Source organism: Thamnophis elegans, chromosome 2 (genome assembly GCF_009769535.1).
Source record: "Thamnophis elegans isolate rThaEle1 chromosome 2, rThaEle1.pri, whole genome shotgun sequence".
Classification (NCBI taxonomy): Eukaryota; Metazoa; Chordata; class Lepidosauria; order Squamata; family Colubridae; genus Thamnophis; species Thamnophis elegans.
The window spans coordinates 166,918,331-166,973,785 of NC_045542.1; the positions used below are offsets into that span (position 1 = coordinate 166,918,331).

The following is a 55,455-nucleotide window of genomic DNA, read 5'->3' on the forward strand; positions in this document are numbered from 1 at the left end:
TCAGGTGATTTTTCTGACAGATGTTTTCTCCAAATTCCAGGCATTGGTATGGATCCTCTGTTTTGGGAATGTTTTTATGAAACGTAAGGGAATGGCTTATATAACAGTCACATAATCCCAATTCATCTCGGAGTATTTTTCCGCACTCTGGACATGTTGCTTTTTCTTGGGGATCATCATTGTGCAAGAAAACGTTGATATCTGCATATTGAGAACTAGAGTATTTTCCCAACTCCTCCTTTAACTCCTTTTCCTTAGGCCTTTCCTTTTCACTCATCCTTTCCACAACTTCCTTTTTAGCTGTTAGAAAAGGTGTTGCCAACTCTTGGCCAGCATCCTCTATCTTCAATCCATCACCTACATGGGAAGGAAGAAAAAGAAAAGTTAATACAAAATGAGGTGTGAAAGGTATTAAGCATCAATGTTGTATCCCTAATTTGGCTTTGTTCAGAATTGGATGATCAGAGAGAACTGGTTTACTGATATTTAATCTGAGAAAGTAGAAATGCTGATTTATGTCATTAGGCTTTGCCTTATCTGTTGAGGAAATTTCCCCTTGAAAATACCAGTTTTTATTCTCTCCTAGCTGTTCAAAATGAAAGTCTTCATGTAAATAGTGGGAGAGCAACCAGAATTGGAAGTCCCATCTCTGGAAAATCTGATTATCAAACAGTCCACCTAACTATCAGTTACATCCCTGTGATAAGCCCTGTGTACCACTGGACCTCTTAAGTGCCACTCTTATAAGCAGTTGTCACATCTGCCATTTTCGGCTTGGTGCCTTGCTGACATCCTGACACTAAAGGCTAGGAAATAGGAGGGGGACAAATGGGCAATCAACCTGTATTTGTAAGTGATGGGAAACAGGGAGGGAGAAAATGACAGCTAATGAACAACAGAGAAGCTCCAAACGAGTTTGTACCAGCACTCAAAACCATGCACCCTGAAAAGAATGTGGATTGCCCGAAACATCTCATCGTTCTCAGAACACCTAGGTAGACCCTTATCGGCTGAAGACAGATTGGTCATGGGAGGAGGGCTGGGATGAGGGGAAACTTTTAGTATCTTGGGCGCAAAAAATTTAGTTCTAGCCTGACTATTGCAGCCAACATCTTCTACTAAAAGAACCCATCCCTTCAATTAAATGAAGTTGAGAGTCTTTCTTTCTTAAGAGATCAGACTGGGACAGGTCTCATAGCAGCAACTCCACTATCGATAAAAGGAAACGAACAGGATCACAAGACTAAGATGAGAAACTGCATGGGAAAAGATCTTTCTCCTCCTGGAGGCAATGTGGATGGATTAGCCCACTTCACAGACCACATGGAAATAAAAATGCAGTTAAGAACTCTCTCAACTGTACACAATAAGACTAGCATTTCATCTTAGAAACCAAGCAACTTCTCAGTTCCATCACCTTTGCAAGCCAGAGGAAAGAAAATCCCTTACCGACGGAGGCCATATTCCTTGCGTTTTCCATCATGACCACTCAGTGTAGGACTTTCTGCTTACAATCCAGCAGGGCCCACTCTTTCATGGAGAAAAAACAGCTATATCCTTGAGAAGTACCAAGTCCTGAAACAGAAAGAAAACATTTCATGAACATTTCTATTAATGAAAAATTCAATAAATTATATGCAAATATAGGTAGACCTCGACTTACAACAGTTCATTTAGTGGGGAGACAGGAGCTGACGTCGCAATGACACGGTGTGCGATATCGGAGCTCTGAGATTGCAGTCGATACTTTTGCTGCTGGCGGTCCTTTTGGACCTAAACCATCCCAAAGAGACCGTGACAGGAAAGAGTACATCTTGCTGATCTCAGGGACACCACAAAATCCCTGATTGATCCAAGAGAATCTCTTCTTGCCGGCGACAGAAGTGCAGCCAAAAGCTGCTGGAGTTGGGACAGCTCCAGAACGGGAGGAAAGCGGAAAGAGAAAGTGTGTCCATCTGGTGAGGAAATCTTATTGTTATAAAAGTGACTGCCCCCCAAAAAATTAAAGCTAAATTAAATTTGAAAACAGAAGAAAATAAGTGGTGAAATTAAGCTACAATGGACAGTGTGTTATCCTTTTTTAAATTTTCTTTTATGGATGGAATTTTTGCAAATATTTCCTATTTTTTAAAGTGAACGGATTAGTTTTTCTTCTACTACTTTTTTTTAACTTATGGATTAAAATCTTTTTCTTTATTTTTATAATACTGGTTTGGATGGGTTTTTTTTTCTTTTAAGCCTGGAATATAAAGAAGATATAAAAGGATTACAAAGAGGGTTGTAATATCAATGGGAAAGGAAGCAGCACTGCCACTTGGAGGCTGGAGGCTTGAATCCTGGAAACATTGGACTTTCTTTTTTCGCTTTGATCATTTTGACTTTGCACTTCAAGGTTCTTCAGCTTGTTTATAGAGAGTGATAAGGAGAAGAGCAGGTGCCTTTTGGGAACTTCATTGGCAGCTGGAGAGAACTGAAAACAAAGCCTTGTTTTAAAAGATTATAAATGAACTTGTGTCAAATCTAATAAAAAGTTTTGAATGCTAGAGTGGCAGTGTTTACCAGTTGGAAGAATGGCATAACATTAAAAAGAAACCTTAACATTGCAAAAGATCATGTTTGAAATTAAAAAATTATTAGAAGTAACAGAGAAAATTGAGAAGAGATTGGAAAACATAGATTGGAAAACAGTAAAATTTGATGGAAAAATTGAAGATGTTCATCAAATGGAAAAAGGAGAGGTTAGAGTCCTAAAAACTGAAGGGAAAAATGAACAGAGACAAGATCATTGTTGATACCAACAGTGAACTGAGCGTGGTTGGAAATGGAAAGAGTGGAATATGGAAAGGGGAGATAGATGGATAGGAGGTCTACCCCAGATTTCAAGGTATAGAAGAAGAAAAAAGAGAAGAATTAATGGATCTAAGGAGAGAAATTTTGTCAGAAGCACTATTGATAACCAAAGATAAGCTGATTAAAGAAGCAGATGGAGGGTTTCAAGATTATATAAGATATGCAACAAGCAACAAGATGCGAAGAGAAGTCTATACAAATCTTATTAAGGAAACAACCAGAGATTAATCCCACAAATGGCAAAAGACATAAGACTACTATTACTGGAAAGACACAAGTTGATATATGAAAGCTTATAATAAAAAATTAGTCAAATTTAATTAAATTTAGAGCATTATGTAAATATGAAGTGATAATGGATATAGATAAATAATTGATAATGATAACAATGTATACATATGTATTGGTTTGATAAGAGGAAATTTGATATAAATTGCAAATGGTGACTACGATAGGAAGTTTAGAAATTCTGTTATGTATGGAAGCTTATAATAAAAAACTAAGTCAAATTTAGTTAAAAATAATGTGTATATATGTATGTATGTATGTATGTATGTATGTATATATGTATATATTATATATACTGGTTTGATAAAAGGAAATTGGATATAAATTGTAAACAGTGATTAAGAAAGGAGGTCTAGAAATTTTGTTATTAAATATAATCATTTTTTTATTTAGAACATGTCATAAAGATGTAATGTTACCGGATGACAATGGAAACAGTTGACGAAATGCCATTATGTGGTTTTTCTTTAAATTTTGGAATATTTTATATAAAAGGACATAAAAACAATTATAGTCAAATGAAGGTTGAGGTATGATAATAGTAATATATATATATATATATATATATATATATATATATATATATATATATATAAATATATTTGATTTAAAATATATAACTTGATATTAATTGTAGGTGATGACTGTGGAAGGGATGCACGAAGGTTTTTGTAACCAATTGACACACTTTCTACAATTTGTAATGGAAGATGGTTTTGTGGTGTTTTTTGTGTTTTGTTTGTGTATTCAAAAATAAAAAAATCTTGTATAAAAAAAACAGTTCATTTAGTAACTGAACTTACAACAGAACTGAAAAAAGTGATTGTCAACCATTTTTCATATTTACAATTAATAACAGAACAGAATCAGTGTTGGAAGGCACCTTGGAGGTCTTGTCCAACCCCCTGCTTAGGCAGGAAGCCCTATACTAGGGATGTCAAACTCAATTTCATCAGGGCTGTGGTTGACCTCGGGCCAGGCAGACATGGACATGGCCAGCTTGACACCATTCTCCAAACTGCATGTTTCCTTTTTGCATTGGGTAGACCGAGCCAAAGCGACATGGGCCAGCCCTTACATTTTTCAGGGCAGTTGAATCTGGCCCGCAGGCCTTGAGTTTGACAACTGCCCTATATCATTTCATTCAAATGCCTGTCCAGTCTTTTATTGAAGCTACCAATGATGGAGCACCCTCAACTTCTGGAAAAAAAAGCTGTTTGTCACTGACAATGTTCCACTGATCAATTATTCTCATTGTCAGGACATTTCTCCTTAGTTGTAGGTTAGTTTTTTCGGTGATTAGTTTCCATCCACTGCTTCTTCTTCTACCCTCAGGTGCTTTAGAGAATAGCTTGACTCCCTATTCTTTTTTTGGCAACCCCTGAGATATTGGAAAAGTGCTATCATGTCACCTCTTTCATTAAACTAGACATACCCAATTCCATCAACTGCTCTTTATATGTTTTCGCTTCCAGCCCCCTAATTCTTTTTTTTTTTTTTTTGCTCTTCTAGGCACTCTTTCTAGCATCCCAACATCTTTTTTAGATTATGGCGATGAAAATTGGGTGCAGTATTCCAAGTGTGGTCTTATCAATGCATTATAAAGTGGTATTAATAATTGTCCCCATGTTCATGTGATCAGAATTCTGATGCTTAGTAACTGACTCAAATTTATGATGGTTGTAGTGTCCTGGGGGTCATGTGATCACCTTTTGAGACTTTCTGAGAAACAGATGCAACAGGGAAGCTGAGGTGATCAGATTCTCTTAACAACCGTGTCACTGTTTAACAACTGTAGGGATTCATTTGACAAATTTGGCAAGAAAGATTGGAAAATGGGGCAAAACCCACTTAACAAATGACCTGCTTAGCAATTTTGGCCTCAATTGTAGTTGTAAGTTGAGAACTACCTGTATAATATCCACCAGTGGGGGAAAAAACAGCAAAGGACTGTTGTAAAAATATCTCAATTAAAAAAAAGGTAAACCACAAGCAATAGATCTTACTTTAAAGTCAGAGGTTTATTGTTTCATGAGCAATTTGGAACATGAATAGCCAACATAGCATTACTTACATTAACAACATTGCAATAAGGTCCACTGATATAGCTGAATCCAGCAAGGATTAGCTACGGCCAGTGGCCCTGAACTCTTCCCTAGACAATCTTTTTATACTTTTCTGCACGTATTTCACAACTTACTTCCTTGTTCTGTCTTACTGACAGATAGTCTCCACTTACACCTGTGTACATTTGAAGCTCTCAGACACTTGCTACTTTTAGTTCCTCATTTCACAGTGCCAAACTGTAGTTACAGTGGTGGGTTTCAAATTTTTTTTAGAACCTCTTCTGTAGGTGTGGCCTGCTTTCTTGGGAATGGCTTGCCAGTCATGTGATTGGGTGGGAGTGGCCAACTTGTACAACGTGGTGAAACTCACTTAACAACGCTCTTGCTTAGCAACCAAAATGTTGGCTCAGAAACTCTGACATTTGAAGCACGCAAGTCTTAAAGCTGTCAAGTTACAAGACCCTTCCACCCCTAAGTCTTTAGTAAAAAACAAACCCCAGGGGTGTTCAAACTTGACAATTTTAAGACTTGTGGACTTCAACTTCCAGAATTCATCCTCTCGCTCTTCATCTTGATGATGTGCGGACAGGCGGGGGGAGGGAACTGGAACTGGTTCTAAACGGCACTGTAGATTTGTGGAACCTCTTCTATAGAACAGGTTAGAACTGGCAGGAACCCACCCTTGTGTGGTTAGCACATTTTCTTATTTCTCGTACCATCCGCAACTTTTGGTTCTTTATTTCTTAATGTCCCAGACGCTTTATGTTCAACTTATCTCCAAAACTGATATTACAAATTTAGGTTTTACACAATATGGATTACAAATATTTCATTAGTTTGCAGGTTTAAAGGCAAGCACTATAATATATTGCCTTATAAGGAGCATAGGTCAGGTATAGAACCAAAGGGTACAGGTTTGGGAAGAGAGCTAGGGTATTTTCTCACAGGACTAACTTGCTATCAAACATCCTAACAATATTCTTGAACCTACAATGCAGAAAGGTGATTCTAGCCTATTTCTGTGGTAACTAGGGAATCAGTTTATCTGAATACCTTGCAGCCACAGCAATAATACACAGAAGCTGCTAACACTGGATCTCAAGCAGACCCCACCTCACATCTCCTGGAGCTGTGTACCTGCCAGATAATCAGGGAAGGCAACAAAAACTGTTTTTTCTACAGGTGGGACTTGATTTTTGGAACTACCTACTACACGAAAGGGACGATTCCTTTTTAAATGTACACTGCCACAATACTTTATTTAGTGGTGATATAAAAAGGAGCAAATAAAAAAATAAAAAGGAATTCATGAAGGAAAGAAACTGAGACAAATTCAATCCTGAGCATTAAAGGGCATCAGAAGGACCCTTTATTCTGAGGTGGATCCTCCTAAGTGACTCCCCACAAGCAATGGCTCCAAGGAGGGACCATCCCCCTTTTCTCTCCTACCTGATCACTTAGAAACAAAGAGCCTTCAATTGCTTCAAAGTGGAAGGTTTACTTTTACTAAAGCCAAAAGACCAGATCTGAGGTTGGGTGTGTGTGTGTGAAGACTGCCCATCCACTTTCTCCTCTCCTAAGCCCTTCCCCCCACATTTATCTCCCTGGTGACCAGTAGGATTCAAACAAATTGTTTTGATAACAGTTCTGATGCTTGGCGGGCTTGGCCGTTGTCCCCATTCATTCCCATCCTTGTGGCCTTGCAGGCATTCGGAATGGTTTCTTTTATGGGTTCCCTCCCCCCAATGTTCATAGCAGTTTGGCATCAGCTAAGCAATAATGGGGCCAAGAGGATGGCTTCACGGAATTCCTCCAGGGAATTTAGCAGCCATTTAAATCAAGAGCTTCTGGACCTGACACAGCACCAGAGAACATTCCATGGGAAATGATCATAGAACATAGAATCCCAAGACTGGAAGGGGCCTCTAAGGTCTTCGAGTCCAACCTCCTGCTCAAGACAGAAGACCTTATACCAACACGGTCAAATGGCTATCCGGTTTCTTTTTGAAAGCCTCCAGTGATTGCGGCACCCGCAACTCCGGGAGGCAAACTATTCCAGGAGAAAGTGTGGACTGCAGGAACAATCTTATGAGAGACCCCAAAAGCAGCATTTAAAAGTTAAGAACTCCCCTCTCGCCCAGAACTACCCGAAGGGAAAGGAAAGTGGAAGCTTTTTACCTTCTCGCCCGCAGGGAAAGGCGGCTCTGGCCCTCGCCCGGACTCCGTTCCCCAAGAGAGGCGCGCAGGGCAGGTCCTCCAGCGCCGCTGCCTTCCCAGCACAGCTCGTAAACTGCACCTCCCTCCCCTCAAGCAAGACCCGCCCCCAGGGATTTAAAGTTGAAACAGAGTGTGCTTCTCCCCATAGAGATCCCACCCTCTTCCCTCCTCCTTCAGTTCTTGGCAAGAGGGCGCCCCCGGGCGGATCCTGTTTTGATTCTGGGAAGCAAAGGTGAGCGGGCGGACGGTGTGATCGCGGGGGTTAAGAGCTTGAGAGAGTAAAGTTTTGACTTTGTCACGATCTTCCTGCCACAGTTGAGATTATAGTCACTTTCCCAGCGAAAACCTCTTTTTGCAAAGAAAGCCTATTTCCTTTTTCTTTCTTTTTTTTAAAACGCCCTCTTGTCAGGTCCCATATATTTCTATTGGGACGTTGGTATTCTGGTGGCAGGGGGAGAGGATTGGAGAGATTTCTATGTGAAGTTTCTGTTTCTGTTTCCTGCTTTGCTCTACTGTGGGTCGGGTTTTGTTTGCACTACTTTAAATCGCTGTTTTTAAGTGGAAAATTTAGTTCCTGCCTAGATCTCTTGCTATCACAAGCCTTTCAATAAAAGCTCCTTTTGGAACAACTTCAGTTTCAAGAGTCCTGCTCTCTTGGGAAGATTGGAGAGGCAAGATCTTACACCCTTGCACTTTCCCTTTTTGTGGCTGTCTCCTATTTGAATGACAGAAGTTATCCCCAGCTACAGAAGGTTTCACTCTTATTTTCTACAGGTCTCCGGTACTTTACAATAGCTACCATCCCTTTCATTGCAGTAAAAGGCAGTATCTGCCCCACCTGTTGTGAATTTTGAATTGAAGCGGGATCGTGCATGTATAACACACCACCAGGAAATCCAAGCAGAAGTGGGAAATCCAAAACAAATCAGAATTTTGAGGGCTACCTACTCTCATATCCTGTCCATAGGAGGCTGTGGGAAGATTTGCATGCAATGACCAGGAGACTAGAGCTTTCCCTCTACACATTTGTTTTTATCATGAAGCATTTTTTCACAAAAATGATCTGGCATTCCTGCCTTAGGTAGCTTTACTAAAACCCAATGGCCCTTCCAGAATATGGAGAAGAGGGAAAGTCTCTTTAGAAATATTGCAAAAATAAAATATTGAACGTAGAATGAAATGCTACATTAATAATGTCTCTGGAGATTCTCAGTCCTCCAGGTCATGATTGTCCCAAAGGTTTTTTCAAGAGGCAATTGGACTTTCTGGTTTTTCTTTGAAGACAATTTGCTTCTCATTCAAGAAGCTTCTTCAGAGAAGCTAAGTGTCTTCAAAGAAAAAACAGAAAGTCCAGTTGCCTCTTGAAAAAATACCTTTGGGACAGTAACTATATAACTATGTATTTCTGTCTACTCACCAGATGAGCTTCATCTCTAGCACAATACCTATATTCTGTTCATTAATCAGACCCTAGGTTATCAAACTTACAACTGGTGTCTGTTTATTTTTTAAAATGATTTATACCCCATCTTTATTTTGCGGAACAGAGGTGGAATACCTAATGCTCCCTCTTGTTTTCCAAAGAACATCAGCCCTGCAAGGTGGATCAGACTAAGAGACAATAACTGGCTCAATCATCTAATCGTCTATTTCTGTGAATAAATGGGGATCAGAGCCCTATGGTGTAGTGGTATGATTCACTTTTTTTTCCTACCGGTTCTGTGGGGCGTGGCTTGGTGGGCATGGCAGGGGAAGGATACTGCAAAATCTCCATTCCCAACCCACTCCAGGAGAACGTTACTGCAAAATCCCCATTTCCTCCCAATCAGCTTGGACTCGGGAGGCAGAAAATAGGTGAGGGTGGGGCCAGTCAGAGGTGGTATTTACCTGTTCTCCGAACTACTCAAAATTTCCCCTACAGGTTCTTCAGAACTGGTCAGAACCTGCTGAATACCACCTCTGCTGTTGTGTCTCAGTTTGTACTTCTCAGGAAGGGAGTGAGAGTCAGCTTCCACCACTATTTTTCTCTGACATTATTGGGGGCACAATTGTAGAGTTTCAGTGGTCCAGATCAAAACTCAGATTTCACAGCCTCTGGATACATTATTCATTGGCAGATTAACATATATTTGAGGCTGCAGGAAGAGCCACACTCCACCCTGGGAGCCCCACTGGGGCCAAAGATATTCGCAGATGGAGCTGCACACTCAGACATCAAAGATTCCGGCATCCTCAATGTCTCCAGCTACTCCAAGGGTTAAAGCAGTGTTTTTCAACCACTGTGCCGCGGCACACTAGTGTGCCGTGACATAGTGTAAGGTGTGCCGTGGGAAAATTACTTTATATATAGTCAATATAGGCACAGAGTTAAATTTTTTTAACGTTTTCTAATGGTGGTGTGCCTCGTGATTTTTTTCATGAAAAAAGTGTGCCTTTGCACAAAAAAGGTTGAAAAACACTGGGTTAAAGGGAGCAAGTGCTTCTCCCTGGAAAGGCTACAGTGAGGGGTGGGTCCTGGCAGATTCCCCTCAAAAAAGATAGCCCTTTGGGCCTCTTGGAATCTTTAGAAAAGAAACGTTGGAAGAGGTGGGGCTAAGATTTTCTGTATCTCTGAGGAGCAACTGAAGGAGAAAGCTGTTCTCTTCTAGTAAAATGATTGTAGCATTAGGGCAAGTTATTTCTCATTGCATATCTTGTATGTACTCTAAATGTCTCATCCATTCCACCTAAAATGTGTTCCTTATTCATTTCTGTGACTCCTGAGAGGATTTCTGCAATCTTCTCTGCTAAATTCTCCTTTCTTCTCTTCAGTGTTCTGAAATCTTAGGTAGAATTCAGATCGTTCCATCTCCCAAAGTATACTGGATCCATCTTGCTTTTTATCAATTGTTATCAGTCTATAATCCATCTCCATTTTTTTCCTGTTATTTCTGCCTTTTCTTCCATCTTCTGCAGTCTCTGCTTGTTTTCCCCCATCATTTCCTTGACTTCTTTCCACCTTGACCATATTCTCTTCTACTTTGTTTATTTGCTCCTTGAGATCCACGTATATGGCTTGCAACATACTTTTTAGCTCCAAGATGGTTTTATCTTGTTGCGTTGCTGTGCCTGTTGCTTTCTGTGTCACTGAACCGGGCGGTGTAGCTGTTGGAGACGCATAGGATGTTATTTTCTTCATCTTGGTGTTTGGTTCTGACATTGTTGTATTTGAGTTGTAATCAAATTTTATAATCCAAAGAATAAATTAGTAGATTGATTGCAATCCTGGAGTCGCCCACAGCCCAAGCACCAGCCTCCAATAAACCAACCCGTTCTTGGACCCAGTCTTCACGTTCTTGCTACCTTAATCCATTCGCTTTATAATGCCAATGTGAAGTTAAAAAAAAGGAAAAAAGGAAACAAGAAAAAAGATGAGTGAAAAAGCACTCACCTCCCCCCCCCCAAAAAAATTAATTTCAGAATGGTAATCCACAGCTCATTGCAAAAAAGCAGAAAAAAGAGATGGGGGGAAAAAAGGAAAGAAAAAGATAAAAATTTGGGTAGGTAAAAGAGGACCCAAAGTAGCCAAATGAACAAAAGGAGAAAAAAAAGAACCTTTAGTATAGGTTGTCTGGGTTATCCAAGTTTCTTTTTCCAGTAAAAAAAGAAAAAACACACTGTCAGAAAGGCATTCTCAGCAGCCCATTATAATATAGCAAGAGAGAGCAACACAGTGTTTACACAGCTGGTTTTATTTTCTTTCTTCTAGAGAGACTTTATCATCAATTTAGTATTGTCAGCAATAGCTCAAGGTCAATCCTTCTTAGCCAGCTTTTATTCAGCCAACATTTACTACTAGATGGCAATACAGACAATTAATTCATCATATTTTATTTTATTTTATTTTATTTTATTTTATTGCATTTATATGCCGCCCTATTCCCGGAGGGACTCAGGGCGGCTAACAAATCAAAGGGAGGGAATACAGACAAGGGGGAAAAAACAACAAACAAGCAACTAGAAAAATAATAAAAAAAAACAATCAACAGCCACACAGTTCGAGTGGGGACGGGAACTCGTCAGCCCCAGGAGTCTGACAGTTCTTCGGAGAGCCCCCCCCCTCCCGCAGAGAACACATCCTGTTGCTGAGATTCAGGCCACACCCCTACAGCTTCTCCCCTGAGTGGATCTTCTTGTGAGAACTAAGATTACTGCTTTGACTGAAGGTCTTTCCACAATCCAGGCATTGATATGGTTTCATCCCAGTATGGATCCTTTCATGGGAACTAAGGGAAGCACTTTGGCTGAAACTCTTCCCACATTCTGTGCACTTATATGGTTTCTCCCCTGTGTGGGTCCTTTTATGGCCAGTGAGGGAACCACTGGTGGTGAAGCTCTTTCCGCAGTCTGTGCATTTATACGGCTTCTCCCCTGTGTGGATCCTTTTATGGCAGGACAGATTTTTGTGTTGGCTGAAGCACTTTCCACACTCTGTACATCTATATGGCTTCTCTCCTGTGTGGATCCTTTCATGAGAAATGAGATCAGTACGCCTGCGGAAGCTCTTTCCACATGCTGTACACTTATATGGTTTCTCCCCTGTGTGGATCCTTTTATGGGAAATGAGTTCACTGCTTGTACTGAAGCTCTTTCCACAATCCATGCACTGATAGGGTTTCATCCCTGTATGAATCCTTTCATGGGAAGTAAGGGAAGTCCTCTGGCTGAAACTCTTCCCGCATTCCCTGCATTTATATGGTTTTTCACCTGTGTGGATCCTTTGATGACTGGTAAGGTTATTGCTCCAACTGAAGCTTTTCCCACACTCCATGCATTGATATGGCTTCTCGCCTGTGTGGATCCTTTTATGGGAAGTAAGATCACTCCTACTTATGAAGCACTTTCCACACTCTGTGCATTGATATGATTTCATCCCAGTATGGATCCTTTCATGGGAACTAAGGGAAGAACTTTGGCTGAAACTCTTCCCACATTCCGTGCACTTATATGGTTTCTCTCCCGTGTGGGTCCTTTTATGGCCAGTGAGAGAACCACTGGTGGTGAAGCTCTTTCCGCAGTCTGTGCAGTTGTATGGCTTCTCCCCTGTGTGGATCCTTTTATGGCAAGAGAGATTTCTTTGTTCGCTGAAGCACTTTCCACACTCTGTACATCTATATGGTTTCTCCCCTTTGTGGATCCTTTTATGAGAAGTAAAATCAATATTCATACTGAACCTCCTTCCACATTCCATCCTTTTATATTTCTTTCCTGCATGAGACTTTTTATGCAAAGTAAGATCACTGCTTGTGTAGAAACTCTTTCTGCACCCTGTACATATATAAGACTTCTCCATTCTATGGGTTATTTTATGGATGTTAAAAGTACTGCTATCATTAAAGCTTTTCCCACTGTCTGAATATTTATGTGATTTTGGTTTCTCAACACTTTGATGTAAAGGAAGACATAGATTCAAATCTTTTTTTCCATGTTCCTCGCATTCAACCTGCTTCTCTTTAGAGTGGGTTCTGCGACATTCAGAGATGACTGATTTTTTGCTGACTGTTTTCCCACCCTTTAAACAGCTTCTTTTTGCTTTATGAGGTAGGATATTTTCTCTATGCTGAACAGTAGACAATTTTTCCTTCCTATTATTCAACCAGTCTTCTTCAGTTATAGTTGGTTTCCTCCGATTTTGAAATATCCTTTTTGTAGACTCTGTCCTTTCCAGTGAATTCACACCCGGTTTGTTATAATCTTCAGGCTCTTCCCTATCATCTGTTTGGAAGGAAAAAAAGAGAAGAAAATTAAACATGAGATGTTTAAGATGTAAAATGAAGTGCCATCACATCATATTAGCCTCCTTTTTTTTCTTTCAACACTACTTTACCAAGGTTTTTCCTGCTAAACTACATGGTGGTGGACTTTGTTTACTGAATCTCTGATCCTTCCTGTTATCTCCAGAATGCTGGACTGCTAGGAGACACCTAAGGTATGAGGTCCCATAGAGCTCCATTATTTTTATGCATTAGGGAAAGTAATTTGAGGTCAATTTGGGGAGTAGCATCTAGAGTTCTAGAATGGAATATGATTAGCATTCAATTTCAAATGTGGAAGAAGACAAGTGGAAATTAAATCAAGAAAAAATGGAGGTGTGGTTGCTACAATTAAACTGTTCTTAAATGCTGGGATTTAGCACTTCTGAGATGAATCATCGGAAGCTCTTAACTACATGCACAATCTATGACTGTGTCAGGAGTGGGTTCTTCTACCATTTGGTACTGGTTCCCTCTGAGGGCCCCCCTGGTGCGGGTTGCTTGCATATGCACAGTTGACTGTTAAATGTTCTGCGCATGCAAAGAAACATGTGTGCAATGGCATATGACATTGGGGAACCGTTTCGGGGGTGTGGCCAGTCTGGGTTGCTGCTGGTTCTGCAAACCAGGCCAAATGACCACTACCGGTTTGGTCGAACCGGGCTGAACGGGGAACAACCTACCTCGGGACTGTGTGCAAAAACATCATTTGAAATGAAACTGCTGCTCAGTACTGTTTGAATATCACACTAGTTTGGACTGAAGATATGTGCCACTCTTACTATCCATAGAGCAGGGTTGTCAAACTTGCAGCCCACAAGCCAGATGCATCATGCTCTGGCCACATCCACACCCAGTTTAGCTAAGTGAAAAAAGTTACGATATGTCACATAACGCCGCTGTGATACGAGTTTGACACCCCTGCCGTAGAGGAAAAATGGTGAAAACTGAATGAATTAAGATGCCCAATGGAAATTATATCAAGTAACCTGGCAGATGTTATTTTTTTCTCATGGCCTGCTTTGTTCAGTATTGGTGAGAGAAATCAATGCATTCACAAAAGTACTGGTAATAGTGAGCCTCCTTGAAAGATTCTCCTCTCATCTCCTCTCAGTCTAACATTGACCAGCAAGTACTGTATGTTTTCCATTGAGCTATTCATCTTTTCACAAAGCTTCTGGTGTTTCTAGACTCCCATTATTTACAGGCACTTGATTATCCAAATATGTGGCAGAGAATCAAATGCCTTCTTGTAATCAATCCTGTTTTTCAATTAAAGTTACTTATTTAGCAATAGCAATACGAATAGCTTATATAGACTTATATGTTGCTTTACACTGCTTTGCTTTTAACTCTCTCTAAGCGGTTTACAGAGTCAACCTACGGCCCCCAACAATAGGGGTCCTCATTTGAAAAGCTGACTCAACTATTTTGATTTGTATAGCTGTCTGTATCACATAGGTGATTCTGGACATGACTCACATACGGATATTTCCCTTCTCTCTAGGAAAAGTAAAGACCTTAATATCTGAGAAATATCTGCATTTCAATCCAGAGCAAAATGGATCCCTTACCCATGAAATCCAAATTCTTAACATATCCCCCCCCCCAATTAATTAATAAACTCCTTATCTCTCATCAGAAAAGGGAAAAGGGCGGCATATAAATAAATTACTCAATTTATCTGAACCCAGAGCAAAGCAAATCTCTTACCCAAGGATTCCACATTCTTAGCATTTTCCAGCATGACCTCTCTATACAGGGATTTTTGGTCAAAATCCAGCAGGGCCCACTCCTCCTCAGAGAAAAACACAGTTACATCTTGAAAGGACACAGGGATCTGTAGCACAAAAACACTTGTTACTGTACAATTCCAGAAAATATTACAAAATTCCTTATTCTAATGGAAAATATTCCGCTCACTGGGAGCAACCCTTCTATTCTTCTTGATCCACTCCTCTGACAAGATAAGGGAGCAAAATGGATTCCAATACTTCCTTCAAGGTTGCTTATCAAACAAATATTTGGATATCCCTATATGATAGTTTAAACTTTAATCAATTTCTTCTCCTGTAGGGCATACACAGTCTCATTGAACAACTAGAAGTTGTTGAGAGATATCCTCAAGAAAATGTTTGAGATGCTATGGATGGTACCAGAACCTTGGGAAAATGCTGTGAAAATTTGTTTAGATGGAAGATGTTAAATTGGCGCTGGAAATTGGACTCAGGCCAATTTGGAGAGAATGTCATGTTTCTTGATTAAATAATGTTGCACTCTGAGAGATGGGCCCATCCTACCTGAATTGGAAGCACAGCCACTGTTTCTGCTCCACCACAAAGAGAGGATCTTTCCATTGGTATAATCACCATTGTTCCATTTTCTGATAAAAGCAGAGGAAGTACATGTTTTAAAAACAGCTGGAAAAAAACTCTGCACACAGGATTTGGATAATACAGTAATCGAAACTCATGAATATACTAAATAATTCATGAGAACACCAATCCATCAAAATAAACCATCTTATACCTGATGTTATCTTATGAGATAGATCCTCCTGGGGGATCCCCCCAAAGACAATTTCTTGAGGGAAATGTGACGCATCTTCTGATGCTTTAGAACCATGGGTGGCCACCTCCATGAAATGCCCATGAACCTGAAATAGGAGTGAAGAGAACATTACTGCCCCTGCCCCAGCCCCAGCTTGTTATCTAACCTTGGAAATCACCAGGATGGAGGGGGATGGAATCATTTATCTATCAAGGATACATTTTATTAAAATCAACCTGATTATATTTAAGAATAGAAACCTTCAGCTAAGGTCACTTCCTGGGACCTGGTCTCTACTCCATGCATCCCAACACAGCTCTCCACCTCAGCGGACGGAGTGGAAAGCTGTAGGATTACCAGAGGTGGTATTCAGCAGGTTCTGACCAGCTGATGGGGAGGAAATGGGGATTTTACACTAACCTTTTTCTGGAGTGGGGAGGGAATGGGGATTTTGCAGCATCCTTCCCTTGCCATGCCCAACAAGCCATTCCCAACAAGCCACACCATGCCCACAAAATTGGTAATAATTTTTTTTGAATCCACCACTGAGGATTACCATCTGAGCTTTGATGCGGCCCTCTTGTTTCCACCACTGATCGTAAAGATGATGGAGTTGGCTGTATATGCCTTGGAGTCCCTCTGCTTCCTGGCAACAAATCTCCCTGAAAGGGCAACACTGGGCAACACAATGTATGGCTGCTTCATCCAGAATGTTCTGCTTGGTTCTTGCTGCTGGCCCAAACAAATCCAAAGACTCTTCCGAATTTAAGATGCCGCTTTTATTCATGGGAGCAGAATGGTAAGGAGACTCTCCATCTGCCATCTTAGAGAATGACGTATTTCTCCCTTGAATGATTAGCTTCTATGGAAAGTACGTTCAGCTTCCAAGGTAAGATGAAAACAAGAAAAATCCAGGAATCCAACACTGGGAAGAACTTTTTTTCATTATTCAAGTCTTTTAAAATTTATATTCATCAGTCCAGACACTTGATAACTGGGTGGCCTGCAAAGAATAAAAGAAAGGCAGGACAAGACACAATGAATGGAAATTAATCAAAGGAGAGAACCAACCTAGAACTAAGGAGACATTTCCTGACAGAATAACTGATCAGTGGAACAACTTGCCTCCAGAAGTTGTGAATGCTCCAAAATTAGAAGTTTTAAAGAAGAGACTGGACCACCATTTATATGAAATGGTATAGGGTTTATTCCCTGAGCAAGGGGTTGGATTAGAGGACCTCAAAGTTCCCTTCCAACTCGTCATTCTGTGATTCAAATACAGCAGATGACAACTACCAATGAAAATAGTTGCAAAGGGGTGGACAAAAAATCTTAAGGTCATTAATGCAACATAAAGAACCTCCACCAAAACAGACCTTACAAAGAGTGTGCAGGTTAAAAAAAATCATGGAAGTTTGTGGGTTTTAATCGTTTTTATGACTATCTACCCAAGCTGCTCCTTTGGCAAGACTCGGATATCTGGGGGATAGTGACAGGGAATGCAGATCTCTTGGACTCCTGCTGAAAGCATTTTTCCTTGTCTCCAAGTGGTGGAAAGGAGGCACCTTCTCTAAGCCAGGAAAACCCAGATCCGACCTGCAGATGCACTCAGCACACAACAAACCTTGAGTTTGCTGGGGTCCCCAGGAAGGAGCTTTTGCAGAACTCCATCTTTAACCCAGAATAGGCTCTTCTTGCAGAAGCGCAGATGGTAAAAATGACACAGGAAGTATAGGAGGTGGAAACTTGGGAAGGTTTTCCTGCAAGACCCCTCTACTTTCCAGATAAATCTATATGCTGCCCATCTCACCGATAAGAGATGCTCAGGAGGGAGCTTGTGCAGAACTGAATCTTTAACCCAGAAGGGGCTCTGATTGCAGAGATAAGCGTCCTACGGACCCCTTAAAGGAGTGGGGGGGGGAGGAAAATGAGTAGGTGAAATCTTGGGGGTTTCCAAGAAGGACGTCTCTCCAGAGACTGAGATTACCCAAGCCTGGCTCGGCAGTTCCACCACAGCCCGTCAATTCCTCGGCTTCCCTGCGAGGAGCCTATGAAAGAGGCGCTTTCCAAGTCTGCCAACTGCGGGATAGGTAGGGCCGGCGAAGGAAGGAAGAAGCCGCTTGCAGGATCGGTCCAGCGTTTTGGAGAGGACGCCGCTTCCTGGGAAAGCGGTCTTTCTGTGTGCGAACTTCCTGCCCCCCCTTTGCAAGGATCGGGCGAGATGCTTCCCCGGAGCTTGCAAAAAGCAATTCGGCTGAATCCAAGGGTCGTTTGCAAAGGGCGCCCTCTAGCGGGTCCTGCGTGCCAAGCCTGCGAGGCGATGGACGGGGAGCGAGGTATTCAGAATAGAATAGAGCTGGAAGGGACCTTGGAAGAGCTTTTTTAGATTAGATTAACAGTGTAGAAAGGAATAACAGTTGCAGCTGGTTTACTTCCATTCTTTTCCTACTGATCCCTAATGTGGGATTTATTTTTTCTCATCTGCCACATACAGAGTCAATAGCTTCACAGGGGTCTCCATTATAACCTAATCCTCGGTTAATTACAGTTCAATAATATGTATGTCAAATTAAGAAGTTATGCCCAAATGCACATCACGTTCAACGTTCTTCAAGTGAACTACATTGTTCACTGAATTGGCTGTTCTGTCTATTTAAAGAGATTCCTCCAAATTCCTTGCACTTTACTTTTCAGTATTTTAGTATCATATACAGGCTTGGCCATTATGGCATTTTCTCCCAATGGTTTTGGGGTGTTAAGTGGTTGACTGAAGTAAAAAGTCTCTTACCGGTAGAAATCCAATTACTGTCCTGTCAATAAATGTTACATCAGTCACATATCTGAAGGACTGTCAAAATCATGCTTCAAAAAGGAACAGGTCAAGAATAAAAATAGTGTAAATAAAATTTGCCATTGCCATTAAAATAGGGGAAGCAGACTGGTTCTTGTTTACATGCATCAACCATTGTCTCTTACACCCAAACATGTTCTTTCCAGCTTCCAAGCAGAACAACAAAAATATGAGAAATTGGTGAAGGGATAACTTTACCAGAAAAGGAAGAGGGGAGAATGTAGAAACTAATAGGACTGGAGGTGTCTGAAGAAGAAATAAGCAGATATTTATCCACTTGGATAGTAGAAGAAAAGAGAGAGAATTCTATTGTAGGCCTTAGAGAAACAATTAAATTTCAGATTATACAAGAATACAATAGTGGAGTTGGAAGGGACCTTGGAGGTCTTCTAGTCCAACCCCCTGCCTAGGCAGGATACCCTATACTGTTTCAGACAAATGGCTATCCAACATCTTCTTAAAGACTTCCAGTGTTGGGGCATTCACAATTTATGGAGGCAAGTTGTTCCACTGATTAATTGTTCTAACTGTCAGGAAATTTCTCCTCAGTTCTAAGTTGCTTCTCTCCTTGATTAGTTTCCACCCATTGCTTCTTGTTCTACCCTCAGGTGCCTTGGAAAATAATTTGAGTCCCTCTTTTTTGTGGCAACCCCTGAGATATTGGAACACTGCTATTATGTCTTCCCTAGTCCTTCTTTCTATTAAACTAGACATACCCAGTTCCTGCAACCGTTCTTCATATGTTTTAGTCTCCAGTCCCCTAATCATCTTTGTTGCTCTTCTCTGCACTCTTTCTAGAGTCTCCACATCTTTTCTACATCGTGGTGACAAAACTGAATGCAGTATTCCAAGTGTGGCCTTACCAAGGCCTTATAAAGTGGTATTAACACTTCACATGATCTTTATTCTATCCCTCTGTTTATGCAGCCTAGAACTTTGTTGGCTTTTTGGCAGCTGCTGCATATTGCTGGCTCGTATTTAAATGGTAGTCCACTAGGATTCCAAGATCCCTCTCACAGTTACTACTATTGAGCAAGGTACCACGTATACTGTACCTGTGCCTTTTGTTTTTCTTGCCCAAATGTAGAACCTTACTCTTTTCACCATTGAATTTCATTTTATTACATAGTGTCCAATGTCCAAGTTTGTCAAAATCCTTCTATATCTTAAGCCTATCTTCTGGAATGTTGGCTATTCCTGCCAGCTTGGTGTCATCTGCAAATTTGATGAGTTCCCTACTTATCCCCTCATCCAGATCATTAATGAAGATGTTGAAGAGTACTGGGCCTAAAACAGAGCCTTGGGGTACTCCACTGCATACCTCCCTCCATGAAGATGCAGTTCCATTGAGGACTGCATGTTGAGTGCGGTTGGTCAGCCAGTTACAAATCCATCTTGTGGTGATGGTGTCTAACCCAAATTCTTCTCTTTATCTAGTAGTAGATTATGGTCTACCTTATCAAATGCTTTACTGAAGTCCAAGTAAACTATATCAACGGCATTCCCATGGTCCACTAATTTTGTCACATTATCAAAGAATGCAATAAGATTAGTCTGGCATGATCTGTTTTTGACAAGCCCATGTTGGCTTTTGGCTATTACTTTGTTTGCTTCTAGGTGTTCGCTGATTCGTTGCTTGATTATCTTTTCAAGAATCTTTCCTGGTATTGAGGTCAGGCTGATAGTCTGTAGTTTCCTGGATCTGTTTCCCCCCCCCCTTTTTGAAGATGGGAACCACATCAGCTCTTTTCCAGTCCTCTTGTAGTTTCCCGGTGCTCCAGGATCTCTGAAAGATATAGTTCAGTGGCTCTGAGATCTCGTCTGCCAGTTCCTTCAGAACCCTGGGGTGTAATCCATCCGGTCCTGGTGATTTGAACTCGTCTAGGGTAGACAGGTGCTCACTTACCATTTTCTTCCCTATTTCAACTTGTGTTCCTAATCTGATTTTTGTGGTGCTGTTTTTGATAGGTTGGACTGTTTTATCCCCTTGTGTAAAGACAGGTGCAAAACATGAGTTAAATAGTTCTGCTTTCTCCCTGTTGCTTGTCACCTTCTTGCCACTTTCTCCCAGCAATGGATCAATTGTTTCCTTAACTTTTTTCTTGTTTTTAACATGTTGGAAGAAGCTTTTTTTGTTATTTTGTACTTTTGTGGCAAGCCTTTGTTCATTGTGAGCCTTAGCTTTCCTCACTTCATCTTTACATGCTTGGGCTATTTGCTGATATTCTGCCTTAGTTATGTCCCCCCCTTTCCACTTTTTATACTTATCTTTTTTGTCTTTCAATTTGTCAAAGAGTTCTTTATGCAGCCATGCTGGTTTCTTTTGGGAGCTGTTATTTTTCTTCTTCATTGGTATTGTGATAGACTGGGCTTTTGTAATCTCATTTTTCAAAATTTCCTAAGCTTCTTGAGTTGTTTTCCCCTTGAGGATTCTTATCCATGAAATTTTTCCCAAGGTCTTAAATTTATTGAAATTAGCTCTCTTAAAGTCCAAGACTCTAGTTTCACTTTGTTCTACTACTTGTGTTTGCATAATGTTGAATTCCAATATTGCATGGTCACTTGCCCCCAAGGTTCCTGTAGCTTCAACACCTTCTATCATTTCCTCTCTGTTAGTGAGATTTAAGTCCAATATGGCTGATCCCCTTGTTCCCTTCTCTACCTTTTGGGAAACAAAGTTGTTGGCTAGGTTTGTTAGGAACCTGTTGGATCTTTCACTTGGTGCAGAGTTTGTTTCCCAGTTGATTTCAGGGTAGTTAAAATTCCCCACTACTATTGTGGTGTGCTTCTTACATACCTTAGTTAGCTGACTAGCAGAAAGTTCATCTACTTCCTCTGCTTGGTTGGGTGGCCTGTAGTATAGACCTATGGCAATATCATTCCCCCCCCCCATCTTTAATATTGACCCAAATGCATTCAAGATAGTTGTGCTCTATTTCTGTAGAGTGGTAATTATTTCTTATATATAGTGCAACTCCACCTCCTCTTTTATTTGGTCTATTTCTTTTAAATAATTTAAATCCTTCTAGCCATATGTTCCATTTGTTGGTTTCATCTCACCAAGTTTCTGTAATGGCAATGATAAACAAGTCTCCCCTTATATTGTTTAATAAACAAGTTGAAACATAAGGAATGTGGAACAATTAACAAATATCAGAATATTCCCATTGCCAACTCTTTAAAAGATGTAATTTTTTTTTGTAAGACTTGTTCTTACAGGTCAAGGAGTAACCTGAGATCTAATATTACTTATAAATATGTATACATGCATTTTCTTTCCTTTATTTTCATCACATTCCCCAATTTTTTTTGAAATGTATAAATATCAGCATCTCTCATTTGCATGGGTGTTTCTCATTACTCACTTGGTGGGTCTTAATAATACATACTGTCCAATAAATACTGCAGTGAGCCTGAATTTTTTGCATTTTGAATCCATGTGGTCTCCATGACACAAGATCTTTCTCTTAACTAGTTTGGGCCTCAACAATGAGTATATAAAATTAAGAAGTTATGCCCCAGTACCCATCACTTGCAATATTGTTTAGTTTAGCTTACTTTATTGTCATTGCACATGGTACAACAAAATTAAATGCCGATCAGTGTACATTATAACTATAAAAATAAAAACACAAACATACATCCTTTACTTTCTATATAATTGAAATCAAAAACCTGATATTGCACTATACCGTAGAATTCAATATAGTTAAAAAAAAAAAAGGGTGCTCAGGATGAGATGGATTTTTAAGAATGTTTTGAACTTTCTTAACGCAGTGGGAGTTATAAAGCTCTTCCAAAGAAGGGAGAGGGCAACCAATGATCTTCTGGGCAACGATGTTGACCCTCTGGAGTGCTGTCCTATCTGCCACTGTGTAATTGGCAAACCATACACAGATGCAGTGTTAAAATACTCTCTATGGTGCAGCGATAAAAGATCACCAGTAATTTTTCATTCAGTTGTTGTTTCCTGAAAAGTCTCAGGTAGTATAATGTCCAGAGAGCAGCACCTTCCACCGTTGCCAAGACTGCCTAAAAACCAGAAGCCTAAAAAAAAGCCAATGGCCGGCAACCTTGCAGGTGTCCAGAAATGGCAAGATACCATCAACATATATGCAAGCTGCGGTCCTGCGCCATGGAGACGCAGCTGACCATGCAAAATGGCATTAAATGATCCAAAAAGCAGACCTTGGACCTGCAGAAATACGCTAGGAAGAAGGCGAGTTCTTCTTTGTGTGAATCCTTTTATGAAAAGAGAGGGAAGTATTGTGACTGAAACTCTTTCCACACTCCTGGCACTCATATGGTTTCTCTCCTGTGTGGATCCTCCTATGTGAACTGAGGGAACTGCTTGTATTGAAACTCTTTCCACAATCTGTGCAATGGTAGGGTTTCTCACCAGAGTGGATCCTTTTATGTGATATCAGGGAACTGCTTGTATAAAAGCTCTTGTCACACTCTGTGCATTTATATAGTTTCTCCCCCGAGTGGATTTTCTTGTGAGAACTAAGGTGGCTGCTTTTACTGAATTTCTTTCCACAATCCATGCATTGATATGGTTTCATCCCAGTATGGATCCTTTCATGGGAACTAAGGGAAGCACTTTGGCTGAAACTCTTCCCACATTCCATGCACGTATATGGTTTCTCTCCTGTGTGGATCCTTTTATGGGCAGTGAGGGAACCACTGGTGGTGAAGCTCTTTCCGCAGTCTGTGCATTTGTATGGCTTCTCTCCTGTGTGGATCCTTTTATGGCAGGACAGATTTCTGTGTTGGCTGAAGCACTTTCCACACTCTGTACATCTATATGGCTTCTCTCCTGTGTGGATCCTTTCATGAGAAATAAGATCAGTACTCTTGCGGAAGCTCTTTCCACACATTGTGCATTTATATGGTTTCTCCCCAGTGTGGATCCTTTTATGGGAAATGAGTTCACTGCTTGTACTGAAGTTCTTTCCACAATCCATGCACTGATATGGTTTCATTCCTGTATGGATCCTTTCATGGGAAGTAAGGGAAGTGCTCTGGCTGAAACTCTTCCCACATTCCCTGCACTTATATGGTTTTTCACCTGTGTGGATCCTTTGATGACTGGTAAGGTTATTGCTCCAACTGAAACTTTTCCCACACTCCATGCATTGATATGGCTTCTCGCCTGTGTGGATCCTTTTATGGGAAGTAAGATCACTCCTACTTATAAAGCACTTTCCACAATCTGTGCATTGATATGGTTTCTCCCCTGTGTGGATCCTTTCATGGGAAGTAAGACCACGTCTCATGGTAAAGGTTTTTCCACACTCCAGACATTTAAACGGTTTTTCCCCTGTATGGATCCTTTTATGGGAAATGAGATCACTGCTTTGACTGAACTTTTTTCCACAATCTATGCACTGATATGGTTTTATCCCGGTATGCATCCTTTCATGGGAAGTAAGGGAAGTTCTCTGGCTGAAACTCTTCCCGCATTCCCTGCACTTATATGGTTTCTCCCCTGTGTGGATCCTTTTATGGGCAGTAAGGAAACCAGTTGTGGTGAAGCTCTTTCCACAGTCTATACATCTATATGGTTTCTCCCCTTTGTGGATCCTTTTATGAGAAGTAAAATCAATATTCATACTGAACCTCCTTCCACATTCCATCCTTTTATATTTCTTTCCTACATGAGACTTTTTATGCAAAGTAAGATCACTGCTTGTGTAGAAACTCTTTCTGCACTCTGTACATTTATAGGACTTCTTCATTCTATGAGTTGTTTTATGGAGGTTAAAAGTACTGCTATCACTAAAGCTTTTCCCACTGTCTGAATATTTATGTGATTTTGGTTTCTCAACACTTTGATGTAAAGGAAGACATAGATTCAAATCTTTTTTTCCATGTTCCTCGCATTCAACCTGCTTCTCTTTAGAGTGGGTTCTGCGACATTCAGAGATGACTGATTTTTTGCTGACTGTTTTCCCATCCTTTAAACAGCTTCTTTTTGCTTTGTGAGGTTGGATATTGGAGTTGCAATTTTCTCTATGCTGAAAAATAGACAATTTTTCCTTCCTATTATTCGACCAGTTTTCTTCAGTTATAGTTGGTTTCCTCTGATTTCGAAATATCCTTTTTGTAAACTCTGTCCTTTCAAGTGAATTCACACCCGGTTCGTTATAATCTTCAGGTTCTTCCCTATCACCTGTTTGGACGGAAAAAAAGAGAAGAAAATTAAACATGAGATGTTTAAGATGTAAAATGAAGTGCCATCACATCATATTAGCCTCCTTTTTTATTAGTCTCCTTTTTTTTCTTTTAACACTACTCTACCAAGGTTTTTCTCTCTAAGCTACATGGTGGTGGGACTTTGTTTACTGAATCTCTGATCCTTCCTGTTATCTCCAGAATGCTGGACTGCTAGGAGACACCTAAGGTATGAGGTCCCATAGAGCTCCATTATTTTTATGCATTAGGGAAAGTAATTTGAGGTCAATTTGGGGAGTAGCATCTAGAGTTCTGGAGTGGAATATGATTAACATTCAATTTCAAATGTGGAAAAAGACAAGTAGAAATTAAATCAAGAAAAAATGGAGGTGCGGTTGCTACAAGTAAACTGTACTTAAATGTTGGGATTTAGCATGCTTGAGATGAATCACCAGAAACTCTTAACTACAATCTATAACTGTGTCAGGGGGTGGCTTCACTGCACGGCAGTGGTATTGGTTCACTGCACGCGCACTGCACATTGCTCACACATGCGCAGTTGACTGTTAATTGTTCTGCACATGCGCAGAAACATGCTGGCAATGGCAGAAGACACCGGGGAACCGGTTCGGGGGTGTGGCCAGTCTGGGTTGCTGCTGGTTCTGCAACCCAGGCTGAATGACCACTACCGGTTTGACCGAACCGGGCTGAACGGGGAACAACCCACCTCTGAACTGTGTGCAAAAACATCATTTGAAATGAAACTGCTGCTCAGTACTGTTTGAATGTACAGCCAAATATCACACTAGTTTGGACTGAGCATATGTACCACTCTTACAATCCATAGAGCAGGGTTGTCAAACTCGCAGCTCTCTCTAAGCGGTTTACAGAGTCAACCTATTGTCCCCAACAATCGAGGTCCTCATTTTACCGACCTTGGAAGGGTGGAAGGCTGACTCAACCTTGAGCCTGTGAGATATGAATTGCTGAACTGCTGGCAGTTGGCAGCAGAATTAGTCTGTAATATTGCATTCTAACCATTGCAACACCGCGACTCCTTATTTTGATTTATATAGTTGTCTCTATCACATATGTGACTCTGGACATGACTCACATATGGACATTTCCATTCTCTCTAGGAAAAGTAGCCCTTAATCTCTGAGAAACTGGTAAAAACATACCTTCTCCGCATTTAATCCAGAGCAAAATGGATCCCTTACCCATGAAATCCACATTCTTAACAAATCCCTCCCCCAATTAATTAATAAACTGCTTATCTCTCATCAGAATATACTTCTTCATTTATCTGAACTGAGAGCAAAGGAAATCTCTTACCCAAGGATTCCACATTCTTAGCATTTTCCAGCATAACCTCTCTGTACAGGGATTTTTGATCAAAATCCAGCAAGGCCCACTCCTCCTCAGAGAAAAACACAGTTACATCTTGAAAGGACACAGGGATCTGTAGCACAAAAACACTTGTTAATGTACAATTCCAGAAAATATTAGAAAATTCCTTATTCTAATTGAAAATATTCTGCTCACTGGGAGCAACCCTTCTATTCTTCTTGATCCACTCCTGTGACAAGATAAGGGAGCAAAATGGATTCCAATACTTCCTTCAAGGTTGCTCATCAAACAAGTATTTGGATATCCCTATATGATAGTTTAAACTTTAATCAATTTCTTGCCCAGTAAGACATACACAGGTTTCATTGAACAACTGGAAGAAGTTGTTGAGATATTTCCTCAAGATGATGTTTGAGATGCTATGGATGGTACCAGAACGCTGGGAAGATGCTCTGAAAATTTGTTTCAGAGCTATTCAGAGGGAGATATTAAATTGGTGCTGGAAAAGGGATTCAGACTACTTTGGGGAGAGTTGGGTGTTCCTTCACTAAATAATGTTGCACTCTGAGAGATGGGACCCTCCTACCTGAATTGGAAGTACAGCCACTGTTTCTGCTCCACCACAAAGAGAAGATCTTTCCATTGGTATTATCACCATTGTTCCATTTTCTGATAAAAGCAGAGGAAGTACATGTTTTAAAAACAGCTGGAAAAAAACTCTGCACATGGGACTCAGGTAATACAATAAACAAAACTCATGAATATAAAGATGTCAGGCACTATGTAATTCATGAGGACACCAATACATCAAAATAAACCATGTTTTACCTGATGTTATCTTATGAGATATGTCCTCCTGGGGGATCCCCCCAAAGATAATTTCTTGAGGGAAATGTGACGCATCTCCTGATGCTTTAGAACCAGGGGTGGCCACCTCCATGAAATGCCCATGAACCTGAAATAGGAGTGAAGAGAATATTATTGCCCCTGCCCTAGCTTGTTATCTGACCTTGGAAATCACTAGGATGAAGGGGGATGGAATCATTTATCTATCAAGGACACATTTTATTAAAATCAACCTAATTATATTTAAGAATTCATTCATATTATTTTTATGATTTCACCGGCTCCTTTCCCTGTATTTTCTGCTCCACACGGCTCAGAAGGAAACCTTTGACTAAAGTTACTTCCTGGGACCTAATCTCTGCTCCATGCATCCCGATACAGCTCTCCACCTCAGTGGGCAGAGTGGAAAGCTGCAGGATTACCAGAGATGGTATTCAGCAGGTTCTGACATGTTCTGGAGAACTGGTAGCGGAAGTTTTCTGACATGTTCTGGAGAACTGGTAAATACCACCTCTGATTGGCCCCACCCCCATCTATTCTCTGCCTCCCGAGTACCAGCTGATCCGGAGAAAATGGGATTTTTCAGTATCCTTCCCCTGCCATGCCCACCAAGCCACGCCCTTCAAGCCACGCCACGTCCACAAAACCGGTAATAAAATTTTTTGAATCCCACCACTGAAAATTACCATCTGAGCTTTGATGCGGCCCTCTTGTTTCTGCCACTGATCATAAAGATGATGGAGTTGGCTGTATATGCCTTGGAGCCCCTCCGCTTTCTGGCAACAAATCTCCCTGAAAGGGCAACACTGGGCAACACAATGTATGGCTGCTTCATCCAGAATGTTCTGCTTGGTTCTTGCTGCTGGCCCAAACAAATCCAAAGACTCTTCCGAATCTATGACGCCGCTTTTATTCATGGGAGCAGAATGGTAAGGAGACTCTCCATCTGCCATCTTAGAGAATGACGTATTTCTCCCTTGAATGATTAGCTTCTATGGAAAGTACGTTCAGCTTCCAAGGTAAGATGAAAACAAGAAAAATCCAGGAATCCAACACTGGGAAGAACTTTTTTTCATTATTCAAGTCTTTTAAAATTTATATTCATCAGTCCAGACACTTGATAACTGGGTGGCCTGCAAAGAATAAAAGAAAGGCAGGACAAGACACAATGAATGGAAATTAATCAAAGGAGAGAACCAACCTAGAACTAAAGAGACATTTCCTGACAGAACAACTGATCAGTGGAACAACTTGACTCCAGAAGTTGTGAACGCTCCAAAATTAAAAGTTTTAAAGAAGAGACCGGACCACCAGTTTTCTGAAATGGTATAGGGTTTATTCCCTGAGCAAGGGGTTGGATTAGAGGACCTCAAAGGCACCTTCTCTAAGCCAGGAAAACCCAGATCCGACCTGCAGATGCACTCAGCACACAACAAACCTTGAGTTTGCTGGGGTCCCCAGGAAGGAGCTTTTGCAGAGCCAAGGTGGCGCAGTGGTTAAATGCAGCACTGCAGGCTACTGCTAGATCAGCAGTTCAGCGGTTCAAATCTCACCGGCTCAGGGTTGACTCAGCCTTCCATCCTTCCGAGGTGGGTAAAATGAGGACCCAGATTGTTGGGGGCAATATGCTGACTCTCTGTAAACCGCTTAGAGAGGGCTGAAAGCCCTATGAAGCGGTATATAAGTCTACTGTTATTGCAGAATTCCATCTTTAACTCAGAATAGGCTCTTCTTGCAGAAGCGCAGATGGTAAAAATGACACAGGAAGTATAGGAGACCCTCCACCTTTCCAGATAAATCTATATGCTGCCCATCTCACCGATAAGAGATGCTCAGGAGGGAGCTTGTGCAGAACTGAACCTTTAACCCAGAAGGGGCTCTCCTTGCAGAGATAAGCGTCCTACGGACAACCTAAAGGAGTGGGGGGGGGGGAATGAGTAGCTGAAATCTTGGGGGTTTCCAAGAAGGACGTCTCTCCAGATACAGAGACTGAGATTACCCAAGCTTGGCTCGGCAGTTCCACCAGAGCCCGTTCAATTCCGCGGCTTCCCTGCGAGGAGCCCATGAAAGAGGCGCTTTCCAAGCCCGGCAGCTGCGGGATAGGTAGGGCCGGCGAAGGAAGGAAGAAGCCGCTTGCAGAATCGGTCCAGCCTTTTGGAGAGGACGCCGCTTCCTGGGAAAGCGGTCTTTCTGCGTGCGAACTTCCTGCCCCCCCTTTGCAAGGATCGGGCGAGATGCTTCCCCGGAGCTTGCAAAAAGCAATTCGGCTGAATCCAAGGGTCGTTTGTAAAGGGCGCCCTCTAGCGGGTCCTGCGTGCCAAGCCTGCGAGGCGATGGACGGGAACCGAGGTATTCAGAATAGAATAGAGCTGGAAGGGACCTTGGAAGAGCTTTTTTAGGTTAGATTAACAGAGTTGGAAGGGACCTTGGAGGTCATCTAGTCCAACCTCCCGCCCAAGCAGGAGACACTACACCATTTCTGACAAATGGCAGTCTCTCCTTGAAAATCTCCAGTGATGAAGCTCCCACAATTTCTGAAGGCTTCTATTCTATCCGTTGATTGTTCTCACTGTCAGAAAGTTCCTCCTTATTTCTAGGTTGAATCTCTCCTTCGTCAGTTTTCATCCATTATTCCTTGTCTGGCCTTTGGTTAGCTTGGAAAATAACTTGGCCCTTCCTCTCTGTGGCAGTCCCTCAAATATTGAAAGGCTGCTATCATTTCTCCCCTGGTCTTTCACTTCACTAGACTAGCCGTGCCCAGTTCCTGTAATTGTTCTTCATTATACAATTGGAATAGAACAGAATTGGAAGGGACTTTGGAGGTCCTTTAGTCCAACCCCCTCCCGCCCTACACAGGAGACCCCTACACCATTTCAGATAAGTGACTATCCAGTCTCTTTTTAAAAACCTCCAGTGATGGAGCACCCACAACTTTTGAAGGCAAGCTGTTCCACTGGTTAATTGTCCCCACTGTTAGGAAGTTTCTCCTCAATTCCAGGTTGCTTCTCTCCTTGATTAGTTTCTATCCATTGTTTCTTGTCCTGCCTTCTGGTACTTTGGAAAGTAAATTGACACACACACCCCCTCCTCTTTGTGGCAGCCTCTCAAATACTGGAATACTGCTATAATTGTCCTCACTAGTCCTTCTTTTCTGTAGACTAGCCAAATTCAAATCCTGCAACTGTTCTTCATATGTTTTAATCTCCAGGCCTTTAATCAGTTGCTCTTCTTTGCACTTTTTCTAAAGTCCCACATCTTTTTTTGTAATGTGGTGACCAAAACTGGATGCAGTATTCCAGGTGTGGTCTTACTAAGACTTTATAAACCAATACTATGTGGACGCCCAGGATTCCTGGAGTGGGAGATACTACTAGAACCTGGCAGGGAGACGCGTTGGGTGGTTCTTCTGTTCCATGTGTGGCTCTCTCTGGGAAAATTTCTATCCAGGAACCCATCAGTTCCAGACCATTCTGCTTCTTAGACAACTTAAGGTCTGGCGAGCTGATTGAAATCAGGGAAGGGCACACCAAAGAGTTCTTTGCCATTGAAATGTGCATTTGAAGCAGAAAGCACATGAATATTGTAGGATGCGAACTTCTGAAATGGGAAAGGGGCTCAAAGACAGGATGACCTGAAGGAAAAGGCAATGTGGAAAGATCCTGTATGGAAAAAAGTCAAATCCTCTGTGAGGAAGGTGGAATCCTTTAAAAAGGGATGGAAAACTGAACTGTCTTCCATACAGGTAGTCCTTGACTTACATTCATTTGCTTAGTTATTATTTGAAGTGCATTTGAAGCCATTGTCTACATACAGATTCTCAGTCATCCAGGTCATGGTTGTTCCAAAGATGCTTTTTCAAGAGGCAACTGGACTTTCTGGTTTTTCTCCACACCCATTTGCACTACTCAGGTGACCCTGAGGTCACAGATATACTTCCAAATGGCCACAACGACGTTCTAAAAGAATGCAAATGACCAGCTGTCTGCAAGGAGTATAAATTCTTCCATTTTTTCAGAGCTGAAGAAGGTTCTTGGATGAGAAGCAAAAGAAAAAACGAGATAGTCCAGTTGCCTTTTGGAAAAGCACCTTTGGGATTTGAAGCCGTTGTGCTCTACAGGCTCTCCAAGCATTAAAGAGAGCAAGTGCTTCTCCCTAGAAAGGCAGTACTGAGGGGTTGGGGGCCCTTCTGGCTCTCTCCTTCACTGCCCTGGTAGACTCCCCTCAGGGAAACAGCCCTTCGAGGCAACTTGAGAACTTTCGGCAAAAAACCGTTGGAAGAGGCGGTGCTAAGAATTGTGAGGGAAAATGGAGTGACAAAGACGTCCCTTTTTCCTGGTAAAATAATACTAGTAATATTATAATAGTAATGTAATAAAAATAAAAGTATTGAGGGATTCTGCCCTACAGTCATTTTCAAGGGTAGGACCTGCCCACTATTTTATTGAAGATACGATATTAGTAAGCATTGTTGAGGAACAGCCCCAATCTGAAGTGACAAAAGCTGTGGGAGTCCTGAAGGAAAGAAAAATCCAGAACATAGAAAGGAATCGAATTCCCCAATGGGAATATTTCTCAAAGGCATCCAGGTTTTTTGTTACCTCAGCAATTGCAGATGTGTCGGGAAGTGACGGTTCAAAGTTACCACAACACTGAAAAAAGTGACACGACCATTTTTCACACTTATGACCGTTGCAGCATCTCCAGGGTCGTGTGATTTACATTTGGATGCTTGACAAGCAACTCACCATTATGGTGGTTGGCAGTGTCCCGGGGTCACCTAAACACTTTTTGGAACCTCCTGACAAGCCAAGTCAATGGGGAAACCAGATTCATTTAACAACCATTTTGCTAATTTAACAAGTGCAGTGATTCACTTACGAAATGTGGCAAGAAGTCGTAAAATGGGACAAAACTCACTTACATTTCTCACTTAGCAACCTAGGTTTTGGGTTCAATTGTGGTCTTAAGTTGAGGACTACCTGTATTTTTAACAATTAAAAAAATAAATTGAAATAAAAAGCAAAGTCAAAGGGCAGACTGAATGGACCACTAGGTCTTTTTCTGCTATCAGTTTTCCATATTTCTAGTCTTTTCGTCTAGTCCAGGGGTGTCGAACTTGATTTCATTGAGTGCTGTATAAGGGTTGTGTTTGAGCTGATGGGGGCTGGGAGGCCATTGCCATAGTGGGTGGGGCCACCTCAGTGTCACTCATGTCGGTGCCTATGGTGGCCTGAGTACTCTGCCAGCGAAAATGGGTTCCCGAGCTCCATTTTCGCTGACAGAAGCACCACGGGCTGGTCATTTAGTGTTTCCAGGGCACCCCCGCAGGTCAGATTAAGCATTCTGTGGGCTGAATTTGGCACCCCTGGTTTAATCCAGCCCCCTGCCCAAGGCAGAATTCCTTATAGCATCTTGGACAAATGAAAACCTCCACAACAGAGCATCCAGAACTTTGGATTTTGACCAGCGGCAATTGAACAGGCACTTGCCATTTTTATTTTGGTAATTACAAATCCTCCATACTAACCTCTGTTTTTTTGGCTATTACGATTGGGAAAAGAATTACCTTAATCTTTTCCTGGTGGAATGGTCAGAACAGCACAGCTGTGTCATATGTACATTGGATGGAGACCTAATGTATATTATAAAACATTGTATGTCTTCCAATATCTGTAGGATAACTGCATCTGTCTTGGCAGTTAGAACAATGCCATGATTGTTCTATGCAAAAGAAAAACAGCTGACATTTGAACATTAAATACATATCAATCACATCGGTTCCTTTTGGAATAAGGAACATTTAGGCAAACAAGCAAAAAAAAAAAAGGATGTTCCATAGATCAGTGACCCGTAACTTTTGGGGCACCAGGGATTGATTCCATGGAGAGAGATTTTCTGCAGACCGGAAGGGGAGTGGTTTCACATGTTACCTGCATTCATGGATAGGGCTTCGCTTGCTTGTGTGGCTCAGTTTCTGGCATGCCATGACCTGGTGCCAGTCCAAAGACAGGGGGTTAGTGACCCCTGCCATAGATATTGACCTCTGCTGCTCATTATATATTTAGTTTAAATTTATATAAATTTATTAAATTACAATTAATTACAATTACAATTAGTTAATCAGGGATAACTCATAACACTTTAAGGAAAAAAAGATAAGCAAATATGCTGCTTTGGTTTTATATGTATCTAATATTCACTTTGATAGAAAGATCAATGCTTGTTCATTTGCAAAAAAACCTCCACACAACTACATACAATCAGTAAATTTATTTTTCTTTAATGGATTTCTATGGCCATCTATCTCACATGCATGGCTCCATAGCTAACATTGTGAAAAATAATGTATATAAAATAATGAATACACATATACATATAAATATAGGCAAATCTAAACCATTATTAAAGATAGAAATACTATTGAGTGGAATTTTACATCTTGGAGACTGAATACATGCAGTTTTCTTAGCAGGGTTATGGTTAATAATGGACAAGGTTAAAAAAAAACTTATGTCTATTCTAAATCTTCATAGGATAGGATAACATTTGGAAGGAACCTTGAAGGTCTTCTAGTCCAACCCCCTGCTTACACAGGAAACCCTATACCATTTCAGACAAATGGTCATCCAAACTCTTCTTAAAAACTTCCCAGTTTAGCGCATTTACAATTTCTGCAGGCAAGTTGTTCTACCAATTAATTGTTCTGTCAGGAAATTTCTCCTTAGTTCTAAGTTGCTTCTCTCCTTGATTAGCTTCTACCCATTGCTTCTTGTCCTGCCCTCAGGTGCTTTGGAGAATAGCTTGACTCCCTCTTCTTTGTGGCAACTCAGATATTGGAACGCTGCTATCATGTCACCACTAGACTTTATTTTCATCAAACTAGTTCCAGCAACTATTCTTTATTATGTCTTAACCTCCAGTCTCCTTATCATGTTGCTTTTCTTTGCACATTTTTTTCACAGCATGGTAACCAAAATTGGATGCAGTATTCCAAGTGTGGCCTTACCAAGGCATTACAAAGTGGTATTAACACTTCATATGATCTTGATTCTATCCCTCTAATCAACTTTAATTAGATGAGCCCTGGAGCCTAAAGTTTTGCACTGCAGAATCTGGGTGTAGAATTGAAAGAGAGATCAACCTACAATTCCTATGTAGCCACAAGCTGACTAAATCCAACCCCCTTAAATTCACTTGTCCCTTTACTACAGATCCAGTTTAACAGAGTTGGAAGGGACCTTGTAGGTCATCTAGTCCAGTGCTACACCCCAGTATGGGTGTACTGGTGGCAGCTGGGAGCAGTGGCCACCATACCAGAACGTTGTTTTGGTGGACCCAAAACGTTCCTTACCTGTTTTTAAGCCAACTGGGCCACTTGTGCACGCCCACGCAACATGTGCGACCTCTGCCAAGCAGCTGGAGTGTCGCAGGGCAGTGGGTGCACATGCACGCGCAGCATGCGTGCTCGAGGTGGATGCCCGCCCCCGTCACAGAGTACTGGTTGCGAACCTACCACTGATCTAGTTCAACCCCATGTTTCCAGGGTGGCCCCATGGGCCAGATCTAAGTACCATGGAGTGCAGATTCAATCCTCGGGCCTTGAGTTTGACACCCCTGATCTATACAATATCTATTACACAATCTTGGCCTCATTGTAATAAATTGAAGCTTTTCTAAAACTTTCCTGTAATTGTCTTCATCCATGTTACCCCTTCTCCTTCCCTCCCTATCATTTAATCATAATCCATTCCATTTCTATTTTGACACTGTAATCAGAAATGGAACCACATTAAGTTCTTTCCACATTGCATAAATCTGTAGGGACTCTCCTCTTTGTGGCTCCTTTTATCAGATATTCATTATTCTGAATGAAACTCCTTCCATATTATATGCTGGCAGGTGGGTTCTGTCTGGTGTGGATCCTTTTATGAAAAGAGAGGGAAGTATTGTGGCTGAAACTCTTCCCACACTCCTGACACTGATACGGTTTCTCTCCCGTGTGGATCCTCCTATGTGAATTAAGGGAACTGCTTGTTATGAAACTTTTTCCACAGTCCATGCAATGATATGGTTTCTCACCAGAGTGGATCCTCTTATGTGATATCAGGGAACTGCTTGTATGAAAGCTCTTGTCACACTCTGTGCATTTATACAGCTTTTCCCCTGAGTGGATCTTCTTGTGAGAACTAAGATGACTGCTTTGACTGAAGGTCTTCCCACAATCTAGACATTGATATGGTTTCATCCCAGTATGGATCCTTTCATGGGAACTAAGGGAAGCACTTTGGCTGAAAGTCTTGCCACATTCTGTGCACTTATATGGTTTCTCCCCTGTGTGGATTCTTTTATGGGCAGTGAGGGAACCGCTGGTGGTGAAGCTCTTTCCACAGTCTGTGCATTTATATGGTTTCTCCCCTGTGTGGATCCTTTTATGGCAGGTAAACTGACTGCTTTGAGTAAAGCTCTTTCCACATTCCATGCATTTGTAGGGCTTCTCTCCAGTGTGGAATCTTTTATGAGAAGTAAAGGAACTCAAGTCTCTAAAACTCCTTCCACAGTCCATGCACTGATAAGGTTTTTCCCCTGTGTGGATCCTTTTATGGGAAATGAGTTCACTGCTTGTACTGAATCTCTTTCCACATTCCATGCATTGATATGGTTTCATACCTGTATGGATCCTTTCATGGGAAGTAAGGGAAGTGCTCTGGCTGAAACTCTTCCCACACTCCATGCACTTATACGGTTTCTCCCCTGTGTGAATTCTTTTATGTGAAGTAAGGTTACTGCTCCAACTGAAGCTTTTCCCACAATCCGTGCATTGATATGGTTTCTCCCCTGTGTGGATCCTTTTATGGGAAGTAAGATCACTCCGACTTATAAAGCACTTTTCACACTCCATGCATTGGTATGGTTTCTCCCCTGTGTGGATCCTTTCATGGGAAGTAAGACCACGTCTCATGGTAAAGCTTTTACCACAGTCTCTGCATTTGAATGGTTTCTCTCCCGTGTGGATCCTTTTATGGGAAATGAGATCACTGCTTGTACCAAATCTCTTTTCACACTGCAAGCATTGGAATGGTTTCATCCCTGTATGGATCTTTTCATGAGAAGTAAGGGAAGCACTTTGGCTGAAACTCTTCCCACATTCCATGCACTTAAACGGTTTCTCTCCCGTATGATTCCTTTTATGGGCAGTAAGAGAACCACTGGTGGTGAAGCTCTTTCCACAGTCTGTACATTTATATGGTTTCTCCCCTGTGTGGACCCTTTTATGGGAAGTAAGTTGGCTTTTTTGACTAAACCTCTTTCCACACTCCATGCAATTGTATGGTTTCTCTCCTGTATGGAACCTTTTATGGGAAGTAAAGGAACTCATGTCTCTAAAGCTCTTTGTGCACTCCATGCATTGATAAGGCTTTTCCCCTGTGTGGATCCTTTTATGGGAGGTAAGGTTACTGCTCCAACTGAAGCCTTTTCCACACTCTGAGCATTGATACGGTTTTCCCCCTGTATGGCTCCTCTTATGGGAAGTAAGATCACTTCTACTTACAAAGGTCTTTCCACACTCCATGCATTTATATGGTTTCTCCCTTGTGTGAATTCTTTCATGGGAAATAAGACCACGTCTCATTGTAAACTTTTTTCCACACTTCATGCATTTAAATGGTTTTTCTCCTGTGTGGATCCTCTTATGAGAGATGAGCTCACTGCTTGTACAAAATTGCGTTCTACATGCCAAGCACTGATATGATTTCATCCCTGTATGGCTCAATTCATGGGAATTAGGCGAAGCTCTCTGGCTGAAATTCTTCTCACATTCCATGCACTTGTGCTGTTTATCTCCCGTATGGATTCTTTTATGTGCAGTAAGGGAACTGCTCATGGTGAGGCTCTTTCCACAATTTGTGCATCTAAGTGGCTTATCCTCTGTGTGGATACTTTTATGCAAAGTAAGATCAATACTTGTATAGAATCTCTTTCCACAATCTATGCATGTATAAGGTTTCTTTCCTGGATAAGACTTTTTGTGCACAATATGATCATTGCTTTTATAGAAACTTGTTCTGTGTTCTCTGCTTTTACATGACTTCTCCACTCTATGAACTGTTTTCTGGGAGTTAAAAATGCTGCTCTCATTAAATTTCTCCCCACTGTCTGAACATTTATGTGATTTTGGTATCTCAATGCTTTGATGTAAAGTAAGACAGAGATTCAAATTATTATTATTTCCATATTCCTTGCATTCAGGCTGCTTCTCTTTAGAGCAGATACTGCTGTATTCATGGACATCTGATTTACGGATGGACATTTTTTCAGCTTTTAAACAGCTTCCTTTTTCTTGGTGATGTTGCATATGGAAGGTGCGATTTTCTCCATACTTAAAATTAGAGGATTTCTCCATCCTATTATTCAACTGGTTTTCAGTCATGTTTGGCTCCTCCTGATTTTGCAATATCTCTTCTCCAGTTTCAGTTCGTTTCAAAGAATTCACGCCTGATTCATTGCAATTCTCTGGTTTCTGCCTGTCAACTGTTTGGAAGAAAAACAAAAAGACATTCATCAGAAGTTTAAGGTACAAAGTGAAAATGCCATCACATTATATTAGCTATATATTTATTTGGATACTGCTGTACCAGGTGGTGGGGATATGACTGGGCGCTTTCTTTACTGTATCTCGGATTCTGGTTATTTCCAGAATGTCAGACTGCTTGGAGGCACCTGAAACATGAGGAACTATAAAACTCTATTATTTTTTCTCCATTGGAGAAAATAATTTAGTGTCAAGAGAAAACCTTTAAGGAGTACCATCTTCAGTTCTGGAGTGGGGTATCATCAGCTTTGTTGCTTAATATTTGGCTTCAAGTGTGGAAGAAGGCAAGTTGATATTACATCTAGAGAAATTGGAGATGCTCTTGCTACAAGAGAACTGGATTTAGATACTGGGATTCCAGCATGTATGAGATAAAAGTTGTCCTCCCTTGGAACCACCCACCCACCCATGTGCACTCCAGGAGTTTCTTCATGTTCATCTGTCCTTGTATTTATTGACAGTCATACAGAGATCTTTGTTTACTCACAGTAAACGTGAGATAAATGGCGTGAAACAATCAGAATATCCTGAACTTGATCATTTTTTCCTTCCCCCAACTGGTAAGATTGCTTAAACAAGCTACATCTACTTGAAAGGTTTTTCTGCCCAGCCCAATGGTTCTTTAAGGGCTAGACACAAGTTAACAGACTCTGCTCTGTAACAATAATGAGTTGATTTCAACTTTTCCACTTGTGCTGCTACCTAAAACTGACCAGACCTTAAATCAGTTTCATACTGAGGGTTTGTATATCCTAAAGTGAACAAGGTAAAGAACCCCCGTTAGCACATTCCTTGCAACATTGTTTCAATTTTTGCCTGTTTACTCCTAATATCTTCATTCCAAATCACTTTCCAAATGCAAATATTAACTTCCTTCTTAATAATTATCCAACCATAAGGTGAGCAAGCCAAAGGATGGGGGGGAATAGGAGTGAAAGGGCTTTAAGATTTGCCCTGCAAACCTAGTTTCCTCCCGAGTTGAACTGCAGAGAATTCCTTGTCCCCCCTCCCCCTCCCCAGTATTTGGCGGTGGAATCTCCAGGTGCTCTGAATATATTCAGGGACAATTTTTAATTGTCTAAGGGGTTACTTCCAGTGCTAGTATTTCTCTTGCATTGTGGTTCTTTGGTATCTGTCCTCAAACCCCAATTTGAGTGTTGATGCACAAATCAGAAGTGTTGCTTCTGATTTGTGCATTAATACTTAAGTTGGGGTTTGTGGAACAGATACCAAAGAACCACAATGCAAGAGAGATTTCAAATGCTATTATATACAGGAAAAAAAGAAATGTAAAAGGCGGTTCTGAGGTGACTTACACCTCAGCTTTGGAAATTGTCTCAGAAGGTGTTTATTCCTTTCTTGAGATATCATGTAAACATGAGCTCCTACCAAAACAAGTGGGAGAGGAAATTATTATTATTTTAATATTATGATTATTTTGATTTGTAGATGATGACTTCCAATGAGGTGAGGAGAACCAATGCCTGCATTTTTCAATTTCATTTCAGATTGGCAGCTGAATGCGAGGTGTGGACTACTGAAATTCTCTCTGGAAGAAATAGAAATCTGGAAACTTCCTAAAAGTATTTTGGACAGCTGATTTTGGTGAGCAGGCAGTAAAAACTATAGTTTTTTGCACATGTTTGTGGTAAGCTTGAAATGGTGAATTCTACCATCTCTGGGCAGTAAATGTAGCTTTTCAGGACTAAAGATTTGATTAAAGCTCTTCCTATTAATAATTTTGAAGTATTAATGTGATTTAAAGATGGCTAGAAAGAAGAAGGGGGAAAATAAAACTGGTTTACCTGCGTATGGTTAAAGAGTAGGTTGTTTTTTGTGATGTTTAATGATTATCTGGATTGGATAGTTTTTCTTTTAGAAATATACAATGGTGTAATGGATTAATCTTTTGATATCTAAATAAGGGGTTATTATGATAATTTTTAATAGTTGTTATGAGAGATGAGGGGAACCTAGACTAAATGGAATGGGGATTATATACTGATATTATTAAGGCTAGCTGAAGACTTAAAAAGACTTTATAGAAAATAGGGTAAGATATAGAATGAAAAGTTATTGTGCTGTATTTTAAGAGCCAGTGATATATTGTTAATCTTAATTAATATTGAGATGGAAAGGGAAGACTTACTTTCTTAGCGGGGCGGGCAGGTTGCAGTTTCTAATTTTTTTGTTTTATGTATTTTTGTGTTATGTTTTGTATAATTTATTTAACGTAGTCCTTAATAAAATTATGCTGATTATTATTTTGATTTATATAGCCATCCATCCCACATACATAACTCTAGATCCGTGATGGAGAGCCCTCTTTATGGGCACGCGAGCTGTCATCACAGCTCAGCTCCACCGTGCATGCGTGCGCACATCCCGCTGGCCAGCTGGTTTTCAGGTCTCTGCTGTGCTTGCACGGGGGAGCGGATCACATGTGGGAGATGCACACGCATTCATGGGGCCATGTGCACAGACTATGCACACGGGGCACGGGCACCCATTGCATTATGGTCACGGGCTCTTTTGGCACGCAACAGCAAAAGGTTAGCCATCACTGCTCTAGGTGCAATGCACATAAAGTACAGACCTGAATATCCTCCAAGAAATTGATAAGCTGCTTAGCTCTCATCAGAATATACCTTCCCCACCAATTTCAGTCCAGAACAAAATGGATCCCTTACCCACAAACTCCACATTTGTAGCATTTTCCAGCATGACCTCTCTGTAGAGGGATTTTTGGTCAAAATCCAGCAGAACCCACTCCTCCTCAGAGAAAAATACAGTTACATCTTCAAAGGACACCGGAACCTAAAGAACAATAGCAATCCTTGTTAATGTACAATTCCAGAAAATATTGGCAAATTCTAATGAAAAAAATATTCCACTTGTTGGGAACACGCCTTATATTCTTTTTGATCAATTCTTGAGGCACGTTTATTAAGCATGTATTGGAATATTCCTATATGACACTTCAATGTCTTATGTTGCCCAGTAGGTGATATAAGTCTTCACTGAACAACAAGTTGAAGATATTGGGAGATGTTCTCAAGAAGAAGCATGAGATGCTATGAATATATGGATGGTATCAGAACACTGGGAAGATGCTTACGGTCTAATAAACTGTTGGCTGGGACATATTAAATGGGCTTTGAAAAAGTGATTTAGACCACTGTGGAGAGCGTTTCATGTTCCTTGAATAAATCATGTTGCACTTTGGGAGGTGGGATACTCCTACCTGAGTTGGAAGTACAACCACTGTTTCTGCACCACCACAAAGAGGAGACCTTTTCATTGGTACAATCACCACTGCTCCATTCTCTGAGAATGACATAAAAGCAGAGGTAGTACATATTTTAAAAACAGTCCGAGAAAAACTTTGCCCATGGGGCGAAGATATTCTTGTAACAGGAACTCAGGGATATAAAGACTTCAGAGGCAATGTATACTTCTGAGGACTCCAATACATCAGAAGTCTTTTACCTGATGAGGTCTCCTGGGATGGGTCCTCCTGGGAAATCTTCCCAAAGACAATTTCTTGGGGGAGTTGTGACAGGTCCCCTAATGCTTTAGAACCTTGGGCAGCCATCCCCATGAACAGCGTACGAACCTAAAATAGCAACCAAACAAAATGTTACTGCCCCTGTTCCAAATTATTATGTCAGTGATGGTTAACCTCTTTGGTGCTGAGTGCCCAAGGGGTGCACACGCACACGATTGAACACATGCATGCCCGAACACCCAAAATGCATTGTAAGTGCCCCCTGCTCATGTGTGCACAATCCGCTCGTATGCACACATCCCCCGGAGATGAGGACTGCCCCCCCCCACGCATATGCCCCTCTCACCCAGTTTGGCTTCCAGGTTGGTGCAGGAGGCATTACAGGCCAAAAATGGGGTGCAAGGCCCCCACATGCCCTGTTTTGGGCCTGGAAAGTCTCCTGCACCAACTTGCACCCCCTCTGTGCATGTGCCCTCACACACGTGCACCAGAGGTGGGTTCCTACCGGTTCGGACCAGTTCGACTGAGTTGGTAGTAACTCGGCCGGCCACGTCCCTGAGCAAACTGGCAGTAGAAGCTGGAACCCACCCCTGCCGCACACATCACCCACTTGCACCCTGCCCACTGCGCATGCACTGCAGAGACCCGAAGATCAGCTGGCTGGCGGGAGGCATGTGCACATGTGCGGTGGAGCTGGGCTGGGGCGATGGCTGGAGTGTCCACAGAGGGCTCTACATGCCATCTGTGGCACACGTGCCATAGGTTCACCATCACAGTTATATGTCCTTGGAAATAATCATGGTGAAGATGGATAGAACCAATTACCTAACCAGGACAGGATTCTAGGAAGATCATCCTAACTATATTAGAATGGAAACCTGTAAATATTCATTCATGTTGATCTCACCTGCTGTTTTTGCGGCATTTTCTGCTCAACCTGGCTCAGGAGGAAGCCTTCAGCCAGATCTATTTCCTGAGAGCTGGTCTCTGCTCTATACATCCCGACACAGTTCTCCATCTGAGACAGGGTGGCCAGGGGCAGGGCCTCCAAATCCATCATTGGAGTTTTCGTGTGGTCTTCTTGGCTCAGCCACCGATCATAAAGACGGTGGAGTCGACTGCATATGTCTCGGAGTCCTTCAGCCTCCTGGTAACAGAACTCCCTGAAAGGGCAACGATGGACAACACAATGTGGGGTTTCTTCTTTCAGAATGCCCTGCTGAGTTCTTGCTGTTTGTCCAGGTAAATCCAAACTCTCTTCTGAATCTGCAGAGCAACTTTCATTCATAGGAGTAGAATCCCCTTCAGCCATCTTGGAGACTGAGCCATTTCTCCCCTCCATATCTGGCTTCTTTGGGAATTATGTCCAGCTTGCAGGCTAAGATAAAACCGCGTAGAAAACTATAGTCCAAAGCACTGACAAAAAACTCTCATTATTTCATATTTACAATTTACCTTCCTGAAAAATATACAGGAGAGCAGCTTGCTGGGATTAAAAGAAAAAACAGTAGATCACAGCCACTAATGAAAGGTAATTGCAATGAGTGAAAAAACATTTTTGGACATTGCCACATCCACTGCGGGTACACATTACAAAGGATATGCAAATTTCTCTTGAAAGTTAAGAACTCTTGAAGTTTGTGGGATATTTTTTTTAATATGTATCCAGGGTGCCACTTTTGCAAAGACTCAAAATATCAGGAATATTGACGCGGGGTGCAGATCAGCCTGAACCTTTGGATTGCGGCAGAAAGGATTACTTCCCTTCCTCCAAGCCCTGGAAAGGGGACGCCTTCCCAAGCCAGGAAACCCAGATCCTCTGAACTGCAGATGCTCTCGATAGAAACCCAACCCTAAACTTGCTTGGAGTCTTCAAGAGAGAACTGTGCAGAATTCAATCTCTAACCAAGAAGCTCCTCTCCTCGCCCAAATTAAGAGTCCGGCGCAGCAAAAATGGGGCAGGTGAGTGAGAAGTGCAGATGGTAGACGATTGGGGGGATTTCCAGCTTAGACCCACAAGATCCACCCCACTCTCCAGATTTGGAGACTGAAAAGATCTCCCGGCCTGGCTCGGCAGCTGGCCAGGATCCCCCGACTTCGCCGCTTTCCAAGCCAGGAGGCAATTCGCCGGGCAGCTGCGGGAAAGAGAAAGGCCAGCGAAGGAAAGTAGGAGCCGTTTGCAAGGATCGGTCCAGCCTTTGGAGAAAGCGCAGCTTCCTGTAAAGGGCTCCCGCGGCGTGGGAATGGTCATTTCCTGCCCTCCCTTTGCAAGCATCGGGCGAGATGCTTCCAGGAGCGAGCAAAAGCAATTCGGCTGAACCCGGAGGTGGTTTTGCAAAGGGGCGCCCTCTGGCGGGTCCTGCATGCCAAGCCTGCGGGGCGATGGGCGAGAAATGAGGGTTGCTGGAGAGGGAGATGCTGCTCTGTCCAGGAAACCATTCCTCTGCTTCTTAACCAATTTGGGTCTGGAGACCACGGAAATCTGAGAAAGAGCACAGGAATGAGATCTCGCCAATCCAAAGAGTGCCTTTCAACGCATGGAAACGTTTTCATCCTCAGTGAGGAAACTGGAGTGGTTTGAAAAGGAGCCCAAAACGTAACTGTCTCCAATCCAAAAAGTGCTTTTCAAGAGTCAACTGGACTTAACGATGAAATTCAATTTTTTTTACTACCGGTTCTGTGGGCGTGGCAGTGGGAAGGATACTGCAAAATCTCCATTCCCACCTCATTCTGGGGTCAGCCAGAGGTGGTATTTGCTGGTTCTTTGAACTACTCAAAATTTTCACTAGTGGTTCTCCAGAACCTGCTGAATTTTACCCCTGACTTAACTTGTTTCTCTTTGAATACGTTTTGCTTCTCATCCAAGAAGCTTCTTCACTCCTGTCCAGCTTAGCGGGACAGTTTTTATTTGAAGCGAAACGTCTTCAAATAAAAACAACTCCACTTGCTTCTTGAAAAAGCACCTTTGGGACAACCATAACCTGGATGATTGAGAATCCCCATAGACATTTAAGCTATGCAAGAGCTGAAGAAGCTTCTTGGATGTCTATGAAGGTTCTCAGTCATCCAGGTCCCAAAGGTACTTTTTTCAAGAGGCAGCTTGACTTTCTGATTTTTTCTTTCAAGACATTTTGCTTCTCATTAAAGAAACTTCTTCAGCTCTGACTGGATAGTGGGGAATCCATTCCCCGCCATCCAATTCCATTCCCCACCATGCAGTCAGAGCTGAAGAAGCTTCATGGCTGAGAAGTAAAAAACCAGAAAGTCCAATTGCCTCTTGAAAAAGCACCTTTGGGACAACCATGACCAGGATGACTGAGAATCTCCATTTTACTCTAATAGTTGGTCTCACAATAATTGAGGTCTAATTCCAGCAAAGGTCTGGCATTCAAAGCTATGTCTCCTGTTCACTTGTGAATGTTCAAATCAGTATTGCAAATGAACTATGGGGTGGGGCCAATCCCCAACTTCAGTTAGGATAAGTGCTTAACAAAAATGTAATTTTATATGAATGCATAGGAATGTATTTGTCTCACAGGTGACTTCAAGTTAGGAGAGTGTGTTGGGAGAATTTCCCTGAGTTTAAGATACCCTGTTAAAAAGGTGTGTGTGTGTGTGTGTGCAGACCACACTTTTTAACTTCAACCAACCCTGTGTTGTGACCCCAATTCCAATAATAAAGTGCAGGCCTTTATCTCAATTCTCTCTAGGCATTCTATTCACTTATTTTTTTCCATGCAATATAGACCATCATTCCCCGCTATTTCATCTTATCATACCAAGGGTAATCCTTAGATTAGGAATGCCATGAAAGTCAGTTAATCAGGTAGTCTTCAACTTACCACCACAATTGAGCCCAAAACTTCCATTGCTAAACGAGACAGTTGTTAAGTGAATTTTGCCCCATTTTACAACTTTTCTTGCCCCATTTGTTAAGTGAAGCACTGCAGTTGTTAACCTAGTAACACAGGTTAAGGAAATATGGTTTCCCCATTGAGGAGGGTTGCTGGAAGGTTGCAAAAGGGGATCACAGGATCCCAGGACATTACAACAGTCATAAATATGAATCAGTTGCCAAGTGGCAGAATTCTGATCACATGACCACGGGGATGCTGCAATGGTCATAAGTGAAAAAAAGCTAGGCTTCGGGGGGAGGAGCCTGCCGCCGTCGGGAGCTCAACGAAGCTCCTGTCAGGATTCTGGTTCGTATATCTTATAAGATCTATAGATATCTCCCCTTTCTGGCAGAAAGGGGCAGGGAGAAGGTCAGTCGTTAGGATCTCTTTGTAATTCATAGCTTTTTTTTGCTGTGAATGGAGAAGAGGTTCAACATTAGCTGAGCCTTTACTCCGGCCAGTTTTCCGCGCTGCCTTTTTTGCAGCCCTAGGCAGATTGCCCCCCCCCCCCAGGACAAAGCTAAGCTATTTAAAAGTCAATCCGGGCGGGGACCATTCCTGAGGAATTTCTTCTATTACTATCTAAAATACCAGCTTCAATTTCGCAAAAGGCTCCCTTTCTTTTTAGCTGCGTCACAAGATGGCGATCTCGTAGCTTTTGTGTTTGATGTGACGTACTTAGTCAGCCCTACCCTCCTGAAGGCTTCTCCGTACTAATTGCTAAAAGATTAACTGAGGGGAGCAGAGACTTTGATTTTTGGCTCGCTTGATTGCTTGTCTTTTATTTTTACTCTGGAATGGCTCCCAAATCTAAACAGAAGCGCTTCCTTAATAACATATCTCCAAAAACTGCTATGAAGCCGCTACCCTTGCCTCCTACACCCTCCACGGGAGATTTGTTAACACAAGAATTTCTTCTCAAAACGCTTAATGATTTCAGACAGGAAATTAATCAACTGATATCGGATTTATATGATCAATTTGATGCTAAAATTGCTCAGGCAAAGAAGGATATGATCGGAGTAATGACAGTCATGACAGATTATATTGCTGAAACGGAGGACAAATTGGAACTTTTGGAAGAAACTAATCTTAATTTGATATCCAAAATTCAAACGTTACAACAGGAAATTGAAAATGCTCAAAAACAACTTGTCATGATAAATTATAATAAGACTGCCTTTGCAATAAGAGTTAGAGGATTGCGTGAAAATCAACAGGAGAATTTGAAACAGATCTTCTTTGAGGCTTTCAGCCGCTTGGTGGGAAGTCCGGGATTTAACTTTGATTGGCAGATTCAAAGAATTTACCGCCAGAATTCGTGGGTAGCAAAACAGCGACAGCTTCCGAGGGACATAATTATATACTTTACCACAAGGGAATCCAGAAATGAGATAATACAGAGGCTTTACAGCAAGAGGTTGAGAATTGATGGACAGGACTTGATTGTTTTTAAAGAGATACCATCTCAAATATTAAGAACAAGGAGAGAGTACGCTTTCTTAACCGAAGAACTCAGAAATTCTCAGATTCCATACAAATGGGAAGTCCCAGCTGGTATTACAGTTACATTTGGCAACCAAAAACACCGCATTAATTCTGTCTGTGAAGCCCGAGAATTTTACTACGAGACCCTGAAGGCGGGACTTCCTGATTCATCCGGACCTGGAGAGAGACAAGGAGAAGGAGAAGACAAACAGCGAGACACGTGGCTACAAGGCGGAGGGTGTTGCTTTCCTCTTCCGGAAGGGCAGAAGACTAAAGAATAAAGACTTAGCGATGTTCTTAAAGCTTTATGATTTCCGTCTGGGATAAAATGGAAAAGTTGTATATCGATGATGAGACATGGAGACTGAAAGAAGCGTTGCTGATTGTGGACACATATTGTATATAAGATTTGTCTGAACTCTAACTCAAATTGCGCATGAATTATTTTCCTAGGCGAGGAGAGCGGAGATTGCGATCTTTTTGAGTTGTGGTCTGGGACGAACGGAGTTGGGAGGCGCGTGGGAGAGGGAAGGGTAGCGAAAGCTTAATTAGACTATCTGGGGCTAGAATGCAAGCTGATGTTTGTTTGAGTTGCTATTTCAATATAAGGTCAAGAAAGATTGGTCGGAGAGTCTTCAGGAAAGTGGAGTAAATATGGGAGGAGCAATGGATGCGGATAAAATATATATGTGGATATGGATAAAGGCAGGGTGGAAGGTAAAAAAATTTACATGTGGAGGTGGGTAAGGATAGAAAGGGAGGTGTTGGAAATGAAAAATGAAAGAAGTACTTGAGTTTAATGGTTTTATAGAAAGGTTTGGATATTCGGATAAAAAAGAGATAAATTAAAGGTCTGAATAGATAGACAAAGCAATGAGACTTTTAGTTGGGGAATCCTAACTGATCAACTTACCTGGCTCTAATACAGTTTGAAACCCTGCAAGTAGTAAAATAACCGAAATTTGGAATGAGCTACATTGTTTAAGATTTACAGATAATGGGAAGCTGTGTTAACGTAGTGGGTTTATTGACCCTTCTTGTTTCTCCTTTCTTTTTGTGTGTGTGTGTGTGTTTTTTTTATTTTGTATTTTTTACTATTCTCTTTTTTTTTCTTTGGCTTTACTTTTATTTTATTTTTTTAATTTTAAAGTTAGCTGGCCTTATTATACTCAAATGCTTGTTAAAGAATTATGCCGGGTATGGGACCTGCGAAGCCGTAAGGGGGTTAGGGAGGGGGGATTATAGGGGGGAGGGGGGAGGGTGGAATTACAGTTTCAATTCTTAGAACAATAAGAATTCACTTGTATACTGCGGCTCGTTTTTCTTTTTTCTTTTTTTTCTTTTTCTCTTTTATTTTTATTTTTTTTTAAAAAAAAAACAAACTGAAATGTATGGATACACCAAAGCGAGGAGAAGAGGGAAAGAGGAGGGAGAAGTAAAGAGGGAGTGAGAGGGAATGTAAGGAGGGTGAGATGGAGGGAGGGGGAGATGTCTGAGGGGGAAGGGAAGTAGAAGAGGGGAATGCTGGAGGGGTGAAATGAAAGTTGGAGGGGAGAAGAGAGGGTGTATGGGGGAATGAAGTGTCATGTTGGGTTTTTTTTTTCTCTTTTTTTTTACGCACAGTATATAAGTGATTGTATAAAATGAAAATGAAAATGAAATAAATAAAATGTATTTATAGTACAACTAAAATATAATATATAGGTTATGAGAGCAATGTACTAGTATGAAAGTTGTTGTTATTTGCTGACTCTCTATAAACATAGTTTATTTGTAATTTGTAAATTTGTTTATTGAAATCACCTTTAAACTACCCTTCATCTTTGCAAATAGAGTTAACTATGCCCAAATAAGATTTCAGCTATCTAATAAATGCATTTATATTTGTTTTTAAAAAAAAAAAAAAAAAAAAGCTTATAGGTCATTTTTTTCCAGCTCCATTTGAACGGTCATTAAACGAACTGTTGTAAGTCAAGGACTACTTCTATGATCAGAAACCTGGGCCTCCTCTTCTCCCGCCTGCCATCTGCAACTGGGGGCTTCCAAGATGAAAGCATCCCAACCTGCTCCATTTGATCTCCTGGGGATACAAGCAGAGCGTCCAACCCTTTGGAAACCCCCGGAGACAAAGTAGGAACAAAGAAACAGGATTTCCTTCCCCGCGGCTGCAGAAAAAACGGATCCGCCCAAGGCTTTTCCTCGCATGGGACCTCGATCTCAAAAAAGGCTGGCAGGCGGAAGCCACTGAGGCCGGAGAGCCACGCAGATGCATCTGCCGAAACAGACACCAAAGGCTGCGGGCATCTTCGTTCTCTCCAGGCTAAGGAAAACGAGTTCATCCCCTGTAGAAAGGCCATATTGAGGAGTGGTTGGCCCTTCCGGCCTTCTCCTTCGCTGTCCTGCCGGACTCCCCTCAAGGGAGAAAAAACACCTATGAGGCATCCTGCGAACCTTTGGAAGAACCGTTGAAAGGGGCGGGGCTACGATTTCCCACCTGTCTGTGAAGAGAAATCGAGCTACAAATCACCTCTTTTGGTAAAATAACAATAATATAATAGTAATATAATTAAATAATAGTAGTGCCAAGGGATTCTGCCCTAAAGTCCTTTTCAAGGATAGAACTTGCCTGCTACTGTATTGAAGATAATACGGTACTAGCAAACATTGTTCCTGAGAAATAGTGGTCTAAAAGGGACAGAAGATGATTGCTGTGACATCTCTGAGGAAAAGCTGTGGGAGTCCTGAAGGAAAGAAAAATCCAGAAGGAATCGAATTTCCCCAGTGGGAATGTTTCTCAATGGCATCCAATTCATTTTTTTAAAAAAGCTACCTCAGGAATTGCAGAAGTGTGGGGAAATACAGGTAGTCCTCAACTTACTATCACAACTGAGCCCAAAATTTGTTGCTATGGGGTCATTAAAAGAGGATATGTATTTTGGTATAAACATGCTGTGGTGGGACTGTAATTAAAGACTTGGCAGTTATATTAAACAAATAATGTTTAAAAATGCCAAGGCAAATCGTTTAGGTTGCCAGCAAAGCCAATGATATGGTTACAAGTACCAGTAATACTTCAGAGATAAGCAGCCACAAGACTATTTCTGAAATGAAGACTGTACAAATTCTTTATTATTCAACAGGGAAACACTGAAATATCATTTTCTTGATAACTTAATTAGTTTCTGAAATAGGATTCTGATTTCTGATAGGATAAACATAAACAATTGGATAAACAAATATCAATATACATTCTTAAATTTTGTGATACTGATATGAAAAAATAATCCAGCCTAAAAATTATGGGGCAGAGCTATATAAAATGTATATTCTCTTTTAGGTGGATACACTATCTCAGGGATCTATTGAATTCAATTCTTCCGTATCAACTCAATTGTTTCCTTTACTAATGATTTGTTCTTCATATGCTTGATTAGATGCTAACAAAAAAGTGTGAAAACCACTCTTGCCTATTCCAAATCTTTTCCTAAACAGCTGAATTGGATGATATTTTCTACCAAGGTAATTTATTTTTTCATGCTCAAGGGTTCCAGACACAAACCTATCCAAGCCCCAATCATTTGAATGGCTGCTTTTGAACTTTGCCTATTTAATAGCTAATTAAGAAAACGAGCAGCCTTCGCATTGCATTTTCTTCCAGTGGCCTCTGAATATGGTTGATCAAAAGAGTTTCTCTTACATATCCAATTGTGGGTTATTATATTCAAAAGGAAATTGGACCATAAATTTAACACATTTTCTCAATAAATGTAGCAATAGCACTAGACTTACATACCCTCTATAGAGCTTTAATCTCCTTCATTTGGCCCATCTATTTTATTATTTCTCTTCCCCTTCCTTCACTCTTAATTTTTTAGTAATCATAATCCACCACATTTCCATTTTGACACTGTGATAAAAAATGTAACCACTGAAGTTCTTTCCACACTACAAGTCTGTATATGGGCCCTCCTTCAAGTGGCTCTTTTTATGAGTTCACTTCTGAATAAAGCTCCTTTAGTGTTATATGCTGGTAGGTTGATTCTCCCTTGTGTGGTTCCTTTTATGAGAAGAGAGGGAATTGCTGTGTCTGAAACTCTTTCCACACTCCTGGCACTGATATGGTTTCTCGCCAGTGTGGATCCTCCTATGTGATTTAAGGGAACTGCTTACAGTGAAACTTTTTCCACAGTCCACACAATGATATGGTTTCTCACCAGAATGGATTCTCCTATGTGATATCAGGGAACTGCTTCTGTTAAAGCTCTTTTTACAGTCTGTGCATTTATATGGTTTCTCCCTTGAGTGGATTTTCTTGTGCACACTAAAATAACTGCTCTGTCTGAATCTCTTGCCACAATCCATGCATTGATACGGTTTCATCCCTGTATGGATCCTTTTATGGGAAGTAAGAGAAGTATTGTAGTTGAAACTCTTCCCACACTCCATGCATTTATATGGTTTCTCTCCCGTATGGATCCTTTTATGGATAGTAAAGGAACCACTGGCGGTGAAGCTCTTTCCACAATCTGTGCATGTGTATGGCTTCTCCCCTGTGTGGATCCTTTTATGAGAAATGAGATCACTGCCTCTATTGAATCTCTTTCCACAAACCATACATTGATATGGTTTCGTTCCTGTATGGATTCTTTCATGGGAACGAAGGGAATTACTATGGTTGAAATACTTTCCACATTCCTTGCACTTATATGCTTTCTCCCCTGTATGAATTGTTAGATGAGACGTAAGGCTCCTACCACAAATGTAGCTTTTTCCACACTCCATGCATTGGTATGGCTTCTTTCTGTGGACCCTTGCATGGGAAGTAAGACCACGTCTCATTGTAAAGCACTTTTCACACTCCATGCATTTATATGGTTTCTCTTCTGTATGGATCCTTTTATGGGAAGCAAGGTAACTCCTAATTGCAAAGCACTTTCCACATTCCATGCATTGATATGGTTTCTCCCCTGTATGTATTTTTTCATGGGAAGTAAGACGCCACTTCATTGGAAAGCTTTTTCCACACTCCACACATTTAAACCTTTTCTCCTTTGTATTGATCCTTTTATGAGAAATGAGATCACTGTCTGTATCGAATCTCTTTTCACTCTGTAAGCATTGTTTTTGGAATATCTCTTTTTCAGTTTCAGTTCTTTTAAAAGAATTCACACTTGGTCTTTTATGATCCTCTGGTTCCTGCCTGTCACCTGTTCAGAATGAAAAGAAAGAACACAGAAAAAAATGAGTTATTTAAGTTCTAAGTCTTATTATTATTACTAGTATCTGTTTGAAACAATGTGAATCCACAGTTGCTTCTTTTTTAGCTGGTGTTGGTCTTCATATATACCACGTTCTTCCCTAGAATGTCATGATGTGTATGCATAGTACATTTTTGGATCCAAGCATTGCTGCATTATGCAGAATAGCAGAGTAACAGAGTTGGAAGGCACCTTGGAGGTCTTTTAGTCCAACCCCCTACTCAAGCAGGAAACCCTATACTATTTCAGACAAGTGGTTGTCCAATCTAATCTTAAAATGCAATTCACTGATCAAATTATTGTCAATGTGCAGATATTTTTTTAAGTGACATCCCTGACCTTTTGGAAAGTCACCCAGCTTACCTTTTATTATAATTATTTTGATTAAAATAGCCATCCATCAAACTTATGTGGCTCTAGATATAATACACATACAATTAAATCAGTTCTCTCCAGGAAAAGTACAGACGTGAATGTCCTGTGACAAATCGATAAGCTGCTTATCTCTTATTAAAATATATCTTCTCCAATAATTTGAACCCAGAGCAAAAGGGATTCCTTACCCACGGACTTCACATTCTTAGCATTTTCCAGCATGACCTCTCTATATAGGGATTTTTGGTCAAAATCCAGCAGAGCCCACTCCTCCTCAGAGAAAAACACTATTACATCTTCAAAGGAGACAAGAACCTAAGTACAAAAGCATTCCTTGTTAATGTACAGTTCCAAAAAATATTTGCAAAATCTCTATCCTAATGACAAACTTTTGCTGATTCTGTTGGATCTTTAATCTTACTTAGTGATGGCAACCCTAACATCCTTCTTAGACAATTCCAGAGACAAGTGTAACTTGCACTCTAACATTCCCTTGGTCCTCCAAGTATTTAAGATATTTGTATTCCACATTTTAACCAATGCATTATGTTATTCACTAGGACACACTGTCTTCATTGGACAACTGGATGTGTCAGCCTCTGCTTCGCTTACTTGCTTTTGACTGCCATGGCAATGGGGGGGGGGGCATGGTATTTGGGATGGGAATAAATGGTACAGGAGGGATAATAAAAAAGGAAGTTTTGTTCTCACCATCTTCTGTGCATGCTGATGGCCGATGTTTGATCCTGGTCTAGGCCAACTGTCCTGCATACCAACCTGTTCTGTCTCCCCCCCCCCTTTCACGGCTCTTAACAAACGCAGGCAGGCAACTTAAAAGGAAGTCTTTCTTTATCAGTTCTCAGTTCAAACTGGCTTTGAGCCCAAAAATAACATAAATACAAGTCTCCAAGAATGCAAAACAAAACTCTTACAAGCAATGCACTTCTCCAGTGTAGCCTTGAATCAGGGTTACAAGGAACAGAAAGCACTTATCCAAGTGTAACAAGCAATGTTGTACGAACCAAGAAACCCACAAAAGAACGTATGTTGACTCCTGCGACTGGGGCGTGGCAGCATCCGTCCTTTTATCTCCAAAACCCCACTAACGAGCCCCAGCTGCATCGTTAATCTTGCATTCCGAAAAGACTCACAGCGGACATCTGCTGAGTCACAACACCAACCTTATGATGCAACCCACATGACACCTAAGCGAGTTGCAGATTGGGCAATGGGGTGAGGGTTGTTGGAGGGAGGGGGCTGGGCAAATGTTTGATACGTATGATTTCGCGCTTTTCTGACTCAGATCTTGCTTTACTTTGGTGCTATATATTCATAACTAGTAAAAGTACTTTTAATTCCTAAACAATGGAGTTGAGAGGTTTTGTTCTTGGTTACTGAAGGAGGCACGCCTGACAGGATGGACAATTGTTGGGAGAAGTCCTCCAGAAGTAATTTGAGATGTTATGAATGTACGAATGACTGTATATCAGATTAGTAGAAAGCTGCTGGGGTGGGGCTTGATGTCGTGATGACACTACATGCAATCTTGGGGTTCCAGGATTGCTGTCGATCTCTGTTGCTGGACAGTCCTTTTTGGATCTAAACCTTTCTGAAGGAACGGTAATAGAGAAGAGGAGGTCTTGCTGATCTCAAGGACATTGTAAAGTCCCTGATCGATCCAGGAGAAAGCTCTTTTTGCTGGCTACAAGAGAAGCAGTCAAAATGGCTGCAGAAGATTGGGACAGTCCCCTGAAATGGAAGCAGAAAAGGAGAGACTGTGTGTCAAAATGGTGAGAAAAATCCTTATTATTAGAGAAGAGAAAACCCAAAAGACTTAGTTAAAATAAAATTGAAGACAGAAGGAAGAAAGCAGCGAATTAACCCTGGTTTAAAACTATCGTGTTATCTTTTTTCCTTTAATTTTGTTTGTTTTCTATGGATGGATTTTTTACAAATGCCTCTTACTTTTAAACTGGACTGGTCTTTTTTCCCCCTTCTTCCTCTATATTTCTTCCATTTTTTGAATTTGTGGATTAAAAGTTTCTTTCCTCACAAGGCTCGGCTGGATCGTAATATTTAAACATTTTTTTTCCTTCTCTTCCGGAGTTCGGAGCTTAGAAAGAGAGGCAAAAACAGAGGGAAAGAATGTAACACTGCCATCTAGAGGCTAGAGGCTTGGCAACATCTGATAACACAAAGCTATTGGCTTTGTTTACTGAAAGGGACAGTGGCTATACAGGTGTTTCTTTGAAGGAAAGAGAAAGCTTTGACCTGAAAAACTTTACTGAATTTGTTTGAAACCTAGCAAAATGTTGCGATGCATAGCTGTGCCGGAACACGTATACAATAGCAGTAATGATTAACCATATAATTAGATCAGTAAAAAAACTGCTTAACTCTAAGCATTAAGACAGATTCCTAACACTAAGCAGATCAGTAATCACAGACTCTTAATTATAAGCATTGATTAGATCAGGGGTTACAAATGATTAACTCTCAAACATTAATTAAGGATTAGAAGTTTGCATGCTGGTAAAAGATTTATTGACTATGGGTATTCTTTAGGTCTACATGGAAGTAAATGAGTTACCATATATCATAGACTTGTACAACCATGATTGGTCCACATTGATTATGTGAATCCACCCTTTCCTTGTGTATGATCAATAAAAGAGGCCTCCGGATTCTATTCCGCGTCGGCCCATCCCAAGAGAGACCTGCCTCCGAGTCTTCTTTCATCATTGGCTTCATGGGCGACCCGCGGAGAAATCGCAGCAAAAGCCTTGGATGTTTTAGTGGCCGTGTCTATAACCTGGAAAAATGGCCCAATATGAAGAAAAGGGACTAACATTGCAAAGAATTATGCTAGAAATTCAAAAAGTCTTAATAATCACAGAGAGAATTGAAAAGAGACTTGAAGTTATGGATCAAAATACAGAAAGTATGAAGGGAAGAGTTGAGAATACTTATAAAACAACGATGAAATTTGAGGACAGAGTTCAAAAAACCACAGAGACATATGAAAGTGATAAGAAAATTGTTGACACTGACAGCAAATCGAGAGTGGAAAGAAATGATAAGTGCGAAATAAGGAAAGGAGAGAACGATGAACTGGAACTCTATCTCAGATGTCAAAATATAGATGAAGAAAGGGGAGAAAATTTGGCAGAAACAATGAAAGTAATTTCGGCAGAAGCACCGATAACAAAAGTCAAGCTGATGAAAGGAACAGATAGAGGGTTTCAAATCTTTATAAGATATGCAATGAATAACAAATTGTCAAGAGAAATCCACATAAGACTTATCAAGAAAACACTTAGAATACAGATTCTACAAATGGCAAGAGATATTG

General features: G+C 41.1%; 2 protein-coding genes across 3 annotated transcripts; both read right to left on the reverse strand.

The window, feature by feature from the left end:
- Positions 1-11,464: 11,464 nt before the first annotated feature.
- LOC116502800 (zinc finger protein 208-like) lies at positions 11,465-43,300 on the reverse strand. 2 transcript variants are annotated; one of them, XM_032208728.1, is made up of 6 exons: positions 17,388-17,920; positions 16,320-16,766; positions 15,743-15,869; positions 15,514-15,596; positions 14,927-15,053; positions 11,465-13,175 (listed from the first exon to the last, which is right to left on the reverse strand). In XM_032208728.1, the coding sequence occupies exons 2-6, from the start codon at positions 16,584-16,586 to the stop codon at positions 11,566-11,568; spliced, it is 2,214 nt and encodes a 737-aa protein (XP_032064619.1). In that variant the 5' UTR covers positions 16,587-16,766; positions 17,388-17,920; the 3' UTR covers positions 11,465-11,565. The 2 variants fall into 2 exon arrangements, with proteins under 2 accessions (XP_032064619.1, XP_032064620.1); XM_032208729.1 differs by lacking the exons at positions 11,465-13,175; positions 14,927-15,053; positions 15,514-15,596; ... (1 more) ...; positions 16,320-16,766; positions 17,388-17,920 and adding exons at positions 22,569-24,173; positions 34,967-37,517; positions 40,269-40,395; ... (1 more) ...; positions 41,068-41,194; positions 41,994-43,300.
- A 6,763-nt stretch (positions 43,301-50,063) lies between these two features.
- Positions 50,064-54,854, reverse strand: LOC116502553 (zinc finger protein 501-like). The gene is made up of 3 exons (XM_032208432.1): positions 54,825-54,854; positions 52,292-52,418; positions 50,064-51,677 (listed from the first exon to the last, which is right to left on the reverse strand). The coding sequence occupies exons 1-3, from the start codon at positions 54,852-54,854 to the stop codon at positions 50,491-50,493; spliced, it is 1,344 nt and encodes a 447-aa protein (XP_032064323.1). The 3' UTR covers positions 50,064-50,490.
- Positions 54,855-55,455: the final 601 nt, after the last annotated feature.

Excerpts from the sequence above, each read along its gene's own strand:
- LOC116502800 (XM_032208729.1), bottom strand. The coding sequence starts at position 42,428 with ATGGAGGGGAGAAATGGCTCAGTCTCCAAGATGGCTGAAGGGGATTCT. Across the intron at positions 40,906-41,067 it reads ATCCCAGGAGACCTCATCAG|AGAATGGAGCAGTGGTGATT; the intron begins GTAAAAGACTTC and ends TGTCATTCTCAG. Across the intron at positions 40,396-40,822 it reads TGGTTGTACTTCCAACTCAG|GTTCCGGTGTCCTTTGAAGA; the intron begins GTAGGAGTATCC and ends ATTGTTCTTTAG.
- LOC116502553 (XM_032208432.1), bottom strand. The coding sequence starts at position 54,854 with ATGAAGCCAATGATGAAAGAAGACTCGGAG. Across the intron at positions 52,419-54,824 it reads TGATGAAAGAAGACTCGGAG|GTTCTTGTCTCCTTTGAAGA; the intron begins GCAGGTCTCTCT and ends TTTTGTACTTAG. Across the intron at positions 51,678-52,291 it reads TAAGAATGTGAAGTCCGTGG|GTGACAGGCAGGAACCAGAG; the intron begins GTAAGGAATCCC and ends CATTCTGAACAG.